This window comes from Coffea arabica, chromosome 2c (genome assembly GCF_036785885.1).
Source record: "Coffea arabica cultivar ET-39 chromosome 2c, Coffea Arabica ET-39 HiFi, whole genome shotgun sequence".
NCBI classification, from domain to species: domain Eukaryota; kingdom Viridiplantae; phylum Streptophyta; class Magnoliopsida; order Gentianales; family Rubiaceae; genus Coffea; species Coffea arabica.
Genome location: NC_092312.1, coordinates 24,893,725 through 24,965,813, shown reverse-complemented (window position 1 = coordinate 24,965,813; position 72,089 = coordinate 24,893,725). Strand labels below are relative to the sequence as shown.

General features: G+C 35.0%; 3 protein-coding genes and 2 non-coding genes across 6 annotated transcripts; 1 reads left to right on the top strand and 4 right to left on the bottom strand.

The window, feature by feature from the left end:
- Window positions 1-573: 573 nt before the first annotated feature.
- Window positions 574-3,994, bottom strand: LOC113724120 (cytochrome P450 87A3-like). The gene is made up of 9 exons (XM_027247060.2): window positions 3,723-3,994; window positions 2,840-3,164; window positions 2,581-2,730; window positions 2,162-2,410; window positions 1,877-1,966; window positions 1,702-1,780; window positions 1,355-1,461; window positions 1,104-1,231; window positions 574-933 (listed from the first exon to the last, which is right to left on the bottom strand). The coding sequence occupies exons 1-9, from the start codon at window positions 3,917-3,919 to the stop codon at window positions 840-842; spliced, it is 1,419 nt and encodes a 472-aa protein (XP_027102861.2). The 5' UTR covers window positions 3,920-3,994; the 3' UTR covers window positions 574-839.
- Window positions 3,995-20,278: 16,284 nt separating this feature from the next.
- Window positions 20,279-20,385, bottom strand: LOC140036067 (small nucleolar RNA R71). The gene has a single exon (XR_011839952.1). It is a non-coding gene; the product is annotated as a small nucleolar RNA R71 (small nucleolar RNA).
- A 30,936-nt stretch (window positions 20,386-51,321) lies between these two features.
- Window positions 51,322-54,740, bottom strand: LOC140035256 (cytochrome P450 87A3-like). Of its 2 annotated transcripts, XM_072075465.1 has the most exons (9): window positions 54,471-54,740; window positions 53,588-53,912; window positions 53,329-53,478; window positions 52,910-53,158; window positions 52,625-52,714; window positions 52,450-52,528; window positions 52,103-52,209; window positions 51,852-51,979; window positions 51,322-51,681 (listed from the first exon to the last, which is right to left on the bottom strand). In XM_072075465.1, exons 1-9 carry the CDS (start codon window positions 54,665-54,667, stop codon window positions 51,588-51,590), a joined length of 1,419 nt encoding a protein of 472 aa, XP_071931566.1. In that variant the 5' UTR covers window positions 54,668-54,740; the 3' UTR covers window positions 51,322-51,587. The 2 variants fall into 2 exon arrangements, with proteins under 2 accessions (XP_071931566.1, XP_071931567.1); XM_072075466.1 differs by lacking the exons at window positions 51,852-51,979; window positions 52,103-52,209.
- Window positions 54,741-62,659: 7,919 nt separating this feature from the next.
- LOC140035566 (uncharacterized) lies at window positions 62,660-66,979 on the top strand. The gene is made up of 9 exons (XM_072076839.1): window positions 62,660-62,882; window positions 63,135-63,461; window positions 63,656-63,740; window positions 63,866-64,057; window positions 64,165-64,401; window positions 64,857-65,684; window positions 65,771-65,882; window positions 65,980-66,047; window positions 66,781-66,979. Exons 1-9 carry the CDS (start codon window positions 62,660-62,662, stop codon window positions 66,977-66,979), a joined length of 2,271 nt encoding a protein of 756 aa, XP_071932940.1.
- Window positions 66,980-71,040: 4,061 nt separating this feature from the next.
- LOC140036066 (small nucleolar RNA R71) lies at window positions 71,041-71,147 on the bottom strand. Its single transcript, XR_011839951.1, has one exon. It is a non-coding gene; the product is annotated as a small nucleolar RNA R71 (small nucleolar RNA).
- Window positions 71,148-72,089: the final 942 nt, after the last annotated feature.

Genomic DNA, 72,089 nt, shown 5'->3' with positions numbered 1-72,089 from the left:
AAGAGGGTCAGGCCATAGAGAAATTCCCTTCATGCCATTGATATTGTCATACTTTCTTTGTTGGACTGTTCCAAATTATTTGTCACCTCTGTAAATTGGCTAACATATTTGTATTTAATTTCTCCATTTAGTCATTACTCATTAGACACTCCGTAAATGTTCAATGCATGTGCCATTTTATGGGCCTACAGATTATTATCAAGGAAACTAAAACAACTTTTGTAGTATGTAACAGTTACCCAGAAACTAAAACCACAATAATCTAAGATTTGGTAAAATTTTGAAAACTATTGGTAAAACTTTCAATATCTAGGATTTGAATAAAACACGGGATTGAACAAGTATCATGCCCCACAATTCTTTACGTGCTAGTACAGCACTTAGCTTTTCATGAAACGAGAAATGGCACATCAAGTTTCAAATTCTATTCTCTGTTAATACAAATTGCAATTCATTAAGTGCGACAAACTTTACAAGATGGAAAGAGTAATACTTACTACATATTTTTTTTGTTCTTGGCTTGATTTGTCCTCATAAATAAAATCATTGTATTGATTTAGTGAAGAAAAACAATTAGTCCAAGCTCAAACTGCAACTATTATAAAATCTTCAACAATTACATAAGTGGAAAGCAACTAAAAAAGAGAAAGGACAACACTCTCCATAGTTTCAATAAAGAAACCAGCTAGAATGTTGTTTATTAGGCACTTACAACATTACAATGTAATACAACCCAAAGTAGTAAGCAAACTAATTAATTTTGCAAAACACAGTATATTATTGCATCACAAATACGCTTCTGAAAGGTAAATTCACTGGAGAACTGCCCTGCTGACAATCTATTCGTTCTCCGAAATCTCAATACGCAATCCCTTGCGGAAACGAACACCAATAGGTATCCGGATTTTGTCTCCTTCATCGATAACTCTCCAGCTGAAAATTCAAATTATACAAGCTTTTTGATCAGTTATCATTTTCTTCTTGCAATCGTACATATTAAAAAACCGAAGAAGTTAAGTTGACATCAATTTATAATATATTAGAATTAGCTTCTATATATATTTAAGCAAAGATGGCGGGAATTGTGATTTAGAAACCCTTACGTATATTTTGTGGCCATGTAATGCAGAAAAATTGACATCTGCAACTTTGCAAAGTCAGCACCAACACAAAGCCTCACACCTCCACCAAATGCCATGAAATTTTTTGATCCCGTATGCAAGTCTTTGCCCTTTTGATTGAAATAACAGCAGGGAAAACCTAAATTATTTTTGCTTGATTTTGTATAACTTTTGTTCTGCAATTTTATATTTCTTGTGTGTAAATTACTTGAATCTGTCAATAATTAAATTACCTCCCATCGCCATGGGTTAAATTCATAGGGGTTGTCGTATCGATTAGGATCCAAATGAATTAATGCTGGACAAACCATTATCTTCCAACCAGCAGGAATTGTATACCCTACAAATCATTCGTACTTATTAGTCAAAACTATAAGTTATAATGGAGGAAAGGAAGAACAAAGGAAACAAATTGTTTATTTCTATAGTTTTACTCCCATGAAAAAGATGCCCAACCCAAGTTACTAAAGAGAGTTTTTATTTTCTTTTTTTCTGTAGGAGAAAGGCATCATGGGTTCAAAATAAAGAAAGTGTGATAAATGATTTTCAAGAAGATGCCAAATGACAGATTGAAGTATACCTTTTATTTCAACATCCTTGAGAACTTTGCGAAAAATCCCAGGGGCAACATTTATAACCCTAACTACTTCATTTATAACCTACAGCAGACAACAAAACTTAATATGTAAATGGTGTAGCTCACTATATGATTCAAATGCTAGATACAATGAAATGTCTGGTTAATTGAAACGTACCATGTGCGTGAAAGTCATAGACTTGTACTCTTTCCATGAAACACGAGAATTTTTAGTTTCTCGCATTTTAAGAATTTTTTCATGCTCTCTCTGCAAAAATGATTAGCTATTTAAGTGTGAAGTAATCTTATACACTCTGTTAACATAAACATCCAATGATGATAATGTACACTGTCAATGTATAGAGAATATTAATCCTTTAAGTATTGAACTTGGACAAGAATTGGAGAATTAGAGGGTAGATACGGATAACAACGGGAGTAATTGTTTTGGAAAGTCATGGACCTTTAGTTCAGCCATAACATTTGGATGGTCATTTAGAAACCTCAGGGTCAAAGTCATAACTGTTGCAGTTGTTTCATGGGCAGCAAACAGAAACAAGAATAGTAAGTCCATCGCAATTTCTTCATTCAAAAAGGTGTCTTCTTTCTCTATTTCCTCAAGTAAATGATCCACAAGGACTCTCTTAGTGTGATTGCCTGAGCGCCTCATCTCAAAGATGTCCTTGATGACCTTCATTGCTTTCTTACGTCCCTGGAAAATGAAAATCATATAGTTCGTTCAATCTGATACAGCATATATGAAAGCATTTATATTTTACATATATTTATAATGAAAATCTTTTTTTTTTTTAGGAATAATGGACTTCGATCTTTCAATATAAAAAGAATTCCAAATGACGAACAACCACTACAATTGATTACTTGTAAGCAAGCATAGAATGCTGTTCCAGGGAAGTTGAGAGGAATTGAGATCAAGCCATCCATGAGTGTCGAATAACATTCTCTCAATTTTTTCCGAGCCTTGCTTTCTTCATAGCCAAGCATCTTCTCGGCAGCAAGTTTAAATAACAACTGTAGAAAATGAGATTGTTAATTACTACTTTTCATGCAATGCTCTGTACGTATAGTCCAAATTCATCCTGATTAATATAATCAAATAGTAGGATGCTAATTAATTTACCTCATCAGTTCCATCTTTAGCATCTACTTTTCCAAGTTTACTCCAAGAACTTAGATGCTCTCGAGTGTTGTCAACCATGTCGTTTATCATCTTCTCTCTTAAGGCTTCAGGGCTAACAAGCTTCAACATTAAGCTCCTGAGGTACTTGTGGAAGTCTCCATGATAGCCAGCTAAACCTTGTTTCCCAGTTATCCGGGTGAAACTCTCACTATAGCAGAGCTCGAAACAATTATTTTCTTGCTGGAAGACACGGTAGTTGACTTCAGCATCAGTTGATATAACGACCGACTGCCCAAGTATATTCGTGCGAAAAATTGGCCCGTACCTGAAAATTCACAAAGAAACAAAGAAAAGACAAGACAAAAGCACAAATAAAATGCAAAAGAATATTAGAGGAGTTGACAAAAAGGGTAATATAGTATATCTTACTCCTGATGATGTTATGTTACAAATGACATGATGATATGTTACAAAGGCAAATTTCAGGGTTTGTTTGGATAGTAAACTTATTCCAAATAATATTTCGCTTGCATCATAAACACATTTTTCAGCTCATCTTTTTATATTTCCAATCACCTTTTTATCTCACATACATCACATCACAAAAAATACTACAGTAATTATTCTAAATAATACTCTATTCAAATAAACCCGTCTCTTAATCTATTACTACTACTGCTGTAATATTGTTAAAATATATATGTGATAGCTAGTCTAGAAGTGGTTAGATAACCAGGAGTATTGAGGTTGGTCCAACAGTTAGAAGAGGGCTATTAGAATTTTTTTCATTATCTAATTCAAGATTTGAATACTGTATCTGATAGATTGGAATGAGAATGGTGTACAGAGGGATAGGAGGTAAAAAAAAAAGGGTTACGTATACCTTGAGATTCTTTTTTGTAGGAATGGTGGGAGATCATCTGTTGCATAAGGGGTCAAGTACTCAATTGTTTCTCCTATAATTGGTAGTCCCATCGAACCTGGTGGTAATACCCCGTTACACTTGGGGTTTCTCCACCTATACACCCAGTGGCTGAATAGCATAACAATAAGAGCAATGATAGCACAAGCAAACAACATGGTCCTTGGTTGTTGCACCCGAAACGCAAGGAAAGAAAGGAAAAGAGAGTAGCTAAAATTGTTACTGTTTTAGATAAAGAGTCGTTGTATAAGGAAATTTGGAAGTTGGAGCTGCTTAAATAGATGGAGAGCGCAAGCTTTGATAACGACGCGCTGTAAGACTATTGGCCATAGACATATTACCTGGTGATCCGAATTTCACAGGAAATTGATGGATCCGAGGCCTCACCATTTGTGTTTCATACAATTTCATATAAGTAGACCTCTAGTATAAATTAGTAGGATTTGGTGCAAATCAAATCCAATTTGATGTAAATCAAGTGCAGTTTAGTATATGTTACCTTATTATTTGGTGTAAATCAGATACACTTTGGTATAAGTTGATTATTGTCATTTAGTATAAGTTGCAATTTGGTATAGATTGAAAATAAATTGTTAATACTACATCAACTTGTACGAAATGGAACTTGTGAAACCCCATTTCTGAAATTGATAAAGAGGCAAAGGAAAAATTGGCTACAGTGGAAGGTTAATGTGAAGACCAATAGTGCTTGGTCAAGGTGGATAGAGAGGGATCCGGGGCCTCACAATTTGTGTTTCGTATAATTTTGTACAAGTTGACCTTTGGTGTAAATAAATAGGATTTCAGTGTGAATCAAATCCAATTTAATGTAAATCAAGTGCAGTTTAGTGTATGTTAATTTATCAATATTTGGTGATTTTCAGTGTGAATCAGATCCAATTTGATGTAAATCACGTGCAGTTTAGTGTATGTTGATTTATTAATATTTGGTGTAAATCAGATACACTTTAGTATGAGTTGATTATTATCATTTAGTATAAATTGAGGGTAATTTGAGATAAATTGAGAGTAAATTATTAATATATACTAACTTGTGCAAAATGGAACTTGTGAGCCCCATTTTCGAGAGGAGAGGCAGCAAAAAATCTATCTTGGACTGGGTCAAAGCCGGTTGCAAATTCAAGCCACGAGTGCAAGCTAGAAACCTTCTAGAAGTAAAAGGTAAAGCTCCCTCCTGGAAATTTGATCACTATAAAGGACAAGGACTTCTCCTCTCCTATATTCTTTCTTCATTTCCTACAATACACACACACACACACACACACATATATATATATATATGACATGTATCTTTAATTATTAACAAGGATTAAAATTAGTAAAATTTAAAAGAGATAATTTTAGAAACCTCCCTTAAGGTTTCTACTAATTTCAGACAGCTTCCCTCACGTTTTGAAAATTACATATACTTTCCCTAGAACATAGATTTGGGTTTCACCTTGATAATGTAAGACCAAAAAAGTTTATGAAAGTCCAAAATTGCCCTCATCTAACAGTTGTAAAAAGTTAAGAATACACTTGTATAATACCAAAATTATGAGTTTTATTGCTTAGCTAATGTCTTGATATTTTCCATCCCCATAATTTTCTATATCCACCCAAATTTTCAAACTTTTTTCACTTCTTCTTCAAATCAAACTCTTTGTCTTAGATGTCAAAATTCACCATTGCAATTCTTAATTTACAATCTTTATCTCTCTATAGGTTTCTTCCATATATTGCTCACCAAACCCTTGGTTATACAACTCACAATCCTTACCTTTTTTCCACTCAAACATCCAAGTTCTCAATTTCCAAAATTCTTCTAACCTCTGCTGTCAACATTTGGGTTGGTCATCCTAAATCAACCCATATTTTTTTCTCTGAATTGACACAGTTTTATTGAGAGCAAGTTTGATGTCCATTAAGATGATCCAGGCAAAATATCAACAAAGTGTAAGGTTGGAGTAGTAGTTTTAATACAGTCTATCAAATTATACTTTCCCGTAATCCAATAGATTTTTTATATTCAATGATATGAACAATTGGGTTGTTGATGGTGATGATTGCTTCCATCATCATCAACTGCAGTGACATATTTGAGTGATGGAAGGAAGGAGGCATCTTTCTTGATTATCATATTTGAGTAAAAAAAGGTTATTATTTAATGGTCAAGGCTAAAATAATTTGGCCACAATATATGGCCTGGTTAAGAATAATTGTTTTCCTTTCTTCATTTTCCTTTTTACTGTTATCTTTTCTCTTTTTTATCAATGGTTTATCTTTTGAAAAATTATGAACGTTATTATAACATTGTCTATCATCAAGGGAGGTAAGTGTAATATTGAAAATCTCAAGGGAGCTCAGTGAAATTGTCAGAAACCTCAGGGAAGGTTTCTGAAATTATCTCAATTTAAAATGATCTTGTTACTTCTTAGTAAATAAAGACACGTGTCATTCATCCAAATGTACATTGTAGGAAATTGAGAGAGAATTCATTGGAGAGAAACCAAATTCTTCCCTATTGCCTAAACATCCATTGCCCCCGCACCTAATCCGCCCTGCGCGCCTAAGGGAAAAAAGTTTATAATGAATAAAAATATATATATAATTAGTAAAAAATATATTTAATAATTTAGTATAAATATATAATTAGTAAAAGGTATATCATTAATAAAAAGTATATAATAGAATAAATATATCATTAATAAAAAGTGTAATTAGTCATTTAGTATAAACGTATTAGTATAACTAATCAATAATTTATATTAGTATAAATATATAATTATTAGTATGACTGATAATATTAATTATATTACATCTACATACTATGATATCTATAACTAATAATATAATTATTATAATTAAAATATTAAATATGTTATACATGTAATTATAATATATTCTTATGATTTTTCTTAATGCTTGATTTTCATCTTTTTTTGTCTTTTGTGGGATGAAAAGAAACAACATTTGTTGGGTTTTGTAGAAATAGTTTGATTTTAGTTAATTTAGAAAATGACAATGTGCGTTAAATCATTAAATAGTGATGATTGGCCTCTCATTTGTAGACATTCTTCATCGTCTTTTTTTTTAAGTTGGTTGTTTTTAATTTTCATTTCTAGAAATAGTTTAAATGACAAAGGTGATGCCTTATGGTGAACTTTGTCCAAGATATACTGGTATGCGTGTGCGATTCATCGATGATGATGACGGTGACTTCTTATGGTCAAGTTTCTTGAAGTTTTGCCAGACAAGTTCTCCCAGTCATTCTCCTGCGTTCCAGATTCCAGAGCTTTCCAACAATTAATCTGTGGCACGTGCTACGTGTTTAGAAAAAGCTAACAGTTGTGCATTTTTTTATTTATTTTTAGGTGCACAAGTTCTCCCAGTCATTCTCCTGCGTTCCAGATTCCAGAGCTTTCCAACAATTAATCTTTGGCACGTGCTACGTGTTTAGAAAAAGCTAACAGTTGTGCATTTTTTTATTTATTTTTAGGTGCACAAGTTCTCCCAGTCATTCTCCTGCGTTCCAGATTCCAGAGCTTTCCAACAATTAATCTTTGGCACGTGCTACGTGTTTAGAAAAAGCTAACAGTTGTGCATTTTTTATTTATTTATTTTTGTTGTTGACGAAGTTATGTGCACAAGTTGAAAATAATTGCAAGGACTTCTGCATGCCTCCTTCTAGAAACTCTATTTAATTTAGGCACGCGAATAAAATTACGAAGAGCCCAGCCATTCATCTGTCGCGGATGCGACACGCTATTACGACAGCTTTTATTAGGATTGCAAATGAATCGAACTGCTCGCTAATAATTTGAACCCAAGTTCAAGTTGAGTTCGAGTTGATCAAATCGAACTCGAGACACGAGTTTGAGTTGATCAAGCCAAATTCAAACTCGAATTCGCGCTTACAGACACTTATTTCGTTAGCTCGCGAGCCGAATCGATTATATATATGTATACATTTTTTTATTTTAATAGTAAAATTACATACGTACCCCTAATATTTTATTATTTGTTAAAAATAATTATTTTATTTATTTCCTAAAAATAAAATAATTATTTTTATTTTTTTAAGTTCGAACTCAACTCGAATTTGAGTCGAACTCGCCCTCGAGCTTTACATTGAAAACTCATCGAATTCGAACTCGAGTTCGAGTTTCATAAAATTAAATTGATATTAGATTCGATTAGACCAAAACTCAACTCAACTCGATTCGTTTGCACCCCTATCTCCTACCATGTAACGATCCCTTTATCACTAACGGTGGTTGTCAAATTAGTCAGGCTCATCCCTTTATTATTGATAGGATGGCAATTGGAACGGGTGTCCCGCAGAGTCCAGTCCCCAGAATTTTGGTACTAGTTCATCTTATGCGTTCCTTGTTTTACAGAATTTTGGGACCAGTCAGCTCCAAAATATGTAACTAACTTGAAAGCATATGCTAAAATTGCATGTATAATAACATGTGAATTTATATTCACTGATTACTAATTTTGTTTAAACATAAACAACTAAAACAATATATATGATTTGCATGTCAGCGTATTAGTGTATTAATCATCCACCATAGAAAGCAATCAAGTCATCTGGGGGAACCATTGGATCTTGGTCCAATGGTATTGAAGGCGGTCACTTCGGATCGCCTTATCCGAAATGGTGCCATGGCCGTGGTTCTTCCTGTCACCTCGAATAGATCTCGGCTAGGTCTCTACAACCTCTTGTGAGCCTCGGCCTTTATGACCCAGATGGCCGTCGTATCTCAGCCGCACGCGGTTGATGTCAGCTAGCCTGACATGTCATTAAGGGCCACCACTTTAACTGAAGACCCTAGGACCCTTTATTGAGAATATGCGGGACCACCAGACAAAGTACCTGAGCTACTGTCCCCTGTCAGGAACAGAGGCCGCAGGTACAGAGCGGAGCAGTAATTCTCAGGAAGCGGGACCCAGTGGCTTAAACCCACTGTCCTTCCCTTCACTCTCACACTCTATAAATACCTGTTGTTCACTTCTCACAAGTAAGACTACTGTTACACTCGTACTGTTCATTACTTTTTATTCTCTCTCTATACTGACTTGACCGTCGGAGTGATTCCAGGGGACAAAGCCCCGCCTCTCACTTCGGAACAGCACTCCTGCCTCTTACTTTCACTTCACAGAAAGAGGGAGCTAAATTAGGTCAGCTCGGCTACCTAACCAGAAATCACCTCTTCAGGTATGATTAGGAAAAACCTCTTTAAACTCTCTTGTGTATTAGATTAAAGATTCAAACCCTGCCTAAAGCATTATACGGAAGTGTGTAGCTTCTTTGTTCTTAAAAAAAATCCAGAGCGTATGGAACCACTTTTTCAAGTTGACCCTTAATTAGAAAAGAGAGTTTAGTTCTTTATTGTTGAGAAAAATTCCAACGCAAATTTACGGTGAAATCCCGATGGACATGCGGCCACCAAAAACCCACACTGCGTTTCTTATTTGGAAGCACTAAATATAAGAGCCAGCCGTCCTTTCCTTTTGGTTACCTGGCACTACTCTAATTATTCTAGAAAAAGGTACCCTCAAAGTAAAATAAGACAAATTGATGTAAATTCCTAATATGAGTGGAAGACTAATCATCCGCGGAAAAAAGGAATTCAATTCCAACAATGGCAACTCGGACTCGGCGACTTCCATGCATACGAATCCCGAGTTTCGCGGACTTGACAGGAAATTTTGACCGCACCCCATGTCAAATTTGTTCATAACCTTCTAAAAATCGCCCTTTTATTCACTTTTTGTTTCATTTTTCTATAATTAATATCAAATATCAAATATGAGTAGAATCTATCAATTAATGCAATATTTGACTGAAATCAAAGGAAAAACAACCATAAATTTAATAACAAAAGTATAACCTATCAGAGTGCGGCAGTGCACTTGTTTGACCTGATAATTCATCCTGTACTTCCCATACAAGTCACTTTAGGCTCCTCCTACCCTACAGTAAATAATTTTAAAAATAACTTTAAAAAGGTTTAAATTCTAAAACACTCTAAAATACATTGTATAGTAAATCTTTTAAAATACAATATTACAATTTTATTTTTGAAAGGCACCCTGAGGAATATTTAATCCACGGAACCCTGTTTTCTCTACTCCTCAATGTCCTCCTCCATCCTTCAACATCATGATGGATAATGGCTAACAACCTCAAATCCTCGTACGAATGATGGCTGGATATCATAAATGAGAGGCGTGACAATGGAGAACAAGTTGCCTGAGTGATTTTACAAAAGACGGAACTCATAAGAATGACTTGTCCCAAAATTCTGTAGGAGGACAATAATTTAGTATGGACTGGTTCTAAAATTCTGCCGAAGGACAAGAGTGGTCACATTCGGGGTGTATGATATGTTAGTGCCAATCAATGTCAATATTAAAAGAAGAAAGAAGAATGCGATCTAGCGTGAAGAACATGGGCATTAATCTGTATTTACAGGTTCCAACGTGGTGGCGCAAAAATGTCAAGCAAAGTGAAAATTACTTTAACTATTTAATATAAGTTGTCGCCACACCAAACTTTTCACCATTAATCAAACCTCTACATATTAGACAAATAGAATCAAAAATTAATTTGTCTATTTTGATGACAAAAATATTTCACAAGAAGGAAGGGCACTAATTAAAACTTGACAGATTTCGTATCGACATAATAAACATGGAATGGTCCAATAACAATATGGAAACACAACAGTTTGGAAGGACTGATCGTTGTGACACTTTTTTTTTTTTTTCTAAATGTTCCATTTTTATGTAGTTAATAAAAATAAAAAAAATTATAAATTGACAAATTTTTACACACGCTCATACTTCAATGCTAATTCAAGTTAAAACTACATCGTTTTATGTATAATTGACACAAGTGGTGAAATGTATTATAACCTGTGTTGATTTTATAAGTTTATGGCACTTAAGATATTGAACAAATGGAGAGATCGATGGAAAAAATTCTAACGAAAAGGAGAATCTCATTTACGATCTATATTAAATTTATTTGATAAACTGTTTAAAGTTAAATCATTGATATCATGACATGCAAGACCCTTCACTTGTCCCGATGGACACAAAGCTATAGGGCAAAATATGTTAGCTATGATTGATTAAATAGATGAGCATGCAAGAGACCCCATATAATTAAGTAGATATATAAACTTGGTGTTGCAAAGCTTCTCTCTCTCTCTCTGTAAGTGAGTTTAAAATTTTTTAACGGTAAATTACACATAACACTCTTGTAGTTTCGCACATTATCATATGATTCTCTAACATTTCAAAATATCAACTTCATGTCCTTGTAGTTCCATGTAAATAAGAAACTTGATAGAAAATAGCCTCCATAATATCGTTAATTGAAATATAAATATTGTCCTCATTTAAACACTAAATTGAACCACGGCCTTATCACCTTGAACAAAATTCTAGGGGATTTTGTAGATAAAGGCAAAAACTACAGGAGTAAAGTATATATCCATACAGATTATAGTCAAATTAAGTAAATGTTATGATTTTATCACACGTATTTTTGGAGGGCATTTGATTCAATCGCAGTGATCAGTAGTGCTTTCTATCTATTTTTCAGTTGGCATAAAATCATAGGGGATGATGTGGATATGTTAAAACTTTAGGGGATCATATGGTAAAATGTAAATCTTTTGGGAGGTTATATGTAATGTACCATTTTCTTTTCTAATGACCTATAGAAAATATTCACTTCTCTAGGAAAAATTACTGTTGACCAAAGGTGTATTTAGACTTATACGCTAATTTTTCAACTTACAGCTTATGCATTCGGGTTACTTTCTTGCCTGGTTACACATTCTTCTTCTTCTTCTCTCTCTTTTCTTCATCTCTTTCTCCATCTCTTCTAATTCCAGACCTAATTAGGAAAATTGAATTCTAGAACTTGACATTTGGTATCAGAGCTATCGATCCTTGGCTGCTGGTGATATCGACCATGGCAAAGAATACTCGATATCGGTCTCCGGAAGATCAACTCAAGAAATAAGAAAGTAGACCCCAAGAGATAGTGTAATCCATGGCCACATTTCAAGCTACTTGTTAGAATGAGTTGCAGCAGAAGTTCCACAATGAGATGGAACACAATAACTCTAGATTGGAGGCAATTGTGGGCAATCTAGATCAGAAGTTCAACAAGATGGAGCAAAAGTTCAACACCCTATTAAAGGTGATGATGAAGGAAAAGGGGCTTCAGGACAATGACGTAAGAGCATTAGAACCAATTCTACCAACTCCACTAGTACATTTGAAATTGATGACTCCAAATGGGGTGCCAGGATCCCAACATGAACCAAGAGGTAAACCATTTGTACCCAATTTGCCTAGAATAGAGTTGCCAATGTTCTCCTCGAGTAACCCTAGGGAATGGTTAACAAAATGTCAGAAATATTTCTTGAATTATCAAATACTAGAGAATTAGAAAATAGATATGGTTGAAATGTTTTTGGAAGGAAAAGCTGACAATTGATTTCAAGGGGTGAAGAGAGCAAGGCCTCGGTTATCTTGGGGGGAATTCAGTGAATTGTTATGTGAGAGGTTTTCTGGAAAAGGGTCCCTTGATATAGCGGAGGAGTTTAATAAATTGCAACAGAGAGGGACAGTTGAGGAGTATGAGGAAAAATTTGAAGAACTAAAGACTTTGATGTTAACCAGGAATCCACAATTTGACAAGTCATATTTTATTTCCAATTTTATCAGTGGCTTAAAAGATGAGATCAAACCCATGGTAAAGATGTTCAAACCACAGACACTATTAAAAGCCTTTGAAGTTGCTAAGTTGCAAGAATGCTTCTTGGAAATTCAGTCCAAACAATCTAAGTCTTCTGGGAAGATTGCATTAGAGCCTATATTTGGGATGTATAAGAATCATGCAAGTGGTCAGAGCCATCCTAGCTCATAAAGACTTAACGTAACTGCTCCAACTTCCAAGAAAATTGATTCTGCACACAGAGAGTTCAGTAAAATTTCAGTTGAGGAAATATAGTATAGGCGCAAACATAACTTGTGTTACAAATGTGGGAAGAAGTTTGGAGTTGGCCATCAGTGTAAACCAGGAGTTTGAACTACATAGGCATTAATGAGGAAGAAGAACCAACTTTGAGGATGCAGAAAGGGAGCAAGATGAACACACAGGTAGAGTGGGTGAACTTGCCGAGGTATCCTAAAATGCCTTATCTAGAGCCATAAAGAGAAAGTCAATAATGTTGATAGGTGATCTAGGAGGTTTGCCAGTCAAGATTTTGGTAGATACAGGAAGCTTTGATAGCTTCATTCGTCATAGGATTGTCAACCTGTTGCTTTTGTCCCGTCAAGCAGTTAATTCTTTTGATTGTGATCCTGGCAGATGGGACTAACATAACTAGTGGAGCAATCTATCCCAACATGGCCTGGTTAATACAAGAATACCAATTCCAGTTTGATCTAAAGATAATGGAGCTGGGAGGATGGGATATCATCCTTGGAGTAGACTGGATGTGTTAATTCAATCCTATCACATCCAACTTCCATACTCTCAACATTGCTCTTAGCAGCAGGGGAGATTTACTGCACCTTTAAGGCTTCATAAACCAACCTGCAATAGAGCTGGTGAGAGGCAAGGACCTCAGATCATTTATACAGGAAAAGTAGAGAAGTTGTGTAGCCTTGCAGGCAAAACTAAAAGGGAATCAAGAGGAGAGTCTCCCAGAAACAATAGAAAGAGTCCTGCAACAATACCCCAAGTGTTTGCTACTCCAAAGGGGCTATCTCCAGAAAGAGAGCTGGACCACCAGATCATTCTTAAACCAGGAGCTGAGCCGTTCAAGCTCAAACCACACAGGTGCCCCCATTCCCAAAAAATAGAAATTAAAAAATAGGTTACTGACATGCTCTCAAATAGGATTATTATACATAGCACTAGTCCTTTTGCTTCCCCTATACTGCTAGTTAAAAAGAAGGACAATTCTTGGAGGTTGTGCATAGATTGCAGGAAGCTGAATGAGTTAACTGTAAAGGATAGGTTCCCCATCCTAAACATAAATGAATTACTAGATGAGTTGCATGGCACAAAGTACATATCCAAACTAGAACTTAGAGCTAGTTATCACCAACTAGTGGTTAAAGCGGTTGACACCCCTAAGACTGCCTTTCAAACACATCACGGCCATTTTGAATTCTTGGTGATGCCCTTTGGATTGATAAATGCTCTAGCTACTTTCCAAGCTTTGGTGAATAGGATATTTCAGCCATATTTGAGGAAATTTGTGTTAATTTTGATGATATCCTGATTTGAAGTCCAACTTTGGAGTTGCATGCACAACACTTGCAAACTGTGCTAAGAGTTTTGGCTGATAACCAACTATACTGTAAGAGATCCAAATGCTCATTTGCTCAGACTTCAATAAAATACCGAGGACATGTGATCTCTAAAGCTGGAGTAAGTATGGATTCAACTAAGATAGAATGTATAAAAACCTGGCCTATTCCCAGTACAGTCAAAGAATTGAGAGGATTTTTGGGGTTAAATGGATATTACAAACGATTCATTAAGGGCTATGGGGTGAGCTGTAAGCCTCTAACTCAACTATTAAATAAAGAGAGGTTTGTATGGAACCATAATGCTCAAATAGCTTCTGAAGATCTCAAAAAAGCTATGACTACTGCACCAGTATTGAGCATGCCAAACTTTGAACTTCGTTTTGTAACAGAAATTGATGCATGTGAAGTAGGCATTGGGGCAGTATTGATGCATCAAGGACATCTTGTAGCCTTCCTTAGCAAGGCCCTATCAACCCAGAACCTGGGACTATCAGTATATGAAAAGGAGCTATTTGCTTTAGTACTGGCTGTAACCAAATGGAAGCACTACTTGGTTGGCCATCACTTTGTCATTAGGACAGATCACCAAGCCCTCAAACACCTATTGGAACAGACGCTTACAAATCCATTACAACACAAATGGCTCACCAAATTGTTAGGCTTAGATTATAAGATACAGTACAAGAGGGGTTCAGACAATGGAGTGGCTGATGCTCTTTCTAGGAGAAGGGTAGAGGGAACTAGTGACAGTAATGCAGTTGTACATCAGATATGTGCCATTTCCGTAGTACAACCAGCTTGGATGTAAGAGTTGCTTGAGAGCTATGATGGGGATGCAGAAGCTCAATAGAAAATATCTGAGTTCCTGTTAGATCCGAATGCAATTTCAGATTATCATCTGGAAAATGGGGTGCTAAAGTTCAAAGGTATGTGGGATCTACTAATAATGTCAAAATCAACTTAATTAGAGCTCTACATGATTCAGCTATTGGGGACATTCTGGTCAGAGGAGGTGCTTATATAGGGTACAAACTCTATTCTACTAGCTTGGGATTAAGAGAGACATCATTTGGTATGTCAGATCTTGTGATGTTTGCCAGAGAAGCAAACATGAAAATGTCCTTTACCCCAGACTGCTACAACCTATACCAATACCCCAACAGGCCTGGTCATACCTGTCCATGGATTTTATTGAACAACTTCCTCTATCTCATAGATTTGATACTATTTTAGTAGTGGTGGATCGGTTAACCAAGTTCAATCATTTCATTAAGCTCAATCATCCATATTCAGCACAACAAATAGCTTAGGTTTTTCCTGACAATGTATATAAATTACATGTCTGCCAGAATCAATAATTTCTGACTGAGACAGAATCTTCATTAACAGATTTTGGCAGGAGTTGTTTAGCATGCTAGGAATAAATCTACATTACAGTTTATCCTATCATCCTCTGTCTAATAGTCAAAGTGAAAGGGTGAACCAGTGCCTAGAGAATTATCTCAGGTGTATGTGCAGTAAACATCCTTCACACTAGACTAGTTGGTTACTTACAGCTTAACTTTGGTACAACACTAATTTCCATACAAGCTTGTAGGTAACGCCATTTGAAGCATTATATGGGTACAAACCAAACCATATACCTCTGGGACCTTTCGATTAGAGTATCATACCTGCTACAACTAACATGGTACAGGAAAGGTTCCAAGTTATATCCCTCATCAAGGAGAACCTAGCCAAAGCTCAAAATCGTATGAAACATTTCGCTGACAAACACATGACTGAAAGAGTTTTTCAGGAAAGTGATTGGGTGTTCCTCATGTTACAATCTTATAGGCAGCAGACAGTAGTCATTCGTAGGAATCTGAAGTTGACCGCTAACTATTTTGGGCCTTTCCAAGTTATTGCGAAAATGGGAGCAGTAGCCTACAAACTAAAATTGCTAGAGGGAGCTCGATCTATCCAGTATTCCATGTTTCTTTACTGAAAATGAAGGTTGGGATTACTCAAACTATTGCATCTACTCTGCCAGAACTGGATGTAGCAGATCATTGTTTTTTGAAACCTGAGAAGGTTCTTAAAAGGCGGGTTATCATGTGAAATTTGCATCCAATTATGCATTACTTGGTGAAGTGGAGTGATTTGCCAGAGTTAGAATCATCTTGGGAGAATAGGAGCTTCATTGACAAACAATTTCTAGAAATCTAAGGTTGAGGACAAGCTTCTTTTAAGGGGAAGGGATTGTCAAGAACTTCTCAAATTAAGAGGATGTCGTTTTATTCAAGAAGATATGCATTTGGGTCAAAGAGGATTAGCTTACTTGAATACTACATCGTTAGATTTAAGCTGATAGTTATTTCCTTACTGCAGTTAGTTATGAATAATTGCATAAATAACCCTCCCTTGTAACAGAAAAATGGTTACGGAACTTAATACAAAAATTACTTTCTCTCTCTATTCTGTTATGCTTTCTTCTTCTTCTCTTTCTCTTCGTCTCTTACTCCATTTCTTTCTCCACCTCCTCTAATTCCAGACCTAATTAGGAAAATTAAATTCTAGAACTTGACATCCGTCCATGGAAATTTGGGACTAGTCCATTCTGTGCGTTCCTTGTTTTGCAGAACTTTGGGACCAGTCCGTCCCAAAATATCTAACTTGGAAGCATGTGCTAAAGTACATATGGGATAACTGTAGAAACCTCTCTTGAGGTTTTTGATAGTTGCATTCACCTTTCCTAAGGTTTTGAAAATAGCACTAACTTCCCCTGAACTTAAAGTTTTGATAGCAAATTCAGCCAATGTCAGAGAAAGTACCATTAAGAAAGTCTTTTAAGAAGTGAGATATTAATTTTGTTTCATTTGTACCCTTTTTGCCTCTCGTGAAGTTGCATTAGTAAAAAAATGTAAAACTTGTGATATATATTGGACAGCTACAGACTCCATTCCTATTAACCTCTTTGGACTTAAGCTAGAGCAATTTTTTGTTTCTTCCCATTTTTTGTGTTTTTATTGACTAGGAACAACTACTCCTTTTGGATATTGGTCTTCCAGACAAGCAAGACAATTACAGTTAAACATTATTGTTCATGAAGTGTAAAACTCAAAAAATTTCACCAAAAAGTCATAGGAGAAACATTTAATGAAACTAATATAGATGGGGAGACAATTTACACACATGCAGGTATATGTGTAGGAGAAAAAGTATAAATATCAATAATAATATATTAATCACACACCATAATAACAAGGCTCTCAAATTTCATTCTTCTCAACTGAAAATAATATTAACATTCCCTATGTATAGATTAGAAGACTTAGCAAACAAGCCCTATGACTACAAGAAATTTTCTAATAAAATATTAATTCCTAAACAATAAAGCTATCATAATTTGAATCAAATAGAATTACAAAGATCTTAACATGACTAAAATACTACTGAATAATAATATGAAAATTTCTAAATTTGAGTCTTGATTTAATATACCAACATGAAGTTTTGTGTGTTTAATACATATGAGTAGTTAAACTCTTTCTTCCTAAGGAGAAAGATGAGTATATAGCTTCTTAGCTTGTGTTCACTTGAGTTTATTCAAGGGTGATTTGTGAACTTGGTTGTTCATTTATTTGAATCTCGCATTTACGGTTATTGATCACAAACTATAAATCATCCAATCATGTGTTTTTGCATGAAATTGCCTTGCAGGTGTAGTTCGTGATATATGAACCTTAGTTTGCATTTTCACGTTAGTAGAAGGTGCATCTAAGTGAATTCAAGCTTGCAATTTTTTTTGAGTTTCATGAACTTGTGCTAAATTAATTCATCATGTCAATAGGTGAAGATTTAGTATAAGTATGTTTGTTTATTTGTGAAAGCAATATACAAACAATTGTGAAAATTACTTCCTTAACAAGCCACAAATCAATAACCCTAATCATCCAAGTTAAGCACTTGTTTTGAGTTATAAGGGATCCTAATCCTTAGGATTTCTCTTTATTTGAATCTTAAGCTAACTTAATCTAACTTGTTCTTTGCTTTTGATTTAACTCTTGTTCTCTACTGCCTACATGGTTGGTTGTACCAACTTACGGTCGATTTTATGTTACTTTTTATGGCCGGTTGTGCCGCTTAATCCTTTATATTTCTTGTTTATTTACTTAATCAGTGTTTAAATAATAAAGCAAGTTAAAAAGCCATAGTATTTAATCAAGTCCTTGGGGGATCGATCCTTAATTATCACTATACTCAATACACGATCCGTATACTTGCAAAAAATCAGAGTATAAAGGCAAAAATTGATTGATAATTGGGAGAATTTAACTTGAAAGCTTAGATCACATCAAGTTTTTGGCTCGTTGTCGGGGATTTCAAATAATATTAGGGCAAAAACAAGCTTTATTAATCTAAACCTGTTTCAGTTTGTTGACCTTGGTCCCTAGTTTTTTATATTTACAAAACAATGGATAATACTAATATCTCTTCAAGAAATATTTTCAGTTATAAAGCAAATCAGATTCAAAGATCAAGTGCAATTGAAAGGGACAAAGACTGCTGAAAACTGTTGGACGCTTGGATCGAACGTCCGATAATCATTGCGCAACTTCAGACGCATGAAGAACTCCACCATCGGACGTCCGAAGAAAATAAAACATTTCCCTTGACTCACTAACCTCGATCGAACGCAAGTATCGAACGTCCGATAGGATCGTTCAAATTCGACGAAAGCTGTCGGACGCTCACAAAGACAATACCAGACGTCCGATAGAATTGAGATATTCCTTCTAACTCATTGTCTACTTTCGGATGCAAGCACCGGACGTCCGATAGAATTGAAGAAGATTTTTCAAACTCACTACCTACTGTCGGACGCAAGAAACCAGACTACCGGACGTCCGATACTCCAACGGCTAGTTGACTCTTCAGCTACTTTCTATCCGTTGGAAGCATTAATGAAGCACTTTCTTGGTCTCCTATAAATGGAGCATGGTCAGAAACTTCAAATAACTTTTGCACACTGAAGATACAAAAGATCTAGAGTGATTTTAGTGAGAAAATACTCTCCAAGGAAGATTTGTAGTCTTAGTGGTGTGAGGTTCATTGTAAGCTTTTCATTTGTGAGTGAATACTTCCTGAGTGTAGCTCTACGAGGGTTATCCTGAGGGATAGTAAAACTTCCTAACTTGACCGAGTGGAGTTTGGGGTAAGAAGGAGGTGAACCTTCCTTTATACACAAGAGTGATTGTAATTCATCAATTTGAATTAATCTACAAGTTCAAGAGGAGTTGGGTAGTTAATTGGTTTGCAATTCTTTCCTTTTTATTTACTTATTGTTACGTTTGTGATCTTTACATTGCTTATTTCTTTTACTTCTCTCAAGCGATCTTGTTCATTCATTAATTGATTCTTTGTGTGATCACTTAGAAAAGAGGGTAAATTTCATATTGAGCAAAAAGTGCCCATAAGTTAATTAGGTTTTTAATCAACCTTATTCACCCCCTCTTAGGTTATCTTCGATTCTTACACAGTTTTAATTTTCCTTGTATAAACGGTGCCAATTTACTACTTTATATTAAGTAGTAGAATTTGTACTAACTCGTCTGAACTTTGATGTTTTGTAGTGCATGCACCGATCTCTCCGTAACATACTACCATTTAATCCTAAAATTGAGAAAATGGCAAATAGGAGAAGGCGTTTGGCATGACGGAAAGCTCAACAACAAGAAGTGGAGAGTGAAGGTGAAATTGTAATTGAATTGCTCCATTTAGAAGAAATGGCAGAGGAACACACAAATCGCAATCAACAAGTCTTAAGAGATTTTGCTTTGCCATATACGGAAGGATCTCAAACAATTATTGCACGACCGGCAGTCAATGCAAATAACTTTGAGATTAAGTCAGCATTGATTCAAATTCTCTGACAAGAACAATTTGGAGGCACTACAACGAATGATCTAAATGGTCATTTAGCTAATTTTGTGGAGATTTGTGACACAATCAAGTTTAATGGAGTTAGTGAAGATGCTATAAAGTTTCGATTGTTTCTTTTCTCTTTAAGAAATAATGCTAAGGTGTGGCTTAATTCACATGCACCAAACACTTTCACTACTTGGGCCGATTTATCGAAGGCTTTCTTGAATAAATACTTTTCACCTAGAAGAACTGCTAAACTACGCATGGACATATCAAGTTTTGGTCAGTAGGATGGTGAATCATCATATGAGCCTTGGGAGAGGTACAAAGAGTTGTAATGGAAATGTTCACATCATGGACTTCTCGAGTAGCTAATTGTACAAATTTTCTATAATGGTTTAATATATCCTATGAAAACTCATAGTGATGCTGCTACAGTGGAGCACTTATGGGAAAGTCGGCCAATGAGTCTCAACAATTAATTGAAGAAATGGCGGCCAATAACTACCAATGAACTAACGATAGAGGTAATACTAAAAGACATGCAGGAATGAATGAGTTGAACGTTTTAAACATGTTAAGTACAAAAATGGACAATGTGATGAAAGTGCTAAATAGATAAGGTGAGGTTGATCCAACGTCTAATGGTAATGTAGCGTGTTGTACTCTTTTTGGAAAAAAATCATGAAAGTACTAATTGTGTTACTATTGCACAGGTACAATATATGAAGTGTATCAACTGACCGAATCAAAACAATCCTTATTCCAACACTTACAATTATGGATGGAGAAATCATCCAAATTTCGAGTGGAGAGACCATGAAAATTAACAATGACCAACCAATCCACCGGATTTTCAATCAAAACAAGCACCTATTGAATCCAAACCCTCATAGGAGATGGCCATTACAAAATTAGCTAATACTACAATTAGTAATATGGATAGATTAGCTAAAACAACCTTGGAGAGATTTGAAAGACTAGAGAAAAGAATGGACCAATTAACCTCAACGTATAAAAATGTCGAAGTCCAACTCGGCCAAATTATCAACACCGTGAACCTAGAAACCAAGGGGAGTTATCAAACAAAACCCAAGTCAATCCAAAGGAGCATTGCAAGACAAATTATTCTCCGAAGTGGTAAACAATATGATGGCTCTTCTAATGTTGGGCTTAAGAGAGAAGAAAAAAAGGAAAAACAAGAGAGTTTGATTAATGACAAAAGGAAAATATTTCAAATAATATCCTATCCAAAAACATTCTTTAATTTTTTACTCTTTTGGCTAAAAACAATGTATGACTGATAATACTAATTATATTAAATGTACATAATTTGATATCTATAACTAATAATATAATTATTATAATTAATAATATTAAATATGATATATCTATAATTATAATATATATATATATAAGGCGAGGGACAGGGCGCGGAATTGGTGCGGTGTATACTCGCCCGTCCTATGGCTCTCCTAAAAGCACCCACCGTTAAAATTACCCCTTGCCCCATGAACACCGCCTCTCCTAAAAGCACCCGTCCTAATATAAATAAATAAATAAATATATATATATATTCTTATGATTTTTCTTAGTGCTTGATTTTCATCTTTTTTTGTCTTTTGTGGGATGAAAAGAAACAACGTTTGTTGGGTTTTGTAGAAATAGTTTGATTTTAGTTAATTTAGAAAATGATAATGTGCGTTAAATCATTAAATGGTGATGATTGGCCTCTTATTTGTAGACATTCTTCAACGACTTTTTTTTTAAATTGATTGTTTTTAATTTCCATTTCTAGAAATAGTTTAAATGACAAAGGCGATGCCTTGTGGTGAACTTTGTTCAAGATACGGTGGTATGCATCTGGTATTCATCAATGATGATGATGGCGACTTCCTATGGTCAAGCTTCTTGATGTTTTGGCCGCACCTAAAAATGAAGAAGATGATTGGTGTGAAGAATTGGGAGCTGCCTGGACATTCTAAACCTCCTTTTTTTTTTGTTACAAATGGCCCCTAACCAAAAAGTTAAACATGGGGTGGTATCTCTCGTATTATCTACACCAGCAGTCTTTAAGTCCGTTCGAGGGCTCTCTCAGAAAATTCTAAATATTCTTCTCTCCACTTTATGTGAGCTTTTGAATTTTTCTTTTTTGTTTTGGATATATTAAAGTCCTTGAATCGAGGTTGAATTGTAAAGATCAATTGAATCGTGATCTGGACATTTGACTGGTTCACTTATTGGTTCGAATTTAAAAATATTGACAAAAACATTTTAATTAAATCTTAAAAAGTAACTGAAAAAGGTTTAAATTATAAAACACTCTAAAATACATATTGTATTAGTAAAGCTTTTAAAATACAATATTACAATATTGTTTTTTTGAAAGGCACCCTGAGGAATATTTAATCCATGGAACCCAATTTTCTCTACTCCTCAATGTCCTCCACCATCCTTCAACATCGTGATGGATGATGGCTAACAACCGCAAATCCTCGTACGAATGATGGCTGGATATCAAGACAATTACATTTAAAATAATTATAATTAAAAATTATATCTACTACTCTAGAAGATATAAAAGAAAAATTAAATGAGAGACGTGACAATGGAGAACAAGTTGCCTGAGTAATTTAACAAAAGGCGGAACTCACAAGAAAGACTGGTCCCAATTCCCAAAATTCGGCAGGGGGACAATAATTTAGTATGGACCGGTTCTAAGATTCTGCGAAAGGACAAGAATGGTCACATTCGGGGTGTCTGATATCTTAGTGTCAATCAATGTCAATATTAAAAAAGGAAAGAAGAATGCGATTATCAAATGAATGGGCATTGGACAAGGGCCGAACGATTATCAAAAAAAATCGTTGGAGGTAATTTTGTGCAAAATATATACGGTGTAATTTTAATTTCACACGATATTATTTATTTTTAATAATATATAATTATATAACAAAATTTTATGAGTTTCATATATAATGGTGAAAAATTGAGGTACAAAATAAAATTTGGACCTTACATTTTTTTTTAATCAAATTTTGACTATGAACTAGCAGGAACAGTTCCTCTTCCATGGGCATTACTCTATATTTACAAGCTCTGACAGGTTGTCGAAACCTGTGCAATAATAAAACCTGCTCAAACTAAAGTTAATTTCTGTAGATAGTGGTAAGCAGGGTCGAATCCACAGGGACTGGGAGTAATTGTTTCTTTTCAAGTTCACAGTAACAAAGGGGGTGTTTTTGTGCAGAAGGTGACAATAAAAGAAGTTCAAATAAAATCTAAGAAACTACTAAAAATTAAATAACAAATTACTAAAATCAAATGAGTGATAATTAAGAATCTAGTCAAGAAATAACTTCAGCAATGGTGCACCTAATTGATCATCGAAACAAAGGCAATTCCAATTATTTATCAATAAATAGGTTATAACTACCAAACAAGCGATGGCAATCAACCCCTCCTTACTGTGTCGGTGATCAAGGTACGCCCGTTAATCACTGCTCTAATTGAGAAATAATCCTAGGTACGCCCGTAGAATTTAATTTCCCAATTGCCTTACGTATTAGAGGAACCCTATTCTAACCAAATAACGCACTACCAGGGTTATTTTAGATTAGCCCGCGTATTCCCCTGACACAAATCTAATCATGCCAGTTGTCACTATTTTAGAGCAATTAAACAATTACGGATTTAACACCCTAATTGACGATAGATTATTAAATTAACTAATTATCCGGATCCAAGACAATCAATTAATTAAACAATCATAAGCACTACAATCAGGGAATATGCGAATATCAATAAATAAAAGAAAAAGGTAAAATTAAATCGATCTCACAATTTTTAGGCAAACCAGAGCCTCAGTAGTCCCTTGACTAGACAAAGGGGTTTAGCTCATTGCCGATGAGGAAAACCCATGTAAAATCAAAGCATCAGTCGCGGCCATAGTATAGAAATTTAGGAAACTTCAATTCAATCGAAGGAATAAAGCAAAGTAAGGTTACAAAGGATGATTTTGTCTTCAATGCTCCTGACCCACGTAGGAGGTAGCCACAAAAGATTCCAAGGAAAAGTCAAAAGCTCTCCACTACAAGACGAAGGAGACCCAACGGTCAAAGGAAAAGCTAAACTATAAAAATGAAAAAAACTAAGAGGGAAGCCAGCTCCCTACTGTGCGGCGGCTCCCCCAGGGGGAAGAAGAAGACTCTTTACTTCAGCCCTGCGTTCCTCCTTTTAATGCTGCTCTCTGCGAATTACCAAAAAAGACTTGTATCTCCTTATTCCAAAAATGCCCTTGATTGCCTGCTATGTGAACTCTTTCCCGATAACTGTCAAATTGGCCTTTATTGTGATATTTTTGTTCTACTCCCTGAAAATAAATATAAATTACGAAAAGTGAGTAGAATCTAATAATTAATTCACATTAGGTCAAGTAATAGGGAGAATTAATAATAAAATAAATGATAAAATTGCAACCTATCAATTTCCCCCACACTTAAACCATGCTTGTCCTCAAGCATAAGAATAGTAAACAGATACCAAAATGTGATAATGGCCATTGCTCTATCTACCAAATTGCCAAGATACCAAGAAAAATAATAATCAAGCATCAATGATCAAGTCTAAGAAATATCACTTCGGTTAGCTTCTAAACCACAAACTCCTCTAATTTCAGGTTAACTAATATAAGAAAAAGGAATGACACACAACATTCATCAGCAAATGGTCCAACTATTAACCAAAATCTCAACATTAAATTCATAATTCGGCAAGCTGACTTTTATTACACACTAACACAACCTTCACATTTTTTTCACATTTTTTTTCTACTTTTCTCTCTTTTTTTTTTTATTCTTCTTTGTTTTTCAATAGTAACAAAAGACTTAGTCGCTAGCCATTTGAGTCTTTTGACGCGAACTCCAACATTGGCCAGATGAAGGAGCCCGGTTACTCAGCTTCTATCGCCACGTGACCACGTACTCATAGCAATTACTATTTTTTGACGCGAGAATCAACACTTTTAGGTGCAGATCCCCGGTTACTCAGTAGTAACTAATAGCGGAGTACAGTCAAATTTATTCATAGCTAAAAATCACAAAAACTTAATATAACACAAGAACCAAAAGAAAACTTGCATCAGCTAGCCTCATTTTCAAACATGGAGAACTAAGGTTAATAACCGGACCAATTCACATGAAAATGCCAATAATCATTCCATATGCATAGGAAAGTTAACCAAAAATTATAAGAGTAAAACAATCATCGATATTCACCAAAGAGATATTTTTGGACTCAACCACATTAACTTGATACCCTTTTATTATTAAAATTGGCAATAGTAGAAATAGAGGCAATAATCCAACATCAAACATTGGCATGCACTTACGAGCCAATCACTAAAAAGAAAAAAAATGAATGAAAGATACTAGCACCATAATTGCTCCCCCCACACCTAAATCTTACATTGTCCTCAATGGAGGGAATAAAGTAATGAAAGCGAAGAGAACAATGAAACTTCCCTGTTGAACAGCTAAGGGATAAGAGGGAACAGTGGAGGGAAGCCGAGTTCTGAGACATCCTTGCTACTTAGCGGGTGATGTTCGTCATTCGCTCGTCTACGTTGTGAACCTGTGCTTGTAAGTGGCGCCACTCACCATTGACGCCAATTATCACCCCAAACAACAAAAGACAGAATATCCAACAAAGATAGCAACCACAAATGCACATTCATAGTCACTGGTGTTCTCCAACTCAACAATTAAAAACAAACACGGGCCACCTAGAATTTTAACAAATGCCCCCAGAAATTTCAACAAATGCTATAGCAGATCAAAGCAGTGGTAAAGCAATAGCCCCAAGTGTTAATCCAACAACAAGAAAGAGAACATGTCACCAACAGAGCAATATCAAAACAGATCAATTGCTAATAATGTCTCCCAATTCATCAGGCAACTTCAGAAATAATTCGACCAGAATCCCAAAAGAAACCTCAACAAACTTAGCAATTAAAAGCAATGGTCAAAATATTTCCCAGCAATTCAATTAGATGCACCCAACTGGAGGAAGCAATGTAAATAGCATAAGAACTTCCCAATTTAACAAACAAGTGCAATATTTCAGCTTACCCAAAATTTCAACAAATGGCTCCAGTTGGCCAGTCAAAATCTCAATTCAAAATCAGCAATTTCAATGAAAACGGCTTAGATATTTGACACTACAAACGCAGCCAACCAAATAGAGGTGCCAAATTAAGGTTCAGTTACTCCACCAGTAGCAAATACCTCTCCCAGTGGCCGAATGAAGAAACTGGGACGGTAGTGGCTAAGAAAAAGAGGCACGGCAGTGGAGGAGAGCTGGTGACAGTAGTGGACCAGGAGGAAGCGGAGCCGTGCGCAAGACAATGGAGCTGTGGAGGACGCGAGGGAAGGGCGGCGTCCGTGGGCTGGCCTTGGACGAGCTGGAACAGAGCGCGTGCGGCGCATTAGACCAGGCGGCTGCCCGACTGTGGGAACTTCAGCCGCTACGGCGGCGTGCGATGGAGTGAGCAACGGGCTGCTCGCTGGTGACGGCTGAGATGGGTGGAGCGGCAAGGTTGGAGAGGAAGAGCTGGTGGTGGCTGCGCTGGGACTGAGGAGTGGCGGACAGAGGGAAGAATGGTGGCGCGGCTGTGTGGATCGGGTGGAGGCACGGAGGAGCTGGAGGTGGGACGGAGGTGATGGACCGCGGCGCGCGAAGGAGAGCCGCGCTCTGGCGTGCGGCGATGGGGTCGGGGGCGGCGTGAGCAGAGGGTAGCAGAAGAGAAGAAAGAAAGAAAAGAGAAAGAAAGAAGAAGAAAGAAGAGAAAGAAAAAAAAAGAAAGAAAGAAAAGAAAGAAAAAAAAAAGAAAGAGTTTTTTTTTTTTTTTAGTATAGAAATTTAGAAACCTAGCTATGGTTGAAAAATTTTTTTCTTTTTATTTTATTTTATTTTTTTTGTTTTTGAATCCTTACCTTTCCCGCGAATGTGACGCGAGCACGTCAAGAGGGCAAGAGAGCTCTCAGAAGTTTCTGATCGTGAGCTTCCTGCTCGTCATCACGCGGGCGCGTCAAGAGGGCAAGAGAGCTCTCAGAAGTTTCTGTTCGTGAGTTTCCTGCTCGTCATCACGCGGGCGCGTCATGACTGAAGGTCACCTACAAATCAGCAAAAACGAAAACTGAAACCCAAAATCAGTCGAATTCAAGGAAAACATATTTAAACTATCACACGAAATCAAACAAACAATTAAAAGAAACAATTGGGTTGCCTCCCAATGAGCGCCTTTCTTTAATGTCTTTGGCTAGACATTATCATGTTTTGTTCATGGAGGATAAAATCGTGTGGCTCGTCTTAATGCTTCATCCTCTATATAGTCCTGACAGCCCTCGTAAATAGAATAATCCTTGAGCATACGAGTTACGGGCTTCCATGGACTAGTAAATGGTGCTAAACAAGTCAACGATAATTTGCATTCTCCATTCACTCCTCCATCACACGCATTCCTCGGTTCAAGATATTTTTTCATTGCCACTCTTAACTTATTCCTGTCATGAAATTTCAAATTTTCTGGTATAATAAAATCAATTTCAGTTGCAGGAATTGAAAAATAGGAGTCAGGAAAATATTGATTAAGGAGTGAAGAAGATGCCACCGCATTTGGAGATTGTTCACTGGATTCATTCACTTGAATGGGTTGCGGTTGGGGTTCCATTTCTTCCTTTTCGGCTTCTTTTTCAACTGCATCTGTAGATTTCTCATTTTGACACTCTTGCGTCTCCTCATCACTAGTCAAACAAGTTGCACTCTCATTTTCTTCTAGATCAACAATGGTTTTCGAGGGCAATTCTTCCATTTGAGAAGCCCATCGATTTATTCTGGATGTCAATAGACATAGTTGATCTGCCAGATAACTCATTGCATCCTTCATCATCTCATTCCTCATTTGTGTCTCCTGTTGGAATCGGTATGTATTAATAAATAATTCACCAAATTCCTGAAAGACATACCTGACATGGACGATGGTTGTTGAGACTCTTTCTGTTGAAAATCCATTGGCCCGGTCGCATAATCAAAATTGAAATTATCCCACCATCCTTGATCATACCCGTTTGAATAAGGGTCATACTGCGTTTGATATTGGGGTGAAAAATCTCCAAAAGTATCAATTGGAGCACTTAGATTATCTTGAAATGCGGGACATGTGTCAGTTGAATAACCTGAGTTAAAATAAGGTCCACAATTTGCAACAACCCATTGATCATTAGGAAAAACATGAGTCTCATAACCCCATTCAGGAACAAAATCCAGTCTATCATCAAAATACGGAATGTTAGCAGCCATAAACTATATAGAAAAAAAAAATGAAAACAAGTTGAACTCAAAAGGAAACAAATAACTAGCGCCAGTCCCCGGCAACGGCGCCAAAAATTGACAAGTTGTCGAAACCTGTGCAATAAGAAAACCTGCTCAAACTAAAGTTAATTTCTGTAGATAGTGGTAAGTAGGGTCGAATCCACAGGGACTGGAAGTAATTGTTTCTTTTCAAGTTCACAGTAACAAAGGGGGTGTTTTTGTGCAGAAGGTGACAATAAAAGAAGTTCAAATAAAATCTAAGAAACTACTAAAAATTAAATAACAAATTACTAAAATCAAATGAGTGATAATTAAGAATCTAGCCAAGAAATAACTTCAGCAATGGTGCACCTAATTGATCATCGAAACAAAGGCAATTCCAATTATTTATCAATAAATAGGTTATAACTACCAAACAAGCGATGGCAATCAACCCCTCCTTACTGTGTCGGTGATCAAGGTACGCCCGTTAATCACTGCTCTAATTGAGAAATAATCCTAGGTACGCCCGTAGAATTTAATTTCCCAATTGCCTTACGTATTAGAGGAGCCCTATTCTAACCAAATAACGCACTACCAGGGTTATTTTAGATTAGCCCGCGTATTCCCCTGACACAAATCTAATCATGCCAATTGTCACTATTTTAGAGCAATTAAACAATTACGGATTTAACACCCTAATTGACAATAGATTATTAAATTAACTAATTATCCGGATCCAAGACAATCAATAATTAAACAATCATAAGCACTACAATCAGGGAATATGCGAATATCAATAAATAAAAGAAAAAGGTAAAATTAAATCGATCTCACAATTTTTAGGCAAACCAGAGCCTCAGTAGTCCCTTGACTAGACAAAGGGGTTTAGCTCATTGCCGATGAGGAAAACCCATGTAAAATCAAAGCATCAGTCGCGGCCATAGTATAGAAATTTAGGAAACTTCAATTCAATCGAAGGAATAAAGCAAAGTAAGGTTACAAAGGATGATTTTGTCTTCAATGCTCCTGACCCACGTAAGAGGTAGCCACAAAAGATTCCAAGGAAAAATCAAAAGCTCTCCACTACAAGACGAAGGAGACCCAACGGTCAAAGGAAAAGCTAAACTATAAATATGAAAAAAACTAAGAGGGAAGCCAACTCCCTACTGTGCGGCGGCTCCCCCAGGGGAAAGAAGAAGACTCTTTACTTCAGCCCTGCGTTCCTCCTTTTAATGCTGCCCTCTGCGAATTACCAAAAAAGACTTGTATCTCCTTATTCCAAAAATGCCCTCGATTGCCTGCTATGTGAACTCTTTCCCGATAACTGTCAAATTGGCCTTTATTGTGATATTTTTGTTCTACTCCCTGAAATAAATATAAATTACGAAAAGTGAGTAGAATCTAATAATTAATTCACATCAGGTCAAGTAATAGGGAGAATTAATAATAAAATAAATGATAAAATTGCAACCTATCAGGCTCCAACATGTTGGCACAAAAATATCAAGCAAAGTGAAAATTATTTTAACTATTTAATATAATTTGTCGCCGCACCAAACTTTTCACCATTAATCAAATCTCTACATATTAATAAATAGAATCAAAAACTAATTTGTCTATTTTGATGACAAAAATATTTCACAAGAAGGAAGGGCACTAAATGAAATTTGACTGATTTCGTATCGACATAATAAACATGGAATGGTCCCAAAACAATATGGAAACACAACAGTTTGAAAGGGCTGATTGTTGTGACACTTTTTTTTTTCTAAATGTGCCAGCTTTATGTAGTTAATAAAAATAAAAAAATTTTATAAATTGACAAATTTTTACACACGCTCACACTTCACTGCCAATTCAAGTTAAAACTACATCGTTTTATGTATAATTGACACAAGTGATGAAATATATTATAACCTGTGTTGATTTTATAAATTTATAGCGCTTAAGATATATATTGAACAAATGGAGAGATCGATGGAAAAAATCTAACGAAAAGGAGAATCTCATTTATGATCTGTACTAAATTTATTTGATAAACTGTGTAAAGTTAAATCATTGATATCATGACACGCAGGACCTTTCACTCGTCCAAGTGGACATAAAGCTATAGGGTAAAAGATGCTATCCATGATTGATTGAATAGATGAGGATGCAAGAGACCCCATATAAAGTTTAAGTAGATATACAAACTTGGAGTTGCAAAGCTTCTCTCTCTGTAAGTGAGTTAAAAAAATTTTAATGATAAATTACACGTAACCCTCTCGTAGTTTCGCACATTACCATATGATTATCTAACATTTCATAATATCGACTTCATCTCCCTGTAGTTCCATGTAAATAAGAAACTTGATAGAAAATAGCCTCCATAATGTCATTAATTGAAATATCAGTATTGTTTTTATTTAAACAATAAATTGAACCACGATCTTATCACCTTGAACAAAACTCTAGGTAATTTTGCAAATAAATGCAAAAACTACAAGAATAAAGTATATATTCATACAGATTATAGACAAATTAAGTAGATATTATGATTTTATCACACGTATTTTTGGAGAGCATTTAATTCAATCGCAGTGATCAGTAGTGCTTTCTATCTATTTTCAGGTTGCATAAAATCGTAGGGGATGATGTGGATATATTAAAAATTTAGGGAATCATATGGTAAAATTTAAAACTTTAGGGAGGCTATATGTAATTTACCTTTTTCGTTTCTAATGACCTGGAGAAAATATTCACTTCTCTAGGAAAAATAATTATTGACCAAAGCTGTATTTAGACCTAGACGCTAATTTTCAACTTACATCTTATGCATAAGGGTTACATTCTTGCCTAGTTACACAATCAACCCAACCATTTTATTTTTTTTTACATTCAACCCAACCATGTTAACAGTCATCATGCCTTCAAAAGTATAATGATTATTGATTAAAAAAAAGAGTTTGCATCCAAAAATTATTTGAAAAATACGAGGATCCAAGATCTTATATGTAAAGCAGACAAAATTTGTCTACCTATACGTAAACCTTGAGACCCTAATAGCTTCTTAATCTTATATGGAAGAAATATTAATTGATTTATGGCGATGCAAAAAAATTGATTAGGTTTAGGCCTCCAAGAACAAAATATGAGAAGATGATAGTACTCAGTCCGGAAACTTATTCCTGCTGTCGGTTCTATATCAATTTGGATACTTTAGGCAATGACTTCTTCTTTGACGTAAAACTACGAGCTATTATTGATAATGCAAGAGCAATCCCTAGTTAGCAGCAACATGCTACTCTTACGCAGTAACGGAGGACAAAAGAAGCCGCTAAATCCTGCACAATGTCAAATTACTAAAGAGCTGCAAAAACAAGTATAGATGGTGAGAACTAGCAGTTCTAATGTATTATGAGCTGCTTGTACAGATTTCTTTATTGAAAATCAATAAAATGCGATTATTTTTAGGTAAAAAAGGTTAATTATACAATAAACTCTATGACACCTATGAAAAGATGTTCATTGAGAAACTCTATTCCATATAGAAATCATAGGTCTGTTTAGATTTGAAGATTTTCTAAAAACTAATTTTACCATATTGAAATCTTAGATCTGTTTAGATTTGGAGATTTTCTAAAAACTAGGGGTGCTAGTTTCACAGATTGGAATCGGAAATAGAAATGGAATCATAGACTCTGGTTTGCAATTAAACTTTTCATTCCAATATCTAGTTTGGTTCACACATTAAAATTAGCATCATTCCAATTCCTGATGTTTGGTTTGATGAGTATTTCAGAATTAAATGCAATTAAATTTCAAATTTACCCCTGATATAACAATTCTTATAAACAAAGGGATAATTGTAGAAACCTCCCTTGAGGTTTTTGACACTTGCACTGACACTCCCTTGAGGTTTCAAAACAAATAAATTCATTCTAAATTTTGGTTTGGGGTAATTTCATAAACCAAATCACGGTTACTTTTTGTAAAGTATCACTTTCCCATAAAAGATCAGTTTTTTATGGTTTTCCTCCATTATAAGAATAGAGTACTCATCTTCTCATAAACAAATTTATTTATCGAATAAAATAAAAATAAACCCGTTTTCCAATAAAATACCAGTTCTTTATGACTTTCCTCCATTATAAGAATAGAGTACCCTTTCAAAATACAAATGAAAACCGCAAAAAACATAAACAAGGAGAGCCTCCAAGGAGTCAAGGGGTCTGCATAGTTGAGTCCTTGGATTTGTTCTCTTCTGAAGATGGTCGATTCTTCGAGTCAGATTGCCGGACCTCTTCAATCATCCTAACTACTTCATCCATGTTTGGTCGCATGTCTGGCACCTTGGCAACACAAGCCATGGCTATTTGCAGCATCTGCACCATTTCTTCTTCAATATTTTGGAACCTCATCAACTCGACATCAAAAACTTCGGCCATCCATTCCTCCCTGACAACTGATTGGACCCACCTTGGGAGATCAACCATGTCATCCCGTCCTGGAGACTGAATTGGTTGTTTTCTAGTTAACATCTCCGCCATTTTTTCAAAATCGCAAATTCTACCTTAGTATTAATTATAGGAGAAATTTGGGTGGAGGGTTTTCTTCAATTTTTCTTAGAGATCTTTCTCGTGGAGATCTTGTTGAATAATTTGCCCACTAAAAATATTTGCCCACTATTAATCTATTTAGATCTTTTTTTTTCAAGAGATTTTGGATTATAGATGAAGACTATATGATGAAGAAGAAGAGATAGAAAAACTGATGAAGAAGAAGAACAGAAAGACGGCGTGTGACGGCGAGAAAGAGAGGGTAGAGGAGTTTTGTATGTGAGGGGTAGGTCTGTCATAAATGTTGTCCGAGGGAATAAGTTGAGAGTTTTGTCCAAAATCTCCTAATTTGTTCGGGAATGAGATAAGTCCTATTTTTTAGAAATGATTCCAAAAATTGCATTCCAATAGGCTTAACCCAAGCAACAAATAAGGGGTTTATTCCATTCTGTGATTCCCAAACCCTTTAACCAAACAGTCCCCTAGTTTTTCAAGTATAACACTAGAGTAAAATCTATCCCAAAACACTTCAAATAAATCTCAAATACTTCTAATAAAAATATTAAAAAATAGAAAAAAAAAAACCACCACCCTTTTCTTCCACCACCATTACCATCCCCTCCCTCCTCCTCCTCCTCTTCCTTTCCCTCTCCTTCAACCTCTCTCCTCCGTCCTCCGTCCTCCGTCCTCCGTCCTCCGTCCTCTTCTCCCCTTCCCCCCTCCTTACCCCTGCTCCTCCTCCTTTTTGTGACTAGATTTGCTTACGGTGCCTAACCAACCTGGGTAGGAGTGGGGTTGGGGGATAAAGAGGGAGAACGATGCAGCGTAGGGAAAGAGAAGGAGGAGAGGGAGGAATAGTAAATAATTTTTAAAATGTCCCAAAAAAGTCTAAATTTTAAAACACTCTAAAATAAAACTATATAGTCCATACAGGACTATATAATAGTAAATAAATTTTTTTTGGAAAGGCACCCTAAAAAATATTTAGTCCATATAGGACTCCAGTTTTGGGGATCCTCCTCTATCCTTTAACATCCTGATGGATGATGGCTAATAAGAGAGGTGGCAATTTCCGACACGACCTGAAAACACGACACGAAACTAGCACGAAATTAATGGGTTTGGTTTGAGGTTTCGCGGGTTCGAGTCAGAATTAGGTCGAACCTGATGGACCCGAAAAGAAAACGAGTCGAATTCGGGTCAATCCGTGGATGACCTGATATGACCCGATAATCTGTTTAAGAATTAAAAATAATTTAATAAACATAAAATTTATTTTATCTAACTAAACTAAGTTATTCTTTTTTTCCAAATGCATTAATTACTAAATCCTAAATGAATTTATTTAACGTGTGTGAGATTGAAATTATTATATTTGGATAAATAATGCATTATATTATTTTTTACTTTTATACAGTTTTAATTTATTTTATATTTGGTTTGGGATAAAACACTTTTACAGTGTTTTAATTTATTTTAGATTTGGTTTGGGATTATTTATTTAAATTTTTATTACTTGATTATGTAATTAGTCTTGTACGAAATTGATTTTATTAGAAATTACAGTGATAAATTAAAAAATAAAATTAAAATCGGATCATTTCGGGTCGACCCGCCAACCCGAAATTTTCGGATTCGTGTCAGGTATTCTGACCCGTTTCGGGTTGGCAAGTCAGGTTCGGATCAACGGGTTTTCTGTTATACCCGAGTCTCAACCCGAAACGGACTCGATTGCCACCCCTAGCTAATAACATCAATTCCATGTAGGACATGGATATCATAAATGAGAGGCCTAACAATGGAGAACAAGTTGAGGAAATTTTGGGACTGGTTTCGGCAGGGTCCAGTGCTTCCATAGAATTTTGGTACCAGACCGTCCTATGCGTTCCTTGTTTTACGGAATTTTGGGACCAGTTCGTTCCAAAATATGTAACTAAGTTGCAAGCATATGCTAAAGGTGTATATATAGTATGTGAATTTATATTCACTAATTACTAATTTTGTTTAAGCATAAACAACTAAAACAATGCATATAAATTGCATATCAACATATTAGCGTATTATCTTTTATCATTGAAAGCAATCAAGTCATTTGGAGAATCATTGGATCTTGGTCTAATAACTAGGAAAAGCCTTTTTAAGCTCTCTTGTGCACTAAATTAAAGATTCAAACCCCACCTAATACATTGCAAGGAAGTGTGTAGCTTCCTTGTTTTTTCAAAAAAATTCAGAGAGTACAGTAGTGAACTTGTCTAATCTGACGGTTCATCCTGCACCTCTGATACGTTACTTTAGACTTCTCCTCTCGCATAATATAGGTTGATGTAGAAGTAGATTAGAAGTTGCTTCCAATGACAAAAAAAAAAAAAAAGAAAAAAAAAAGACATTTGGAGGAGGGGGAAGGTATGGGTCAGGACGTTTTGGGAAGAGCTTCCTTGTTTTTTCAAAAAAAATCAGAGAGCACAGTAGTGAACTTATCTAATCTGACGGTTCATCCTACACCTTTGATACGTTTCTGTAGACTTCTCCTCTCGCATAATATAGGTTGATGTAGAAGTAGATTAGAAGTTGCTGCTAATGACAAAAAAAAATAAAAGAAAAAAAAAAGACATTTGGAGGAGGGGTCAGGACTGGGTCGGATGATTCGGGAAGAGAGAGTGTAAGTTTGGTATGGTGATAATTTATATTAAATAGTTAAAATAATTTTCACTTTGCATGATATTTTTTTGCCAACGGGTTGGAACACGTGAATCAAAATTGACGATGAGTAGGTCCGAATGAACCCTCTCCCTTCACTCAAGGTTATCTCATAATTGAAGAACAACCTAGTGTGAACTTAGGCTTAAAAAAATGGTTTATGCAAATTTGATGAATAAGAAAGAGTCCACTTGTACATCCTTGGGGATGCACAATTTTGGAGTAAATATATTGAGCCCGACATATCTTTGTACGTTTCCATCACGGTTGCGTGAAGATTGCATTCTTTTTCTTGTTTTATTAGTGTCGTTCATTGACACTTGCACTCTAATGCGACAATTCTTGACCTTTTATCATCCTGATCTCTTTGTCACATCTGCATGGGTGGACGGGAACTATTCATTCTTCTCATTGTGAGTTCCGACTTTGACAGTAATGGAGATTTTTGTTGCTCTAATGTATCTAGGAACCTAAAGAGTTGCCAGCTTTTGTAATTTCCTCGGAGTTTCGGATAGTATTATTACCACAAAAGTCTTAACTTGCTTGGTAAAAAATGTATCTAGGAACTGAAGGTCAGAAAAGAAGCTGTCTTTTTCAGTTTTTCCTCGGTAAGTGCTTTTTTATAATGTCCTTGAAATTCAAGCGTTCACGGAATGATGCTTTTATCTTAATTGCTGAATTTGATAGGAGGATCACGAATATGCTTTTTTTTTTTTTAGTCGAAAACCAAAACTTTATTGTTAATTATTAGAGGACAAAACTTAATTTGAAAAAAAGTTAGAGAGCCATCAGGACTTTTTTCCCTTCTTTTTCTTCTTTTATTAGTGTCGTTGATTGATACTAGAGGTGTCAAAATGAATAACTTGGGTAGATTTATGTTGATTAAAATGGGTAATGAGTATAAGTGAGTCAATTTATTTATACATGTTTAATTAGATGGATATAAATGAGTAAGTCAAAAAATGAATTGAATAACCCAATTACCCATTTATAATCCATTTATTTTAATTTTTTGTAAATTCATTTAAATTTATTTTTGTAAACTAAGTTATCAATTTTCACCACCATTTGCACCCATCATTGGTTTTAAATATTTATTTATAATGTTCAATAAATCTAATTACTATTTTTTTCCATTCATACTCTTTTTTTTTTCCACAAACGTCTGTTCATACTCCGTGTCGCAAAATTACATGCTATTTAATAATTGAATAATAAGAATATAAAAATTTGAACTAAGTAATATAAAAGTTAACGTAATAACTTAATCCAAAAATTTTGAACCTCAACCATTTTTTTCGTGTGTAAATTTAAAATTTTATTTTGAAAAGGTATGAAAAAACACCAAAACTTGTCATAAATTAGTAATGTTGAAAATGAGTAAGTTAACAAACTAAGAGAAAATAAAATGATAAGACAACATCAACAAATAATAATAATAATAATAAAACAAAAGTAGTTAACATTATAACAAAATGAAAAATCTGAAAAAAAAAAAAATTGGGCGAGGAAAGATAGGAGGTTTGGGGGAATACAATTCTAAATGGGTTAATTGAATTTGATGGGTTACCTAATAATACCCATTTAATAAATTGATATTATTGGATAATCTATTTATACCCATATGTAAATATTTTACATATTTAAAATATTTATATCTATCTATTTATGAACGAGTATGAATAAATTTAACTAAATGGATTTGTTTGCCACTTATAATTGACACTAACGTTGTGGTACACCTGATGCGACCATTTTTGTCCTTTCAACATAATTTTGGAACCAGTACATACTGAATTATTATTGTCCTTCCAAGAAATTTTGGGACTAGTTCGTTGTGTGCATTCACCTTTCCGGGGGCTTTGAAAATAGTAATGACCTCTTCTGAATTTAAGGTTTGATAGCAAATTCAACCCGTGTGAAAGAAAGTACCATTAAGAAAGTCTTTTGAGAAGTGAAATAATAATTTTGTTCTATTTGTACCCTTTTTGTCTCTTATGAAATTGTATTAGTACTAGAATTTTTCTGTGCAAGGCACAGCCAATGCCCAATGGGTTGTGCCAAAGAAATAGAAAAGTTTCTTGTCACTTTCATTTTCATACATAGGTACAATTTTATCTAGATTGTCTAAAGTTTGTAATTCAAGATACCTAAATTGCAAAGGGGCAATAAAAGTTCATGTCTAGAGGAATATAATGCTCTTGGGTGATTCTTAAACACAAATATGTACTATATTCTCTTTCCTAAGTATTTTTTGGCATCAAGAAATAAAATATGCAGCTAATTGAGACAGTAAACTTGACAAACTGCGATCTCAAGGATAGTGTATTACTTTACTTTAGAATGTAGTGGTGCACCATGTTTTTGCACACATTTTTTGGTGTTGAATTCTTGTACTTCATGGAATATACATCTAATGAAAGTCCTCAGCTTGATGGACATCGTTCTAGCTTTTGTTGAAGCTTTAGTCTGCCTTTCCTCTTTTCAGGTTCCATTTTTTTCCCTTGTTTATTTACTATGAAACAAAGGTCAACACTCGTAATAACATAGCCGGCCAGTTGAGTAACATTATAGATTCATGTAAAACATTCACTTAATACAGAATCAGCAGTGTTCACCAGCTCATTTGGACCCGTATCTTTGGTAATATATTGCATAGAGGCCATTTGGACGCCTTGTTGGAACTGATGAGCCGATATAATAGATGTGAATCCACTTCTGCGCAGACCCTTTGTTCTCCTCCGTCAATACACAGCTGCTGCCAAAGCATTTGCTTCTGCCTCTAATCAATGTCACCAAACTTCATTTAAGAAGCTGCTCCCTTGGTTGTTGTTTACCTCGGAAGAATGAAGCTAGAAATGAGTCTTCATCCCCCTCCAGGAGCCATTTTTTGACAACAGTCGCAGCACCAAATAAAGCAAGGAACCTGTTAATTCTGAAGATTACTTTGGCTAGAACCATGGGACCATGGTTTAAAGTCACGGTCGCGGCCCGGAACGTTCCACATCGGTCTCGGCATATCGGTCGCGGTCTCGGTGAGACGCAAATTTTAAAGTATTTAATATTCTAAAAATTGTTAATAATATAAAAAAGTAGGCTAAATAAAAATAATTAAAAAATAGCAAAAGAAATGGCCAAGTCAATCCGTCGCGGTGTGACTCGACTGATTTCTCGTTTTGACTCGGGATAACTCGGAGTAATTCGGTGTGACTCGGCCGAGTCAATCCGTCGTGGTGACGACTCGGCCGATTTCTCGACGAGTCAAGTATTTCGGTATCGTTTCGTCACGGTATCGTATCGGTATCGTACCGTCTCGGCCGAGACTTCGAACCATGCATGGGACATGCTTGAAACATGTGCTCATTCCTTGCGCGCCATAGACACCACGCAATAATGAGTCCCATAAAACAAAACCCACTGCATTATAATTGAAGATTAACAAGTATGAGTAGCTAAAGAAATTGCAAAGGCACGAGCATAATGCAGCCATACATGATGGGCCACTTGCCCCTCAAAAAACAAATGCCTGTTGCTTTCCTAGGACTGGCAGACGACATTTCTGGAGCAACACATCCACCGGCAGCAAACCATTCATCACCCTCCATCCCAGGAATGACATTTTCAGTGGCAAGGAAGAATTCCATATTACACGGACACATCAGAAGTATTCCGCCGCTTTCTCACCAATTCATAAGCTGATTTAGTCATGAAACAGCCACTAGCGGAAGCATTCCACACCATGATATCGTTCATATCAGGTTGTACAACCAAATGCAAGATGAAAGGTATCACGAATCTATAAAATCTATAAAATTTTCAGGTGTAAAGAAAACCAGTGAGGCAATTAATCTGTTAATTAAAGCAAACCTGCAAACAGCAAATTAAGCAATTCTGACGAATCTAATGCAACAAATAAAAAATTGCCTAGGAAAAGATGGACAACAACACTGAGATTCCCGGTGCATACGCTCCAAAAGAGCCAAAAAAATTCATGCCAAACACACAGAATATTAATTCTACAAGAATCACTAACAGTCATCTATACAAGCAGGCATAAAATTTATGTCTGATAAATCCACAAAAATTCTAACCACTGATTAGAGACAAAAATAGGAATAGCATGCAGGGTAGAAAACCCCGTTCGTCCTACACCAATTGAGACTCAAATTCTCAATCCATTTCTCGCATATGAATCAAAATTTTGTTTTCCTTACTTGATGCTCCTTGGGAGATTGCTCAATGAATATAAAAGCCATAATGGCAAAGTCCCGAGAGGTAAAAGTATGGTGTCAAGTTGCAGCCCAGCCAATACCAGGAGGAAAGAGCAATGCCATGGCTACCACCTGGTTGTATACAAGTGAAGGAAAATCGTTAAATTTGTTACCCCAACAGCTGCCATCCAGGTTGCCCTGCCAAGGTATGGGTCCGCAGCTCCATCCGGAATTCAGTCCAATTGTGGAACATACAACAACTGAAGTCAAAGTACACAAACAAATCACAGGACACCGAGAAAAAATTTACACTTAGATTATCAAAATCACCGGACACCCACAATTAGCGACTAAAATACACAGTCATTTGTTCACAAACAAACACACAAATTAAACATTTGAACTAAAGTAAAAGTAAAAGAACCAATAACTGAAAAAGCATGACTAACAAGGAAGTGGAAAACTGGAATGTTGATCATGAAAATGCAATCACAAAGGACAGCAATGTGCTTATCAAAATATGAGGACGAAGCACAACAAAACTAGTCACAAAAATCTGCGTATATAGTGAAGGAATAAAAGGAACCGATCTCGATTTCAAGCAAATTGTTCAGTGCCCTTATGAACCCTAAGAAAAGCCCTAAAAAAAGTTTTCAATGAAGGTAATACCCAGAAGGAAAGAACCAATTGGGCCAAAAGTATACAAATTATCCAATTTGTCTACTACTGAAGTTTTCAATGAAAGTAATACCCAGAAGGAAATTACCAATTGGGCCAAAAGTATACAAACTATCCAATTTGTCTGATAGGAAAAAAATTAGACTTAAAAAAAAAAGAGGAGTTATTAGTCTTACCAGGAAAGACGGCAGAGAAAAAGATAGAAAGACCGCAGAACTCGTTGTCGATGCTATCTCCTTGCAATGGAAGAACTCAGACTGTGAGACCCAAAAAGTAGATTTTATGGGCTGATGGACGGTTCTTTTTCACCTTTGATTTCCCATTTCCCTGCTCTTGAAAATAGTTAACCCGTTGTCATTACCATTTTCAAATTTTTTTAATAAGAAACATACAAAATGTTACTACTAAATCTGTTGGAAATCATTCAACACAAATTGTTTTACAAAGTTTGGAGATAATTTTCATATGGAATCAATTAAAGAGCCCGATTTAGCAGTGTGCTAAAGTGTCTGCATCTTTATTACAATACCTTGGAGCCCAATTGAGATCAATAATCTGAGTGTCTAGTACTGCCTCCTTAACATCATCTATTATAGGACCTACCTATAGCAAACCATTTCTGAATTTAATTTGGAAGTGAAATGAAATTGGTTACCCCCGATTCGAAATTGAAATCGCCAAATAGGTTTAAAGATTTACCAATCAAATAACCGAATTTAACAAATTCATTGCACCGAATTTACCAAATTTGCACCATTGCTCGCCCTACTGTCTACCTTTCCATATGAAATTTTACAACTTATTATGCACTGCCAATTACTCAACCACGAACCAAACAATCCATTTACACATTGTCCTGTGTCCGCCTATTTCCTAATCGATGTGCTCCGATCGGTTGATCATTACGGATTTCTCATTTTATTTTTACTTCTTAAAAATTATTTCATTCTAGCACAATACTAGAGGAAACATGTTGTGCAATGTACAGCCTCGGCCCTCCCAAAAATATAGTCATTGGATAAGCATGTATAACAATTCTAGTTGGAAAAACAGGTACAAAATGGCTATAAAGATATCCTAATAACACCATAACTATCATTCATATGTAGCTGTCAAGCTATTTTAGTTGCAGTTACACACCTTCCAGCAGAATTAGGTCTCAAGTAGAGATACATTGGCATGCTAATTGTCTAATTTAAAGTTTATTTTAATTACTTATTATCATATATTAGGATCCATTAACTTCTAGTGATGGAGAGAATGTTAATGAATTCTAATATGATGACAAAAAATAGCAACCAAGAATTTCAAGAATATATATGATGAACAAAAGAGGATATGAAGTTGTATAGTTTGCTTCACATGGTTTCTTGAGGAAGTCATATGAGCATATTTTGGAGAGGCTGGTTTTTTGTCTTTAGCGCAGTTTTTTCGCAGCAATCAAGGGAGCAACCTTAGTCAAAATGATGGACAAAGTGCAGGACTGGACGGTTATTAATTGCAGCAACTTCAGGAAAAAAACTACTTAATTGTAATTCTATGAACTATACATATATCTGACATATTGTAAAGTTTGAGAAATGTCATCATGTTTATATTATGTAAAGGTCCCTGTTGCTGTTAATAAAGCATATTTTTCTGATTTTGGATAAGTGGTTAAATGGTTTCATTATAGGCTGAATTAAAGGGTCACTATGTGAAATACAACTGATAAAAATAAGAGTGCAGCGTCAAACAGTACATGATTGTAGAACACATTTGGCGTCGAAGAAATTATTCTCACAATCAAACAGAAAATGACAAACAAAAAACTAATAATAATAATAATAAACGACTCCACTAATACACACGAAATGGGGAAAACATCTACATTTTTTAACTGAATTATTGATTTAAGTACAGATGTTGACAGCAACGGTGTGGTCTGGATCGGATGCTGATTTTTTCTTTTATTATTCTATTTTTCTACGTGATTCATTTTTCACGTCGTTGATTGCGTTGGAGAGTTCTTTCTTGAGATATTTTATTTTATTTGGTTCTTGTTAAAGTAATATATATATATATATATATATATATATTTTGGTTCTATACATAGATTTTACATTTGAGTGACGTGAGTGCTTTTGTGGCTAACGACTTTATGGATAGTTTTGTGGAATTTTTATGGATAAAAACGGTGACTTGGAATAGTCTTTCATTCTAGAGTTTTTATCTGGAATGAATTTTTTTTTGTTTGGCCTTTCTCCTCAAGGCAAGGCAATGCATGCAAGCTGGTTCATTTGCATGTATGAGATGATGATGATATATTTAAGTGAATTTGAATTATATATCCTACTATTAATACTATGAGTTTTGGTCATTCATCCAGACAGTTTGGTTTGGGAATGGGGTTGATTTCATTTTGTTTAAGAGGTAATCAATTAATTAGAACCTATGAAAATGTTAATGAGGGTAAAACTTAACACTCGTATTTCGATTTAACAATTTCCATGATGATCTACTATACAATCAGTATGTATATCATTAATTTGGTTTGAATTCGTACGACTCGTACCTATTTACCAAACACCGTCTAAATGAAAACATTTTGGTATATCTTTCCAACACAGGTTCGCCCAGTTACAAAATGGAAATTTATATTCTCACTCTTTAGCCTGGTAAAATAAAATAAAATATAAAAAATAGCTCGTAATTTATTGTCTGTCCAATATATATATATGTGTATACAGACACACACAAACACATGCATGCATATATGCATATATGTATGTATGTATTCTTGTTTTTTGCCTTATTGTCAAAAGAAGGTTAGAGTGCGCCGTAGCAATCATTACACGGTAAACAGAAAGGTGACGCCTTTTTTTTTCTTAATTAAGTTTTGCTGGATTCTTGAATTTTTATTGGATAAATGTGTGAAGCCTAGCACGCGGTGTCTTGGAATAGTCTTTCATTCTAGAGTTTTAATCTGGAATGAAAGAGAAAGGTTGATTATTTTTTGCCTTTCTCCTCAAGGTACGACAATGCATGCAAGATGGTTCATTTGCATTTATGACAAGATGATTTGTTTGAGGAATTTAAAAACTAAAAGCAGTTTTCTATTTCACGTGAGAATATATAGGTATTTTCCTTGGATTTGGTTCCTTGCTAAATATCAACAAGTAAACAAAGTTGCACTCTCTTGCTGTGTCCGGGTAACACAAAAACTTTAGGGTAAATTATATTTTACCCCCCTGTGGTTTACCCTTTTTTACATAACCCCCCTATGATTTCAAAAGCTATATATAACCCCCTCATGGTTTGGATTAAAGTGTCAAAATAACGGAAATAGTCACTCGTAACGGAACTTCTAAAAATGTCGAAATTACCCTTATAAATACATGACACATTAACCCCCTATGATTTTTATATTTTACCATATAACCCCCTTATGATTTAATACTTTACCATATAACCCCCTTATGATTTTCAAAATATACACATAACCCCCCTTGGTTAATACATAAATTTCAACCTTACATAAGGGTATTTTTGACATTTTAGGTGACGCCGTTACGAGTGACTATTTCCGTTACTTTGATATTTTAATTCAAACCATAAGGGGGTTATGTATAGCTTTTAAAATCATAGGGGGATTATGTGAAAAACGCTAAATCACAGGGGGGTAAAGTGGAATTTGCCCAAAACTTTATTGGTTGGAGGTGAACCATGAAAAAATGTGATTGAATTGGCTAAAAGTTATGTAAAGCATGTCATGTCAGAATACACTTTCTCCTTAAGAAAATGTTCATAAAAGATTTTTCTCATTACACAGTATAAGTTTGCAAGATAATCTGACAAATACTACAGGTAAATTACAGATGTTACTTTTCATTTTTTACTTAAAAAAGTTGATATTGATTCATACCAAAAGTTGAAGCAATGAACCATTGATCATATTACAAGTGGCGAAGGAGATGCAGTACCAGGAGGCAAAGTTTCTAGGCTATGAGGCTTATTGGTCTGTCTAATCATTTTTTTTTTTCTATCTAAGAATTGCATCTTTTGTACAATCGTTTTTCCTCATGATTTGACCCAGATCAAATTGAGGAATCATAGTAGGAATACTATTAGAATTTTCTTTGATCACATAATCCATGGCAAAAACAGAAGACTATTATCCAAAGGTTTCTAGATAACCAACATTCATGCTTATCATATCAAGGCTTTTACTTTTCTAACAGAAAGAAAACTATCAATTACATCATGTAGCTCTATTCTACTATTTATACACTTTTTTGTTAGGTGCTGTTTTTTTTTTCTTTTCTTATCAGCAATATAGAAATAGACTAAATAATCATGCAAAAAGCAAATACATGGCAATTAATATGATCAATGCTTGAAACTTTTTAAAGTGAGACATGGATCTTGTAGCATAATCGACAACAGAACAAAATCAAAATCCTTGTGACAAAAAAAAAGGGCAACACAAAATTCGGTTTCTTAGACAAACTTAAGAATAGAAGATACCAACTTCTTGGAGCAAAAGATACACACCAAACAGAGCAGCCAGCTTCAATTGAAGAAACAGGTTGACGTTTTGTAAGCACATGCAAAAGAAATGGAAAATAGTATATGAAAAAGGTCAAAAAAAGCTGTACAATAAAAAAGAAAAACTGAAGAATGAGAGTAGTAGTGTTTGGCCTCATTTGGAAGGTAAGTTTTTTGGGTGTTTGTCTAAAACTTTACTGTAACTTGTTGTAGAAGTTTTTTAAAAAATTTTTGAAGTGTGTTTTTTTTTTTAATATTTTGAAGTGTATAGTTTAAAAATTTTGAAAAGTTTTTTGAGATTATTGTAGCTAAAGTTTTTAAAAAACTTGTAACAAACAAATTTGGCAAAAACTTGGCAAAATCCATAAAACTTATTATTTAATTATCATCTAGAAGTATAAAGATACCCTTCAAGTAAAGTAAGTACATTGTGAGATCAAAATCAACCAAATTAATAAATGATGGTCTTATAAACCTCATTATGCTGAAGTTGAATTTTATTTCGATAATGTCCATTTGAGAGTTGAATTAAGTAATTATCAACCAGTTGTAACCTTCCAGACACAAAAGTAAAAAAAAAAAAAAAAAAAGACACTATATTGGAAAGAAAAACCAAAGACAATCTTGACAAGTAAGATGAGTAGAATGACTTAATTCTAAAGCTGAGAAGCTACTTCAGAAGTAATTATCTTGTTTATCTTTCAGATTCATGAATGAAATCCATTGTTTATACTAATGTCAGTACTTACGTATTACCCATGATGTCAAGGATGTTTCCTCTGCTCCTTCCAGAAAGCAACAACCCAGAACAAAGGTTTCAAAGATATTGGTTCTAATGAAGCACTTCCAGTCACAAATATGGCGGATCTAGACATAATTCACAGTTAGCTCTTCCATTACTGCAGGGCCATTCATAACCAAAATGATACTTAGCCAAATCTAGAAATCTCTTATCTGATTTTCTTTCCTATATCAGGAATCAATTGTTATGAAGCATATCTGTGCATTGAACAATGCCAATCAGCCAAAACAGATAAAGAAGAAAATCTGAGACATTTTTTATGCATAATTATCTGAACATTGATACCAAGTGTTAACTCTTTATTTCCCCAAATTTTCTAGCTTCGATTAGATGCAATCATATTGCACCACGTGGAACTTAAAAATCTTCTTTGTCAATGTAGTACATAATGTCTTTCACGTGGGACAATTGGTAAAGTATCGTCACTTACTCCATAATAATAATTTTTCACGTGAGACAATTTAACTTGAAAGTCGAGACCACATCAAGTTTTTGGCCCGATTGCCTTGGATTTCGGATAATATTAGGGCAAAAATAAGCTTATTAATCTAAACTTGTTGTAGTTTTTTAATTTTCCTTGTATGAACGGTGCCAATTTACTAGTTTATATTAAGTAGTAGAAATTGTACTAAATCTTCTTAACTTTGGTGTTTTGTAGTGCATGCACCAATCTCTCCATAACATACTACCGTTCGATCCTGAAATCGAGAAAATGACAAATAGGAGAAGGCATTTAGCATGACAACAAGCTCAACAAGAAGAAGTGGAGAGTGAAAGTGGAATTGTCATTGAATTGCCTCATTTAGAAGAAATGGCGGAGGAACGTGCAAATCGCAATCAACAAGCCTTGAGAGATTTTGCTTTGCCATCTACAGAAGGATCTCAAACAAGTATTGCTTGACTGGAGGTCAATGCAAATAACTTTGAGATTAAGCCGGCATTGATTCAAATGCTCCCACAAGAACAATTTGGAGGTAATACAACGAAGGATCCAAATGCTTATTCAGCTAATTTCTTGGAGATTTGTGACACAATCAAGTTTAATGGAGTAAGTGACGATACTATAAAGCTTTGATTGTTTCCTTTCTCTTTAAGAGATAAGGCTAAGGTATGGCTTAATTCACATGCACCAAACATTTTCATTACTTGAACTGATTTATCCAAGGCTCTCTTGAATAAGTACTTTCCACTTGGAAAAACTGTTAAACTATGCCTGGAAATAACAAGTTTTGCTCAATAAGATAGTAAATCATTATATGAGACTTGGGAGAGGTACAAAGAGTTGCAACGGAGATGTCCACACCTTAGACTTCTTGAGTGGCTAATTGTACAAATCTTCTATAATGGTTTAACATATGCTATAAAAACTCATGTTGATGCAGTTGCAAGTGGAGCACTTATGGGGAAGTCATATGAACTAGATGCTTTAAACATGTTAAGTGCAAAAATGGACAATGTGGCAACAGTGCTAAATAGACATGGTGAGGTCGGTCCAACTTCTAAGGGTAATGTAGCATGTTGTACTCTTTGTGGAGGAAATCATGAAAGTACTAATTGTGCTACTATTGAACAGGTACAATATGTGAACAATTTCAACTGGCCAAATCAAAACAATCCTTATTCCAACACTTACAATCAAGGGTGGAGGAATCATCCAAACTTTGGGTGGAGAGACCAAGAAAATCAACAAAGACTAACCAATCTACAGGCTTTTCAATCAAAGCAAGCACCAGTTGAATCCAAACCCTCATGAGAGATGGCCATTGAAAAATTAGCCAATACTACCAATAGTAATATGGATAGATTAGCTATAACAACCTTGGAGAGATTTGAATGACTAGTGGGAAGAATGGATCAATTAACTTCAATGTATAGAAATGTAAAAGTCCAACTCGATCAAATTACCAATGTCGTGAACCATAGAAACTAAGGGGAGTTACCAAGCAAAATCGAAATCAATCCATGGCAGCATTGTAAGGCAATTACTCTTGGGAGTGGTAGACAATGTGATGGTCCTTTTAATTTTGGGCTTAAGAGAGAAGAAAAAAAAGGAAGAATAAGAGAGTTTGATTAACGACAAGAGAGAAATATTTCAAATAATACCCTATCCAAAAACATTCTTTAATTTTTTTACTCTTTTGGCTATAAAAAATATGTATCAGCTCATTCTAAACTGTAATGAATAATTAAGAAAAAACTATGCAGATGATGTCACTAACCTATGCCTCATTAAAGAATATAAAAATTTTGGTATGCTACATTAAGGGAAATATTTTCTTTGCTGTTTTGATAATAATTTTGGTAAAAACAATTGGAAGAGAAAGTATAAAAATTCATAAAAAAAACTATTATTACAACTATTTTTTCACTTGAGCACTCCTCTCTCTTAACCTTATTGTGTTTTATGTTACCCTAGGTATTTTAACAATTATTTATGCACAAGAATTTGGAAAATAAAAAAGTTGAAATAAAAAAATGATTATTCTAATAAGAGTTAATCTTATATACTTGAACAGTATATATGTTATTATGATTAGATGCATGGCACATACACATAATTGGTATTACTATTAAAGTTAAGATTTACTTAAAAACTTGAAAAGTAAAATAATTAGATTTACATATTAGCTTGTATGCCCATTATCCACTATTATAAAAAAAAAATCCTTATTTACCTTGATTATCGTATTAGTCTAATGAATGCTTTCTTATTCGTACTACGTATATATTACTCTATCTAAATGGTTCGTTTCTTACTGGTATCATGTATTTTTCTCTAACGAAATACCCTTTCTTGCATCAAACAAGTATTCACGTATAATCATGTGCCTCTGCATTGTTTTGATATAACCACTGTAGTACTATTACCAAATTTTATATTTCATTTGCCACTATGTTTTCTACAAAACTGTTGACAAAGCGATTTCAACCTTTGTGTGACTGTTTTCTTTTCTATTCCTCATTTATTTTTTCTTCTTTCATACCAAATATCGTCTGATTGATTCTCTTAATTGCGGAACGACACTTAAAGAAATAAATTGACATCGGCGACTGCTACTTACATCTTCATTATGTACCTTATATACATAGTTTAGAAAAATTTGTATTTATTCCATAAAAACATGAAATTATTTCCATAAACCATGTGAGATCTTTTAGCCACAAGTGAGTTATAAATTAACCACATTTAATTTCACTTCTATACTTCACACAAGCCATTCCTATCATAAAAGACTGTCACACTCATTCAGAGGAGTCCTCCAAAATGCAAGTTGTTTTCATAATTTGTCAGCCTGCATTAGAACTACGAAAGGGGCCAAATTGTATAAGTTTCAACTTGTGTGGTAAATTATAACTATCCCCAACTTCGTGTCCATCAAATTATGAGGTGTGGCCGAAGAGGTTTTTTATTTTTTATTTTTATTTTTTTTATATCAATTACTTCTATAGAGCTTGATAGTTCTTTGATGGAGACTTGGAAGCATGTTCTTAATTCAAGCCAAAAATTGTTAGATTTTGGTGATTTTGAGGTCATTGATGTTTTTCTTTTAAAAAATTAGATGCATCCACAACTTCACCTGCATCGGCAATGCATCAACTTGCCGAAGACCTCCTACACGATATTGCTTTGGTGTTTGTGGGGAAAGAGAGAAGAAAAAATAATGTCAGAGTTTTGGGGGCAATATGTGCGTGGTCTTAGGTGATGCTCTGTGTTAGTCGTGGAGTGCCTTCCAGAATTCAACTATGTGTCGTGCTTAAATGCCATTAGATTGACGTTTTATGGTGGGAGAGTCCATTCCATTCCTACTATATCCAATTACAGCTATGTTTTCAGATTCGGATCAAGAATCGACTCAGCCGAATTCAAAGGTCAGGGTCAATGGTTCAATCGGAATCAATAAGAGATCGAATCGAATGATGTCATAAACACATCTTATATATATTAATAATATATAAAAATAATAATGTATAAAATTTATCCATAAATTGGTGGTTTACAACTTCATTTACATATTTGATAAGTTTAGATTTAGTTCAAAAAGATTCAATTTAAAAAAATTTAAAAATTATAGATAAAAATGTAACTTGAAAATAGATTAGATTATCCTACACTTTGTTAAAATAATGAAGGGCCAAAATGCAATTAACATAAACTTTTAGGGTATTCATCAATGCTAACAAATATCAAATCTAATCCATCTTCCTTATACTTTCTCTGCCAATTCCTCCTCCTTCTACTCTCTCTCTCTCTCTCTCTCTCTCTCTCTCTCTCTCATTTTTCTTCTTCTTTCTCTATATCAGAACTCTATTTTTTTTTTCTTTCATCACACACAATAAATAAACATGAAAGCTCTCTCTTCTCTTCATTCTTTTTTTCCCCTCCTCTCTCTTCTCTTTTCTTTTTTCTATTTTTCTTATTTAATATGAAATCTTTCGAGAACTTAAAGAATTTAGAGAATGGAATTTTTCTCTTGAGTTGGGTTCTTAATGAAACATTTCAGATTCAATAAAAAGAACAATTCACCTAAGCCATGAATTAATCTCAAATTCAAGCAAAGAAGAGGCATAAATGACAGCAGAGTTGAGAAGAAAATTATACGTGTCTATGGCATAAATCATGCTACAATATCCCAGTGAATTAGTTGACATTCACCATTTTATTTGGATTTTTTAGTTGTTGGAAAGTTGCAAATATATGAAACTCTCTACATGGTCAAAGAGTCAAAGGAAAAAAAAACCTTCAAGATAGAAAAATGGAAAAACCGGTTCTAGCCGGTTTTTGGTCAAACTTGAGTTTTTACTGGGTTTGATTGAGCTTTTGACAACTGGCTTTTGAGGAAGATTTGGACCAAACACTTGGCCGATTTGCAGTTTGACCAATCGGTCTGGTCTAAGTTTGAAAACATGGATTTCAGGATAAAGAGGGTCAGGCCATAGAGAAATTCCCTTCATGCCATTGATATCGTCGTACTTTCTTTGTTGGACTGTTCCAAATTATTTGTCACCTCTGTAAATTGGCTAACATATTTGTATTTAATTTCTCCATTTAGTCATTACTCATTAGACACTCCGTAAATGTTCAATGCATGTGCCATTTTATGGGCCTACAGATTATTATCAAGGAAACTAAAACAACTTTTGTAGTATGTAACAGTTACCCAGAAACTAAAACCACAATAATCTAAGATTTGGTAAAATTTTGAAAACTATTGGTAAAACTTTCAATATCTAGGATTTGAATAAAACACGGGATTGAACAAGTATCATGCCCCACAATTCTTTACGTGCTAGTACAGCACTTAGCTTTTCATGAAACGAGAAATGGCACATCAAGTTTCAAATTCTATTCTCTGTTAATACAAATTGCAATTCATGGAGTGCGACAAACTTTACAAGATGGAAAGAGTAATACTTACTACATATTTTTTTGTTCTTGGCTTGATTTGTCCTCATAAATAAAATCATTGTATTGATTTAGTGAAGAAAAACAATTAGTCCAAGCTCAAACTGCAACTATTATAAAATCTTCAACAATTACATAAGTGGAAAGCAACTAAAAAAGAGAAAGGACAACACTCTCCATAGTTTCAAGAAAGAAACCAGCTAGAATGTTGTTTATTAGGCACTTACAACATTACAATGTAATACAGCCCAAAGTAGTAAGCAAACTAATTAATTTTGCAAAACACAGTATATTATTGCATCACAAATACGCTTCTGAAAGGTAAATTCACTGGAGAACTGCCCTGCTGACAATCTATTCGTTCTCCGAAATCTCAATACGCAATCCCTTGCGGAAACGAACACCAATAGGTATCCGGATTTTGTCTCCTTCATCGATAACTCTCCAGCTGAAAATTCAAATTATACAAGCTTTTTGATCAGTTATCATTTTCTTCTTGCAATCGTACATATTAAAAAACCGAAGAAGTTAAGTTGACATCAATTTATAATATATTAGAATTAGCTTCTATATATATTTAACCAAAGATGGCGGGAATTGTGATTTCGAAACCCTTACGTATATTTTGTGGCCATGTAATGCAGAAAAATTGACATCTGCAACTTTGCAAAGTCAGCACCAACGCAAAGCCTCACACCTCCACCAAATGCCATGAAATTTTTTGATCCCGTATGCAAGTCTTTGCCCTTTTGATTGAAATAACAGCAGGGAAAACCTAAATTATTTTTGCTTGATTTTGTATAACTTTTGTTCTGCAATTTTATATTTCTTGTGTGTAAATTACTTGAATCTGTCAATAATTAAATTACCTCCCATCGCCATGGGTTAAATTCATAGGGGTTGTCGTATCGATTAGGATCCAAATGAATTAATGCTGGACAAACCATTATCTTCCAACCAGCAGGAATTGTATACCCTACAAATCATTCGTACTTATTAGTCAAAACTATAAGTTATAATGGAGGAAAGGAAGAACAAAGGAAACAAATTGTTTATTTCTATAGTTTTACTCCCATGAAAAAGATGCCCAACCCAAGTTACTAAAGAGAGTTTTTATTTTCTTTTTTTCTGTAGGAGAAAGGCATCAGGGGTTCAAAATAAAGAAAGTGTGATAAATGATTTTCAAGAAGATGCCAAATGACAGATTGAAGTATACCTTTTATTTCAACATCCTTGAGAACTTTGCGAAAAATCCCAGGGGCAACATTTATAACCCTAACTACTTCATTTATAACCTACAGCAGACAACAAAACTTAATATGTAAATGGTGTAGCTCACTATATGATTCAAATGCTAGATACAATGAAATGTCTGGTTAATTGAAACGTACCATGTGCGTGAAAGTCATAGACTTGTACTCTTTCCATGAAACACGAGAATTTTTAGTTTCTCGCATTTTAAGAATTTTTTCATGCTCTCTCTGCAAAAATGATTAGCTATTTAAGTGTGAAGTAATCTTATACACTCTGTTAACATAAACATCCAATGATGATAATGTACACTGTCAATGTATAGAGAATATTAATCCTTTAAGTATTGAACTTGGACAAGAATTGGAGAATTAGAGGGTAGATACGGATAACAACGGGAGTAATTGTTTTGGAAAGTCATGGACCTTTAGTTCAGCCATAACATTTGGATGGTCATTTAGAAACCTCAGGGTCAAAGTCATAACTGTTGCAGTTGTTTCATGGGCAGCAAACAGAAACAAGAATAGTAAGTCCATCGCAATTTCTTCATTCAAAAAGGTGTCTTCTTTCTCTATTTCCTCAAGTAAATGATCCACAAGGACTCTCTTAGTGTGATTGCCTGAGCGCCTCATCTCAAAGATGTCCTTGATGACCTTCATTGCTTTCTTACGTCCCTGGAAAATGAAAATCATATAGTTCGTTCAATCTGATACAGCATATATGAAAGCATTTATATTTTACATATATTTATAATGAAAATCTTTTTTTTTTTTAGGAATAATGGACTTCGATCTTTCAATATAAAAAGAATTCCAAATGACGAACAACCACTACAATTGATTACTTGTAAGCAAGCATAGAATGCTGTTCCAGGGAAGTTGAGAGGAATTGAGATCAAGCCATCCATGAGTGTCGAATAACATTCTCTCAATTTTTTCCGAGCCTTGCTTTCTTCATAGCCAAGCATCTTCTCGGCAGCAAGTTTAAATAACAACTGTAGAAAATGAGATTGTTAATTACTACTTTTCATGCAATGCTCTGTACGTATAGTCCAAATTCATCCTGATTAATATAATCAAATAGTAGGATGCTAATTAATTTACCTCATCAGTTCCATCTTTAGCATCTACTTTTCCAAGTTTACTCCAAGAACTTAGATGCTCTCGAGTGTTGTCAACCATGTCGTTTATCATCTTCTCTCTTAAGGCTTCAGGGCTAACAAGCTTCAACATTAAGCTCCTGAGGTACTTGTGGAAGTCTCCATGATAGCCAGCTAAACCTTGTTTCCCAGTTATCCGGGTGAAACTCTCACTATAGCAGAGCTCGAAACAATTATTTTCTTGCTGGAAGACACGGTAGTTGACTTCAGCATCAGTTGATATAACGACCGACTGCCCAAGTATATTCGTGCGAAAAATTGGCCCGTACCTGAAAATTCACAAAGAAACAAAGAAAAGACAAGACAAAAGCACAAATAAAATGCAAAAGAATATTAGAGGAGTTGACAAAAAGGGTAATATAGTATATCTTACTCCTGATGATGTTATGTTACAAATGACATGATGATATGTTACAAAGGCAAATTTCAGGGTTTGTTTGGATAGTAAACTTATTCCAAATAATATTTCGCTTGCATCATAAACACATTTTTCAGCTCATCTTTTTATATTTCCAATCACCTTTTTATCTCACATACATCACATCACAAAAAATACTACAGTAATTATTCTAAATAATACTCTATTCAAATAAACCCGTCTCTTAATCTATTACTACTACTGCTGTAATATTGTTAAAATATATATGTGATAGCTAGTCTAGAAGTGGTTAGATAACCAGGAGTATTGAGGTTGGTCCAACAGTTAGAAGAGGGCTATTAGAATTTTTTTCATTATCTAATTCAAGATTTGAATACTGTATCTGATAGATTGGAATGAGAATGGTGTACAGAGGGATAGGAGGTAAAAAAAAAAGGGTTACGTATACCTTGAGATTCTTTTTTGTAGGAATGGTGGGAGATCATCTGTTGCATAAGGGGTCAAGTACTCAATTGTTTCTCCTATAATTGGTAGTCCCATCGAACCTGGTGGTAATACCCCGTTACACTTGGGGTTTCTCCACCTATACACCCAGTGGCTGAATAGCATAACAATAAGAGCAATGATAGCACAAGCAAACAACATGGTCCTTGGTTGTTGCACCCGAAACGCAAGGAAAGAAAGGAAAAGAGAGTAGCTAAAATTGTTACTGTTTTAGATAAAGAGTCGTTGTATAAGGAAATTTGGAAGTTGGAGCTGCTTAAATAGATGGAGAGCGCAAGCTTTGATAACGACGCGCTGTAAGACTATTGGCCATAGACATATTACCTGGTGATCCGAATTTCACAGGAAATTGATGGATCCGAGGCCTCACCATTTGTGTTTCATACAATTTCATATAAGTAGACCTCTAGTATAAATTAGTAGGATTTGGTGCAAATCAAATCCAATTTGATGTAAATCAAGTGCAGTTTAGTATATGTTACCTTATTATTTGGTGTAAATCAGATACACTTTGGTATAAGTTGATTATTGTCATTTAGTATAAGTTGCAATTTGGTATAGATTGAAAATAAATTGTTAATACTACATCAACTTGTACGAAATGGAACTTGTGAAACCCCATTTCTGAAATTGATAAAGAGGCAAAGGAAAAATTGGCTACAGTGGAAGGTTAATGTGAAGACCAATAGTGCTTGGTCAAGGTGGATAGAGAGGGATCCGGGGCCTCACAATTTGTGTTTCGTATAATTTTGTACAAGTTGACCTTTGGTGTAAATAAATAGGATTTCAGTGTGAATCAAATCCAATTTAATGTAAATCAAGTGCAGTTTAGTGTATGTTAATTTATCAATATTTGGTGATTTTCAGTGTGAATCAGATCCAATTTGATGTAAATCACGTGCAGTTTAGTGTATGTTGATTTATTAATATTTGGTGTAAATCAGATACACTTTAGTATGAGTTGATTATTATCATTTAGTATAAATTGAGGGTAATTTGAGATAAATTGAGAGTAAATTATTAATATATACTAACTTGTGCAAAATGGAACTTGTGAGCCCCATTTTCGAGAGGAGAGGCAGCAAAAAATCTATCTTGGACTGGGTCAAAGCCGGTTGCAAATTCAAGCCACGAGTGCAAGCTAGAAACCTTCTAGAAGTAAAAGGTAAAGCTCCCTCCTGGAAATTTGATCACTATAAAGGACAAGGACTTCTCCTCTCCTATATTCTTTCTTCATTTCCTACAATACACACACACACACACACACACATATATATATATATATGACATGTATCTTTAATTATTAACAAGGATTAAAATTAGTAAAATTTAAAAGAGATAATTTTAGAAACCTCCCTTAAGGTTTCTACTAATTTCAGACAGCTTCCCTCACGTTTTGAAAATTACATATACTTTCCCTAGAACATAGATTTGGGTTTCACCTTGATAATGTAAGACCAAAAAAGTTTATGAAAGTCCAAAATTGCCCTCATCTAACAGTTGTAAAAAGTTAAGAATACACTTGTATAATACCAAAATTATGAGTTTTATTGCTTAGCTAATGTCTTGATATTTTCCATCCCCATAATTTTCTATATCCACCCAAATTTTCAAACTTTTTTCACTTCTTCTTCAAATCAAACTCTTTGTCTTAGATGTCAAAATTCACCATTGCAATTCTTAATTTACAATCTTTATCTCTCTATAGGTTTCTTCCATATATTGCTCACCAAACCCTTGGTTATACAACTCACAATCCTTACCTTTTTTCCACTCAAACATCCAAGTTCTCAATTTCCAAAATTCTTCTAACCTCTGCTGTCAACATTTGGGTTGGTCATCCTAAATCAACCCATATTTTTTTCTCTGAATTGACACAGTTTTATTGAGAGCAAGTTTGATGTCCATTAAGATGATCCAGGCAAAATATCAACAAAGTGTAAGGTTGGAGTAGTAGTTTTAATACAGTCTATCAAATTATACTTTCCCGTAATCCAATAGATTTTTTATATTCAATGATATGAACAATTGGGTTGTTGATGGTGATGATTGCTTCCATCATCATCAACTGCAGTGACATATTTGAGTGATGGAAGGAAGGAGGCATCTTTCTTGATTATCATATTTGAGTAAAAAAAGGTTATTATTTAATGGTCAAGGCTAAAATAATTTGGCCACAATATATGGCCTGGTTAAGAATAATTGTTTTCCTTTCTTCATTTTCCTTTTTACTGTTATCTTTTCTCTTTTTTATCAATGGTTTATCTTTTGAAAAATTATGAACGTTATTATAACATTGTCTATCATCAAGGGAGGTAAGTGTAATATTGAAAATCTCAAGGGAGCTCAGTGAAATTGTCAGAAACCTCAGGGAAGGTTTCTGAAATTATCTCAATTTAAAATGATCTTGTTACTTCTTAGTAAATAAAGACACGTGTCATTCATCCAAATGTACATTGTAGGAAATTGAGAGAGAATTCATTGGAGAGAAACCAAATTCTTCCCTATTGCCTAAACATCCATTGCCCCCGCACCTAATCCGCCCTGCGCGCCTAAGGGAAAAAAGTTTATAATGAATAAAAATATATATATAATTAGTAAAAAATATATTTAATAATTTAGTATAAATATATAATTAGTAAAAGGTATATCATTAATAAAAAGTATATAATAGAATAAATATATCATTAATAAAAAGTGTAATTAGTCATTTAGTATAAACGTATTAGTATAACTAATCAATAATTTATATTAGTATAAATATATAATTATTAGTATGACTGATAATATTAATTATATTACATCTACATACTATGATATCTATAACTAATAATATAATTATTATAATTAAAATATTAAATATGTTATACATGTAATTATAATATATTCTTATGATTTTTCTTAATGCTTGATTTTCATCTTTTTTTGTCTTTTGTGGGATGAAAAGAAACAACATTTGTTGGGTTTTGTAGAAATAGTTTGATTTTAGTTAATTTAGAAAATGACAATGTGCGTTAAATCATTAAATAGTGATGATTGGCCTCTCATTTGTAGACATTCTTCATCGTCTTTTTTTTTAAGTTGGTTGTTTTTAATTTTCATTTCTAGAAATAGTTTAAATGACAAAGGTGATGCCTTATGGTGAACTTTGTCCAAGATATACTGGTATGCGTGTGCGATTCATCGATGATGATGACGGTGACTTCTTATGGTCAAGTTTCTTGAAGTTTTGCCAGACAAGTTCTCCCAGTCATTCTCCTGTTCCAGTTCCAGAGCTTTCAACATCTGTGGCACGTGCTACGTGTTTAGAAAAAGCTAACAGTTGTGCATTTTTTTATTTATTTTTAGGTGCACAAGTTCTCCCAGTCATTCTCCTGCGTTCCAGATTCCAGAGCTTTCCAACAATTAATCTTTGGCACGTGCTACGTGTTTAGAAAAAGCTAACAGTTGTGCATTTTTTTATTTATTTTTAGGTGCACAAGTTCTCCCAGTCATTCTCCTGCGTTCCAGATTCCAGAGCTTTCCAACAATTAATCTTTGGCACGTGCTACGTGTTTAGAAAAAGCTAACAGTTGTGCATTTTTTATTTATTTATTTTTGTTGTTGACGAAGTTATGTGCACAAGTTGAAAATAATTGCAAGGACTTCTGCATGCCTCCTTCTAGAAACTCTATTTAATTTAGGCACGCGAATAAAATTACGAAGAGCCCAGCCATTCATCTGTCGCGGATGCGACACGCTATTACGACAGCTTTTATTAGGATTGCAAATGAATCGAACTGCTCGCTAATAATTTGAACCCAAGTTCAAGTTGAGTTCGAGTTGATCAAATCGAACTCGAGACACGAGTTTGAGTTGATCAAGCCAAATTCAAACTCGAATTCGCGCTTACAGACACTTATTTCGTTAGCTCGCGAGCCGAATCGATTATATATATGTATACATTTTTTTATTTTAATAGTAAAATTACATACGTACCCCTAATATTTTATTATTTGTTAAAAATAATTATTTTATTTATTTCCTAAAAATAAAATAATTATTTTTATTTTTTTAAGTTCGAACTCAACTCGAATTTGAGTCGAACTCGCCCTCGAGCTTTACATTGAAAACTCATCGAATTCGAACTCGAGTTCGAGTTTCATAAAATTAAATTGATATTAGATTCGATTAGACCAAAACTCAACTCAACTCGATTCGTTTGCACCCCTATCTCCTACCATGTAACGATCCCTTTATCACTAACGGTGGTTGTCAAATTAGTCAGGCTCATCCCTTTATTATTGATAGGATGGCAATTGGAACGGGTGTCCCGCAGAGTCCAGTCCCCAGAATTTTGGTACTAGTTCATCTTATGCGTTCCTTGTTTTACAGAATTTTGGGACCAGTCAGCTCCAAAATATGTAACTAACTTGAAAGCATATGCTAAAATTGCATGTATAATAACATGTGAATTTATATTCACTGATTACTAATTTTGTTTAAACATAAACAACTAAAACAATATATATGATTTGCATGTCAGCGTATTAGTGTATTAATCATCCACCATAGAAAGCAATCAAGTCATCTGGGGGAACCATTGGATCTTGGTCCAATGGTATTGAAGGCGGTCACTTCGGATCGCCTTATCCGAAATGGTGCCATGGCCGTGGTTCTTCCTGTCACCTCGAATAGATCTCGGCTAGGTCTCTACAACCTCTTGTGAGCCTCGGCCTTTATGACCCAGATGGCCGTCGTATCTCAGCCGCACGCGGTTGATGTCAGCTAGCCTGACATGTCATTAAGGGCCACCACTTTAACTGAAGACCCTAGGACCCTTTATTGAGAATATGCGGGACCACCAGACAAAGTACCTGAGCTACTGTCCCCTGTCAGGAACAGAGGCCGCAGGTACAGAGCGGAGCAGTAATTCTCAGGAAGCGGGACCCAGTGGCTTAAACCCACTGTCCTTCCCTTCACTCTCACACTCTATAAATACCTGTTGTTCACTTCTCACAAGTAAGACTACTGTTACACTCGTACTGTTCATTACTTTTTATTCTCTCTCTATACTGACTTGACCGTCGGAGTGATTCCAGGGGACAAAGCCCCGCCTCTCACTTCGGAACAGCACTCCTGCCTCTTACTTTCACTTCACAGAAAGAGGGAGCTAAATTAGGTCAGCTCGGCTACCTAACCAGAAATCACCTCTTCAGGTATGATTAGGAAAAACCTCTTTAAACTCTCTTGTGTATTAGATTAAAGATTCAAACCCTGCCTAAAGCATTATACGGAAGTGTGTAGCTTCTTTGTTCTTAAAAAAAATCCAGAGCGTATGGAACCACTTTTTCAAGTTGACCCTTAATTAGAAAAGAGAGTTTAGTTCTTTATTGTTGAGAAAAATTCCAACGCAAATTTACGGTGAAATCCCGATGGACATGCGGCCACCAAAAACCCACACTGCGTTTCTTATTTGGAAGCACTAAATATAAGAGCCAGCCGTCCTTTCCTTTTGGTTACCTGGCACTACTCTAATTATTCTAGAAAAAGGTACCCTCAAAGTAAAATAAGACAAATTGATGTAAATTCCTAATATGAGTGGAAGACTAATCATCCGCGGAAAAAAGGAATTCAATTCCAACAATGGCAACTCGGACTCGGCGACTTCCATGCATACGAATCCCGAGTTTCGCGGACTTGACAGGAAATTTTGACCGCACCCCATGTCAAATTTGTTCATAACCTTCTAAAAATCGCCCTTTTATTCACTTTTTGTTTCATTTTTCTATAATTAATATCAAATATCAAATATGAGTAGAATCTATCAATTAATGCAATATTTGACTGAAATCAAAGGAAAAACAACCATAAATTTAATAACAAAAGTATAACCTATCAGAGTGCGGCAGTGCACTTGTTTGACCTGATAATTCATCCTGTACTTCCCATACAAGTCACTTTAGGCTCCTCCTACCCTACAGTAAATAATTTTGAAAAGGTTTAAATTCTAAAACACTTAAAAAAGGTTTAAATTCTAAAACACTCTAAAATACATTGTATAGTAAATCTTTTAAAATACAATATTACAATTTTATTTTTGAAAGGCACCCTGAGGAATATTTAATCCACGGAACCCTGTTTTCTCTACTCCTCAATGTCCTCCTCCATCCTTCAACATCATGATGGATAATGGCTAACAACCTCAAATCCTCGTACGAATGATGGCTGGATATCATAAATGAGAGGCGTGACAATGGAGAACAAGTTGCCTGAGTGATTTTACAAAAGACGGAACTCATAAGAATGACTTGTCCCAAAATTCTGTAGGAGGACAATAATTTAGTATGGACTGGTTCTAAAATTCTGCCGAAGGACAAGAGTGGTCACATTCGGGGTGTATGATATGTTAGTGCCAATCAATGTCAATATTAAAAGAAGAAAGAAGAATGCGATCTAGCGTGAAGAACATGGGCATTAATCTGTATTTACAGGTTCCAACGTGGTGGCGCAAAAATGTCAAGCAAAGTGAAAATTACTTTAACTATTTAATATAAGTTGTCGCCACACCAAACTTTTCACCATTAATCAAACCTCTACATATTAGACAAATAGAATCAAAAATTAATTTGTCTATTTTGATGACAAAAATATTTCACAAGAAGGAAGGGCACTAATTAAAACTTGACAGATTTCGTATCGACATAATAAACATGGAATGGTCCAATAACAATATGGAAACACAACAGTTTGGAAGGACTGATCGTTGTGACACTTTTTTTTTTTTTTCTAAATGTTCCATTTTTATGTAGTTAATAAAAATAAAAAAAATTTATAAATTGACAAATTTTTACACACGCTCATACTTCAATGCTAATTCAAGTTAAAACTACATCGTTTTATGTATAATTGACACAAGTGGTGAAATGTATTATAACCTGTGTTGATTTTATAAGTTTATGGCACTTAAGATATTGAACAAATGGAGAGATCGATGGAAAAAATTCTAACGAAAAGGAGAATCTCATTTACGATCTATATTAAATTTATTTGATAAACTGTTTAAAGTTAAATCATTGATATCATGACATGCAAGACCCTTCACTTGTCCCGATGGACACAAAGCTATAGGGCAAAATATGTTAGCTATGATTGATTAAATAGATGAGCATGCAAGAGACCCCATATAATTAAGTAGATATATAAACTTGGTGTTGCAAAGCTTCTCTCTCTCTCTCTGTAAGTGAGTTTAAAATTTTTTAACGGTAAATTACACATAACACTCTTGTAGTTTCGCACATTATCATATGATTCTCTAACATTTCAAAATATCAACTTCATGTCCTTGTAGTTCCATGTAAATAAGAAACTTGATAGAAAATAGCCTCCATAATATCGTTAATTGAAATATAAATATTGTCCTCATTTAAACACTAAATTGAACCACGGCCTTATCACCTTGAACAAAATTCTAGGGGATTTTGTAGATAAAGGCAAAAACTACAGGAGTAAAGTATATATCCATACAGATTATAGTCAAATTAAGTAAATGTTATGATTTTATCACACGTATTTTTGGAGGGCATTTGATTCAATCGCAGTGATCAGTAGTGCTTTCTATCTATTTTTCAGTTGGCATAAAATCATAGGGGATGATGTGGATATGTTAAAACTTTAGGGGATCATATGGTAAAATGTAAATCTTTTGGGAGGTTATATGTAATGTACCATTTTCTTTTCTAATGACCTATAGAAAATATTCACTTCTCTAGGAAAAATTACTGTTGACCAAAGGTGTATTTAGACTTATACGCTAATTTTTCAACTTACAGCTTATGCATTCGGGTTACTTTCTTGCCTGGTTACACATTCTTCTTCTTCTTCTCTTTTTCTTCATCTCTTGCTCCATTTCTTTCTCCATCTCTTCTAATTCCAGACCTAATTAGGAAAATTGAATTCTAGAACTTGACATTTGGTATCAGAGCTATCGATCCTTGGCTGCTGGTGATATCGACCATGGCAAAGAATACTCGATATCGGTCTCCGGAAGATCAACTCAAGAAATAAGAAAGTAGACCCCAAGAGATAGTGTAATCCATGGCCACATTTCAAGCTACTTGTTAGAATGAGTTGCAGCAGAAGTTCCACAATGAGATGGAACACAATAACTCTAGATTGGAGGCAATTGTGGGCAATCTAGATCAGAAGTTCAACAAGATGGAGCAAAAGTTCAACACCCTATTAAAGGTGATGATGAAGGAAAAGGGGCTTCAGGACAATGACGTAAGAGCATTAGAACCAATTCTACCAACTCCACTAGTACATTTGAAATTGATGACTCCAAATGGGGTGCCAGGATCCCAACATGAACCAAGAGGTAAACCATTTGTACCCAATTTGCCTAGAATAGAGTTGCCAATGTTCTCCTCGAGTAACCCTAGGGAATGGTTAACAAAATGTCAGAAATATTTCTTGAATTATCAAATACTAGAGAATTAGAAAATAGATATGGTTGAAATGTTTTTGGAAGGAAAAGCTGACAATTGATTTCAAGGGGTGAAGAGAGCAAGGCCTCGGTTATCTTGGGGGGAATTCAGTGAATTGTTATGTGAGAGGTTTTCTGGAAAAGGGTCCCTTGATATAGCGGAGGAGTTTAATAAATTGCAACAGAGAGGGACAGTTGAGGAGTATGAGGAAAAATTTGAAGAACTAAAGACTTTGATGTTAACCAGGAATCCAAAATTTGACAAGTCATATTTTGTTTCCAATTTTATCAGTGGCTTAAAAGATGAGATCAAACCCATGGTAAAGATGTTCAAACCACAGACACTATTAAAAGCCTTTGAAGTTGCTAAGTTGCAAGAATGCTTCTTGGAAATTCAGTCCAAACAATCTAAGTCTTCTGGGAAGATTGCATTAGAGCCTATATTTGGGATGTATAAGAATCATGCAAGTGGTCAGAGCCATCCTAGCTCATAAAGACTTAACGTAACTGCTCCAACTTCCAAGAAAATTGATTCTGCACACAGAGAGTTCAGTAAAATTTCAGTTGAGGAAATATAGTATAGGCGCAAACATAACTTGTGTTACAGATGTGGGAAGAAGTTTGGAGTTGGCCATCAGTGTAAACCAGGAGTTTGAACTACATAGGCATTAATGAGGAAGAAGAACCAACTTTGAGGATGCAGAAAGGGAGCAAGATGAACACACAGGTAGAGTGGGTGAACTTGCTGAGGTATCCTAAAATGCCTTATCTAGAGCCATAAAGAGAAAGTCAATAATGTTGATAGGTAATCTAGGAGGTTTGCCAGTCAAGATTTTGGTAGATACAGGAAGCTTTGATAGCTTCATTCGTCATAGGATTGTCAACCTGTTGCATTTGTCCCGTCAAGCAGTTAATCCTTTCATTGTGATCCTGGCAGATGGGACTAACATAACTAGTGGAGCAATCTATCCCAACATGGCCTGGTTAATACAAGAATACCAATTCCAGTTTGATCTAAAGATAATGGAGCTGGGAGGATGGGATATCATCCTTGGAGTAGACTGGATGTGTTAATTCAATCCTATCACATCCAACTTCCATACTCTCAACATTGCTCTTAGCAGCAGGGGAGATTTACTGCACCTTTAAGGCTTCATAAACCAACCTGCAATAGAGCTGGTGAGAGGCAAGGACCTCAGATCATTTATACAGGAAAAGTAGAGAAGTTGTGTAGCCTTGCAGGCAAAACTAAAAGGGAATCAAGAGGAGAGTCTCCCAGAAACAATAGAAAGAGTCCTGCAACAATACCCCAAGTGTTTGCTACTCCAAAGGGGCTATCTCCAGAAAGAGAGCTGGACCACCAGATCATTCTTAAACCAGGAGCTGAGCCGTTCAAGCTCAAACCACACAGGTGCCCCCATTCCCAAAAAATAGAAATTAAAAAATAGGTTACTGACATGCTCTCAAATAGGATTATTATACATAGCACTAGTCCTTTTGCTTCCCCTATACTGCTAGTTAAAAAGAAGGACAATTCTTGGAGGTTGTGCATAGATTGCAGGAAGCTGAATGAGTTAACTGTAAAGGATAGGTTCCCCATCCTAAACATAAATGAATTACTAGATGAGTTGCATGGCACAAAGTACATATCCAAACTAGAACTTAGAGCTAGTTATCACCAACTAGTGGTTAAAGCGGTTGACACCCCTAAGACTGCCTTTCAAACACATCACGGCCATTTTGAATTCTTGGTGATGCCCTTTGGATTGATAAATGCTCTAGCTACTTTCCAAGCTTTGGTGAATAGGATATTTCAGCCATATTTGAGGAAATTTGTGTTAATTTTGATGATATCCTGATTTGAAGTCCAACTTTGGAGTTGCATGCACAACACTTGCAAACTGTGCTAAGAGTTTTGGCTGATAACCAACTATACTGTAAGAGATCCAAATGCTCATTTGCTCAGACTTCAATAAAATACCGAGGACATGTGATCTCTAAAGCTGGAGTAAGTATGGATTCAACTAAGATAGAATGTATAAAAACCTGGCCTATTCCCAGTACAGTCAAAGAATTGAGAGGATTTTTGGGGTTAAATGGATATTACAAACGATTCATTAAGGGCTATGGGGTGAGCTGTAAGCCTCTAACTCAACTATTAAATAAAGAGAGGTTTGTATGGAACCATAATGCTCAAATAGCTTCTGAAGATCTCAAAAAAGCTATGACTACTGCACCAGTATTGAGCATGCCAAACTTTGAACTTCGTTTTGTAATAGAAATTGATGCATGTGAAGTAGGCATTGGGGCAGTATTGATGCATCAAGGACATCTTGTAGCCTTCCTTAGCAAGGCCCTATCAACCCAGAACCTGGGACTATCAGTATATGAAAAGGAGCTATTTGCTTTAGTACTGGCTGTAACCAAATGGAAGCACTACTTGGTTGGCCATCACTTTGTCATTAGGACAGATCACCAAGCCCTCAAACACCTATTGGAACAGACGCTTACAAATCCATTACAACACAAATGGCTCACCAAATTGTTAGGCTTGGATTATAAGATACAGTACAAGAGGGGTTCAGACAATGGAGTGGCTGATGCTCTTTCTAGGAGAAGGGTAGAGGGAACTAGTGACAGTAATGCAGTTGTACATCAGATATGTGCCATTTCCGTAGTACAACCAGCTTGGATGTAAGAGTTGCTTGAGAGCTATGATGGGGATGCAGAAGCTCAATAGAAAATATCTGAGTTCCTGTTAGATCCGAATGCAATTTCAGATTATCATCTGGAAAATGGGGTGCTAAAGTTCAAAGGTATGTGGGATCTACTAATAATGTCAAAATCAACTTAATTAGAGCTCTACATGATTCAGCTATTGGGGACATTCTGGTCAGAGGGGTGTTTATATAGGGTACAAACTCTATTCTACTAGCTTGGGATTAAGAGAGATGTCATCTGGTATGTCAGATCTTGTGATGTTTGCCAGAGAAGCAAACATGAAAATGTCCTTTACCCCAGACTGCTACAACCTATACCAATACCCCAACAGGCCTGGTCATACCTGTCCATGGATTTTATTGAACAACTTCCTCTATCTCATAGATTTGATACTATTTTAGTAGTGGTGGATCGGTTAACCAAGTTCAATCATTTCATTAAGCTCAATCATCCATATTCAGCACAACAAATAGCTTAGGTTTTTCTTGACAATGTATATAAATTACATGTCTGCCAGAATCAATAATTTCTGACTGAGACAGAATCTTCATTAACAGATTTTGGCAGGAGTTGTTTAGCATGCTAGGAATAAATCTACATTACAGTTTATCCTATCATCCTCTGTCTAATAGTCAAAGTGAAAGGGTGAACCAGTGCCTAGAGAATTATCTCAGGTGTATGTGCAGTAAACATCCTTCACACTAGACTAGTTGGTTACTTACAGCTTAACTTTGGTACAACACTAATTTCCATACAAGCTTGTAGGTAACGCCATTTGAAGCATTATATGGGTACAAACCAAACCATATACCTCTGGGACCTTTCGATTAGAGTATCATACCTGCTACAACTAACATGGTACAGGAAAGGTTCCAAGTTATATCCCTCATCAAGGAGAACCTAGCCAAAGCTCAAAATCGTATGAAACATTTCGCTGACAAACACATGACTGAAAGAGTTTTTCAGGAAAGTGATTGGGTGTTCCTCATGTTACAATCTTATAGGCAGCAGACAGTAGTCATTCGTAGGAATCTGAAGTTGACTGCTAACTATTTTGGGCCTTTCCAAGTTATTGCGAAAATGGGAGCAGTAGCCTACAAACTAAAATTGCTAGAGGGAGCTCGATCCATCCAGTATTCCATGTTTCTTTACTGAAAATGAAGGTTGGGATTACTCAAACTATTGCATCTACTCTGCCAGAACTGGATGTAGCAGATCATTGTTTTTTGAAACCTGAGAAGGTTCTTAAAAGGCGGGTTATCATGTGAAATTTGCAGCCAATTATGCATTACTTGGTGAAGTGGAGTGATTTGCCAGAGTTAGAATCATCTTGGGAGAACAGGAGCTTCATTGACAAACAATTTCTAGAAATCCAAGGTTGAGGACAAGCTTCTTTTAAGGGGAATGGATTGTCAAGAACTTCTCAAATTAAGAGGATGTCGTTTTATTCAAGAAGATATGCATTTGGGTCAAAGAGGATTAGCTTACTTGAATACTACATCGTTAGATTTAAGCTGATAGTTATTTCCTTACTGCAGTTAGTTAGGAATAATTGCATAAATAACCCTCCCTTGTAACAGAAAAATGGTTACGGAACTTAATACAAAAATTACTTTCTCTCTCTATTCTGTTATGCTTTCTTCTTCTTCTCTTTCTCTTCGTCTCTTACTCCATTTCTTTCTCCATCTCCTCTAATTCCAGACCTAATTAGGAAAATTAAATTCTAGAACTTGACATCCGTCCATGGAAATTTGGGACTAGTCCATTCTGTGCGTTCCTTGTTTTGCAGAACTTTGGGACCAGTCCGTCCCAAAATATCTAACTTGGAAGCATGTGCTAAAGTACATATGGGATAACTGTAGAAACCTCTCTTGAGGTTTTTGATAGTTGCATTCACCTTTCCTAAGGTTTTGAAAATAGCACTAACTTCCCCTGAACTTAAAGTTTTGATAGCAAATTCAGCCAATGTCAGAGAAAGTACCATTAAGAAAGTCTTTTAAGAAGTGAGATATTAATTTTGTTTCATTTGTACCCTTTTTGCCTCTCGTGAAGTTGCATTAGTAAAAAAATGTAAAACTTGTGATATATATTGGACAGCTACAGACTCCATTCCTATTAACCTCTTTGGACTTAAGCTAGAGCAATTTTTTGTTTCTTCCCATTTTTTGTGTTTTTATTGACTAGGAACAACTACTCCTTTTGGATATTGGTCTTCCAGACAAGCAAGACAATTACAGTTAAACATTATTGTTCATGAAGTGTAAAACTCAAAAAAATTTCACCAAAAAGTCATAGGAGAAACATTTAATGAAACTAATATAGATGGGGAGACAATTTACACACATGCAGGTATATGTGTAGGAGAAAAAGTATAAATATCAATAATAATATATTAATCACACACCATAATAACAAGGCCCTCAAATTTCATTCTTCTCAACTGAAAATAATATTAACATTCCCTATGTATAGATTAGAAGACTTAGCAAACAAGCCCTATGACTACAAGAAATTTTCTAATAAAATATTAATTCCTAAACAATAAAGCTATCATAATTTGAATCAAATAGAATTACAAAGATCTTAACATGACTAAAATACTACTGAATAATAATATGAAAATTTCTAAATTTGAGTCTTGATTTAATATACCAACATGAAGTTTTGTGTGTTTAATACATATGAGTAGTTAAACTCTTTCTTCCTAAGGAGAAAGATGAGTATATAGCTTCTTAGCTTGTGTTCACTTGAGTTTATTCAAGGGTGATTTGTGAACTTGGTTGTTCATTTATTTGAATCTCGCATTTACGGTTATTGATCACAAACTATAAATCATCCAATCATGTGTTTTTGCATGAAATTGCCTTGCAGGTGTAGTTCGTGATATATGAACCTTAGTTTGCATTTTCACGTTAGTAGAAGGTGCATCTAAGTGAATTCAAGCTTGCAATTTTTTTTGAGTTTCATGAACTTGTGCTAAATTAATTCATCATGTCAATAGGTGAAGATTTAGTATAAGTATGTTTGTTTATTTGTGAAAGCAATATACAAACAATTGTGAAAATTACTTCCTTAAAAATCCACAAATCAATAACCCTAATCATCCAAGTTAAGCACTTGTTTTGAGTTATAAGGGATCCTAATCCTTAGGATTTCTCTTTATTTGAATCTTAAGCTAACTTAATCTAACTTGTTCTTTGCTTTTGATTTAACTCTTGTTCTCTACTGCCTACATGGTTGGTTGTACCAACTTACGGTCGATTTTATGTTACTTTTTATGGCCGGTTGTGCCGCTTAATCCTTTATATTTCTTGTTTATTTACTTAATCGGTGTTTAAATAATAAAGCAAGTTAAAAAGCCATAGTATGTAATCAAGTCCTTGGGGGATCGACCCTTAATTATCACTATACTCAATACACGATCCGTATACTTGCAAAAAATCAGAGTATAAAGGCAAAAATTGATTGATAATTGGGAGAATTTAACTTGAAAGCTTAGATCACATCAAGTTTTTGGCTCGTTGTCGGGGATTTCAAATAATATTAGGGCAAAAACAAGCTTTATTAATCAAACCTGTTTCAGTTTGTTGACCTTGGTCCCTAGTTTTTTATATTTACAAAACAATGGATAATACTAATATCTCTTCAAGAAATATTTTCAGTTATAAAGCAAATCAGATTCAAAGATCAAGTGCAATTGAAAGGGACAAAGACTGCTGAAAACTGTTGGACGCTTGGATCGGACGTCCGATAATCATTGCGCAACTTCAGACGCATGAAGAACTCCACCATCGGACGTCCGAAGAAAATAAAACATTTCCCTTGACTCACTAACCTCGATCGAACGCAAGTATCGAACGTCCGATAGGATCGTTCAAATTTGACGAAAGCTGTCGGACGCTCACAAAGACAATACCGGACGTCCGATAGAATTGAGATATTCCTTCTAACTCATTGTCTGCTTTCGGATGCAAGCACCGGACGTCCGATAGAATTGAAGAAGATTTTTCAAACTCACTGCCTACTGTCGGACGCAAGAAACCAGACTACCGGACGTCCGATACTCCAACGGCTAGTTGACTCTTCAGCTACTTTCTATCCGTTGGAAGCATTAATGAAGCACTTTCTTGGTCTCCTATAAATGGAGCATGGTCAGAAACTTCAAATAACTTTTGCACACTGAAGATACAAAAGATCTAGAGTGATTTTAGTGAGAAAATACTCTCCAAGGAAGATTTGTAGTCTTAGTGGTGTGAGGTTCATTGTAAGCTTTTCATTTGTGAGTGAATACTTCCTGAGTGTAGCTCTACGAGGGTTATCCTGAGGGATAGTAAAACTTTCTAACTTGACCGAGTGGAGTTTGGGGCAAGAAGGAGGTGAACCTTCCTTTATACACAAGAGTGATTGTAATTCATCAATTTGAATTAATCTACAAGTTCAAGAGGAGTTGGGTAGTTAATTGGTTTGCAATTCTTTCCTTTTTATTTACTTATTGTTACGTTTGTGATCTTTACATTGCTTATTTCTTTTACTTCTCTCAAGTGATCTTGTTCATTCATTAATTGATTCATTGTGTGATCACTTAGAAAAGAGGGTAAATTTCATATTGAGCAAAAAATGCCCATAAGTTAATTAGGTTTTTAATCAACCTTATTCACCCCCTCTTAGGTTATCTTCGATTCTTACACAGTTTTAATTTTCCTTGTATAAACGGTGCCAATTTACTACTTTATATTAAGTAGTAGAATTTGTACTAACTCGTCTGAACTTTGATGTTTTGTAGTGCATGCACCGATCTCTCCGTAACATACTACCATTTAATCCTAAAATTGAGAAAATGGCAAATAGGAGAAGGCGTTTGGCATGACGGAAAGCTCAACAACAAGAAGTGGAGAGTGAAGGTGAAATTGTAATTGAATTGCTCCATTTAGAAGAAATGGCAGAGGAACACACAAATCGCAATCAACAAGTCTTAAGAGATTTTGCTTTGCCATATACGGAAGGATCTCAAACAATTATTGCACGACCGGCAATCAATGCAAATAACTTTGAGATTAAGTCAGCACTGATTCAAATTCTCTGACAAGAACAATTTGGAGGCACTACAACGAATGATCTAAATGGTCATTTAGCTAATTTTGTGGAGATTTGTGACACAATCAAGATTAATGGAGTTAGTGAAGATGCTATAAAGTTTCGATTGTTTCTTTTCTCTTTAAGAAATAATGCTAAGGTGTGGCTTAATTCACATGCACCAAACACTTTCACTACTTGGGCCGATTTATCGAAGGCTTTCTTGAATAAATACTTTTCACCTAGAAGAACTGCTAAACTACGCATGGAAATATCAAGTTTTGGTCAGTAGGATGGTGAATCATCATATGAGCCTTGGGAGAGGTACAAAGAGTTGTAATGGAAATGTTCACATCATGGACTTCTCGAGTAGCTAATTGTACAAATTTTCTATAATGGTTTAATATATCCTATGAAAACTCATATTGATGCTGCTACAGTGGAGCACTTATGGGAAAGTCGGCCAATGAGTCTCAACAATTAATTGAAGAAATGGCGGCCAATAACTACCAATGAACTAACGATAGAGGTAATACTAAAAGACATGCAGGAATGAATGAGTTGAACGTTTTAAACATGTTAAGTACAAAAATGGACAATGTGATGAAAGTGCTAAATAGATAAGGTGAGGTTGATCCAACGTCTAATGGTAATGTAGCATGTTGTACTCTTTTGGAAAAAAATCATGAAAGTACTAATTGTGTTACTATTGCACAGGTACAATATATGAAGTGTATCAATTGACCGAATCAAAACAATCCTTATTCCAACACTTACAATTATGGATGGAGAAATCATCCAAATTTCGAGTGGAGAGACCATGAAAATTAACAATGACCAACCAATCCACCGGATTTTCAATCAAAACAAGCACCTATTGAATCCAAACCCTCATAGGAGATGGCCATTACAAAATTAGCTAATCTAATACTACAATTAGTAATATGGATAGATTAGCTAAAACAACCTTGGAGAGATTTGAAAGACTAGAGAAAAGAATGGACCAATTAACCTCAACGTATAAAAATGTCGAAGTTCAACTCGGCCAAATTATTAACACCGTGAACCTAGAAACCAAGGGGAGTTATCAAACAAAACCCAAGTCAATCCAAAGGAGCATTGCAAGACAAATTATTCTCCGAAGTGGTAAACAATATGATGGCTCTTCTAATGTTGGGCTTAAGAGAGAAGAAAAAAAGGAAAAACAAGAGAGTTTGATTAATGACAAAAGGAAAATATTTCAAATAATATCCTATCCAAAAACATTCTTTAATTTTTTACTCTTTTGGCTAAAAACAATGTATG

What these genes read in the sequence shown, in the direction of transcription:
- LOC113724120 (XM_027247060.2), bottom strand. Translation starts at nt 3,919, where the DNA reads ATGTTGTTTGCTTGTGCTATCATTGCTCTTATTGTTATGCTATTCAGC. An exon ending in CTACAAAAAAGAATCTCAAG is followed by an intron (nt 3,165 to 3,722) that starts GTATACGTAACC and finishes GTGAATTTTCAG; the next exon opens with GTACGGGCCAATTTTTCGCA. An exon ending in CAAGGATGTTGAAATAAAAG is followed by an intron (nt 1,462 to 1,701) that starts GTATACTTCAAT and finishes AATGATTTGTAG; the next exon opens with GGTATACAATTCCTGCTGGT.
- LOC140035566 (XM_072076839.1), top strand. Translation starts at nt 62,660, where the DNA reads ATGGAACACAATAACTCTAGATTGGAGGCAATTGTGGGCAATCTAGAT. An exon ending in GAGTGGGTGAACTTGCTGAG is followed by an intron (nt 63,741 to 63,865) that starts GTATCCTAAAAT and finishes CATTCGTCATAG; the next exon opens with GATTGTCAACCTGTTGCATT. An exon ending in TTCAAGCTCAAACCACACAG is followed by an intron (nt 64,402 to 64,856) that starts GTGCCCCCATTC and finishes CCTGATTTGAAG; the next exon opens with TCCAACTTTGGAGTTGCATG.
- LOC140035256 (XM_072075465.1), bottom strand. Translation starts at nt 54,667, where the DNA reads ATGTTGTTTGCTTGTGCTATCATTGCTCTTATTGTTATGCTATTCAGC. An exon ending in CTATGACTTTCACGCACATG is followed by an intron (nt 52,529 to 52,624) that starts GTACGTTTCAAT and finishes TGTCTGCTGTAG; the next exon opens with GTTATAAATGAAGTAGTTAG. An exon ending in CAAGGATGTTGAAATAAAAG is followed by an intron (nt 52,210 to 52,449) that starts GTATACTTCAAT and finishes AATGATTTGTAG; the next exon opens with GGTATACAATTCCTGCTGGT.